General features: G+C 37.4%; 1 pseudogene; it reads right to left on the bottom strand.

Moving 5' to 3' along the window:
* Nucleotides 1-33,500: 33,500 nt before the first annotated feature.
* LOC102949000 lies at nt 33,501-64,660 on the bottom strand (annotated as a pseudogene).
* Nucleotides 64,661-72,089: the final 7,429 nt, after the last annotated feature.

Here is a 72,089-nt window from a genome sequence, read left to right as displayed (position 1 = left end):
TAATTTTATGACTATTATTCTAAATTCACTTTCTGTTATATTATTTAAATCCTTTTTGATCAGTTCATTAGCTGTTGTTATTTCCTGGAGATTCTTCTGAGGGGAATTCTTCCGTTTGGTCATTTTGGAGAGTCCCTGGCGTGGTGAGGACCTGCAGGGCACTTCCCCCGTGCTGTGGTGTATAACTGGAGTTGGTGGGCGGGGCCGCAGTCCGACCCGATGTCTGCCCCCAGCCCACTGCTGGGGCCACAGTCAGACTGGTGTGTGCCTTCTCTTCCCCTCTCCTAGGGGCGGGATTCACTGTGGGGTGGCGTGGCCCGTCTGGGCTACTTGCACACTGCCAGGCTTGTGTTGCTGGGGATCTGGCGTATTAGCTGGGGTGGGTAGGCAAGGTGCACGGGGGCTGGAGGGGCAGGCTCAGCTCGCTTCTCCTTAGGTGATCCACTTCAGGAGGAGCCCTGTGGCAGCGGGAGGGAGTCAGATCCGCTGCCGGAGGTTTGGCTCCGCAGAAGCACAGAGTTGGGTGTTTGCGCGGAGCGAGCAAGTTCCCTGGCAGGAACTGGTTCCCTTTGGGATTTTGGCTGGGGGATGGGCGGGGGAGATGGCGCTGGCGCCTTTGTTCCCCGCCAAACTGAGCTCTGTCGTCAGGCGGCTCAGCAGCTCTCCCTCCCTTTGTCCTCCAGCCTTCCCGCTTTCCGAGCAGAGCTGTTAACTTATGACCTCCAGACGCTAAGTCGCGCTTCCTGTCGGAACACAGTCCGTCCGGCCCCTCCGCTTTTGCCAGCCCGACTCGGGGGCTCTGCTTGGCCGGCGAGCCGCCCCTCCGCCCCGGCTCCCTCCCGCCAGTCCGTGGAGCGCGCACCGCCTCGCCGCCCTTCCTACCCTCTTCCGTGGGCCTCTCGTCTGCGCTTGACTCCGGAGACTCCCTTCTGCTAATCCTCTGGCGGTTTTCTGGGTTCTTTAGGCAGGTGTAGGTGGAATCTAAGTGATCGGCCGGACGCGCTGTGAGCCCCGCGTCCTCCTACGCCGCCATCTTCCGGAACCCCCCCCTTCAGAGATCTTATAATGTTGACATGCTACTTTTTTAAGACACAGGATTTTTTTTTTAATGTTTTAAATATGTATCTCGTGTGTGTGTGTGTGTGTGTGTGTGTTTGGGGAGGGGATTAACTTAGTCTCAAAAAAGACATGAGGATTAGAAAAAGAGGAGACTAGAAATACCTAAAACATGCGTGTCCATTTCCTTCTAGTCACCAAATATCTTTGTCAAAGAGAAGTTGACATGACATGTATATATCTACATGTATTGCATATGTAAATGTGTTTATGTACAGTACATGTATGTATGTGGAATATGGACGTGAATTTGAAGTAAACTGAGAGGTGCACTGTAGCACATGATAAACAAGTCTAAATAAAATGCAGTGCACATTTAGGCATCCTCTGATTTATCGCATCATCATCTTTGAAACTCCTGGGTCTCCTCACTTTTTATCTTCTTATACAATTTTAAGATTTATTAGGTCATCGTCTAGACTTTATCAATTCTTTTGTGGGGTAACACACGTGTAAGACTCGATAGTTGAAAATAAATAATGCATTTTTCTGTATCATATGGTAATTTCTGTACATGTCTATGTTAATCAAGAAACTATCATCCCTGAATTAAAGACATCCTGTCTTATTCTGTGTATTTCTGACTCAATCAAAATATATTGGTTGAACGTAGGGAAACTTCCACACACTTGAAGATATGTGAAGCAATTCCCCTAACTTTGCATTTAAAAAAAAAAATAAGAAAATTAAACTTAAAAAAGTTGTGCAATGTTGGAGAAAATCATCAAATGGACATAGTTTTTAGTTGACCTGTGAGCTGGACTTAGGTAATCAGAGGCTCCTTGCCCTTCCCCGGTCCTTAGAATGTGTGCTCCACTTGCTTTCTTTGTGCTAGTAGCTGCCTAAGAACATAGTCTTAGGACAATAATGTGGCGTCGAGACCAGGGGCACAGTATACATGACAGAGCCCACTTAAGGTCTCTGTATTAACTCTTGGGATTTTTTTAATGTTTGCTTATTTTTGAGAGAGTGAGCATGGGAGAGAGAGGGGCAGAGAGAGAGGGAGACATAGGATCCACCGTGGGCTCTGTGCTGACAGCGGAGAGCCCGCTGTGGGGTTTGAACTCACAAACTGTGAGATGATGACCTGAGCCCAAGTCAGACACTTAACAGACTGAGCCACCCAAACAATGCTAAACTTTTGAGGTTCAACACGTGGGTGTGAAGATTTACATGCCTTACCCTGCCCAACACAAACCTCATATTAAGTTCCCTTGCTTATTAAACCTGCCACCTATCAACTGGGAGTGGACTCTTTCTTTGGTTTCTCCAAATACATATTTCACTCCCCATATATGGGTCAGTTTCAGATTACATTCAGGAAGCTTCCAAAGTTATGAATCAACAATTGGCAGCCTGCCAGGAGAGGAGAGAAATAGGCCTTGGGAAAGGCAGCTGCGAGGCAATCCCAAGCTGGCCATCCACCTGTGTGTGGGGAGGGTGTGTTATTCGATGTTTGTGGATTGCCAGATGCTCCTGGCAAACTGCAGCTGATTAAAAAAACTTTTTTTAATGTGTATTCATTTTGAGAGACAGAGGGAGGTAGAGAGCGAGTGGTGGAGGGGCAGAGAGAGAGGGAGACACAGAATCCAAAGCAAATTCCAGGCTCTGAGCTGTCAGCCCAGAGTCCAAAGGGGGCTCAAACCCACGAACTCTGAGATCACTACCTGAGTTGAAGTCAGACACTTAACTGACTGAGCCACCCAGCTGCCCCAAACTACAGGTGATTTAATGCATTTATTTGAGTAACTGCACAGAGTGCACTGTAGCAAAGAAGGGAAACACATGGTTGTTGTGGTGGGCTGGCTTCTACTGCAAGCAGTTTGGACACCAATGCCCAACCAAAGGCTAAAACTTGGGTTAGAATGTTGGAAGAAGAGCTTAGGTTAGAGAAGGACATGTGGGTGTCCACCACTACTCTGCTAACTTGGGAGGAAGCAGGGAGAACAGGATAATAAATTGGAACCCTTGGCATGCCATTTTGCCATGCTAGGAGGGTGCAAGATACTATTAATTAAGGTCCCTGAGCTTGTGACAAAGCCTGATTGGGATGTGAAGAGGTGGAATCCCGGTAAAGGGAAGATGCAACGGTGATTGACAATGAAATGAAAGGAATGCCCCCATGCCATCCATCCCCCACCCCCCAAAAGGAAAAACAAAACACAACAAAACACAGCAACCACAACCTCAGCCAGTGGGGCAGCCCCCAGTGCAGGAGACATTCATGATGAGAGAATATACCCCCACGGAGTTTATTGGTATAGCTGCCAATTTCCAGCAAAAGGCTGGGGCGAGAATCCAGGCATGGTTAGTGCAGTTAGTCCCAGTCCCATACAGGGACATGGATTTCTCTGACTGGGCATGAGGCAGAGAAAATGAGCAACATCAATAGGTTTAAGGTACCCATTCCCTTATAAATTGTATTATTCCAGCATACAGGGAGGCTTGGCTCAATGAGGGAGATCTCGCTAAGCATGTGGGACCCTGGAAATCTATGAAGGAAATACAACAAATTCTTAGGGAATTGAGATTGGCACTGACAATCTACACCCATCATTGAAGGCCCTGACTCGGTCACATTCACTGCAGGAATGAAAGTTGGGATTCTGCAGTCCTGCCCCAACACCTGACATGGAACACTGATACCCACACTGAGCCCAGCTGTGGGACAAGATATTTATGATGTTGGATAATCTATGGCTGATCCAGGGGAAACCGACAAATCCAAGGAATGGGAAAGGCTATGGGAAGACTGGAGACAGAAAGGAAGCATAGAAAGCCAAAATGTCCCCCCACCCCCTCAACTGCTATAAAGAGTCTTATGAAAATAACCTGGAAGCAAATGCAGTTTGACGTCACTGCTGCGGGGACCCCACCTGGACAAACAGACTAACAGAGCAAACAGTGTTGGTTGGCCTGTGGAAAGCCTTAAAACCTGAACACCAGTGCAGTCCTGCCCCATTTGCCCCTACCATACCTGATTCCCTACCTATTCCAACAGAGGCTTCAAAGATACGGTTCTGTTCAGAGTGAGTGGAGCCTATGGTACACATATAAGATGCAGGCCAAGACTGTGTTCAAATGAGAACTATTGGAGGTGATTGGAGGCCTCGTAATGAGCTCACTATCAACTGGGCCTCCAGAAATGAACAAAAGGTGATGGTTCTGGTGGATATGGAAGCCAAATGCACTTTAATACATGGTAACCCTCAAAAGTTTTCTTGCTCCCTCAGCACCATCAATGGTTACAGAGGAGAAACAGTTATGGTCAGGAAGACCCTCTTGACACTACAGGTTGGGTATTCTCCCCTGCCCCACCCAAGAAAATGAGGTTTTTATCACTCTAACACCAGAAAACATATTGGGCATTGATATCCTACTAGGTCAAATTCTGGAAGTCTCTATAGGTGAAGTCCACCCCAGGGTTAATCACACCAGTGCTGAGGGAAAACACCAGCTGGACACTGGGAAGGTTGCTACCCTCATGACGAATGGTAACTGTCAAACAGTGTAAATTGTCTGAGGGACAAAAGGAGACAGGAGAAACTACCAAAAACTGCACCAAGTGGGTATTGTTTGCCCTGCGCATAGTGCTTTCAATAGCCCAGTATAAACAATAAAATGTCAGGTGACTCATGGTGGATGACAGGGGATTACAAAGAATTGAACAAGGTAGTGTCTCTCCCTGCAGATCCATGTGGTGGTGCCTAACGTTGCTACCATCTTAGATACTTGGCCATGGTCCTAAGAATATACCAGGCTATGCTGGACTGAGTAAATTCCTGTTTCAGGCAAGAGATCTTGCCACTGAGTCACAAGATCAATTTGCCTTCATGTAAGAGAGATAACAATTATCCTTTCAAGTACTTTCCAAGGTTACTTGCACAGCCCCACCAGATGTTATGGGATGGTAACCCAAGACCTGTCTCGTTCTTCCTGCACCAGTAAAATAGGCCCAGTACATTGATGATGTAATGTTTACATCCGATGACCGCCCTCTGCTGCAGGCTTTGCAGGGACATCTGTGAAGAAGATGGACGATGATCCCACAGGAAATTCAAGGCCCAGGCACCACCGTAAAGTTTTTGTGAGCTGTGTTGTGTGGTCAGGGGAGATGTGTGTTGTCCTAGAAGCTGTGACTGACAAAGTGCAAGCCTGTCCAACTCCTAAGATGGTAAAAGAGGTTCAAACTTTTGTAGGGATTTTGGAGGACTTTTATTCCCCACTTGGTACAGTGCCTCCGTCCCCTATATTTCCTGGTAAAGAAAGAGCACACGTGGGGTTGGGGGTCGGACCAGCAAATCACCTTTGAGAAGGCAAAATTACTAGGGAAGCAGATTAAAATTCTAGCCATCTCTCAAGCAGGGCTACTGCAAGTGTTAAAGCATGACTCCAAAACGGATGACTGGGCACTGGGGCAGACACAACAGAAGGAGAGAGCACTACCAGGATTTTGATCTCAATCTTGGAAGGAAGTAGAAGTCCCATATAGACATATTCCCATAGAGCAAGAGTGCTCCCAGCAGTGTACTCAGCTCCAGGTAGAACCTTTTGTGAAGGAACAACATTTTCATAGTAAGAAGTTCTTCCTTTCAAGGGCTGGGTTGAAAATATCAATCCGCCCACTTTTGTCAAGACTCACACTCCCACTTTGACTACGTGGCATGTGTATTTGCGGTAAAGGATTGCCTTGTCCCTAGCCCACTGTCTCTAAAACTATGGGTGCTATTAAGCCCTGAGGAGTATGTAGATGTTCCAGATGCCCCCACCCTCATTCTTGCATTCTTGTGGTGGTCCCTGAGACCTGTAAAATGGGAGTAGGGGAAATACCATCCTGTCCCTGGTATATAGATAGATTGATCTAGTGGAGGCAATCTGTCCACAAGGACTGCAATGGCTATTCAGCCCAACACTGACACCATCTGGGCAGAAACGGGAATGAACCTTAGCAGCCAGTGGGCTGAACTCAGCTGTTTGGCTGGTGATCATGCATGAGCCCTAGCCACTAACTCTTTGCACTGACATTTGGGCTGTTCTAAGGAGATTAACCCTATGACTTGGACAACGGGAAACTGAGGGATGGATGATTATGAATAAGCCCTTATAAGGTCAGGATATGTGGGAAGACATTTGGGATTGCCTGCAAGAGCCTGAGGCAGTTCTCACTGACTCATAAGACATCAACATGCCCTGGCAATCAGGAAGCTAACACCCCAGCTCAGGGACAAGCCTTAGGAACTGACCCTTCAATAGATACAGCAGATTAGTTGCATAGAGAGAGTGGCCATTGCAGTGCCCAGGTGGGATGGCATATTGCCAAGGATGCTGGATGGCTTCTGAAATACAGTTACTTGGTTAATGCAGTAACAGCATGCCTTATGTGTTCTGAACAATGTCCAAAGAGCTGCCAAAGGAGTCTGGAGCCATCCTTTAGATTTCCCAACCAATGAAGGATTGGCAAATTGTGGTGGACCCTCTCTGCCAAGAGTTCTAAATATGCCTTAGTTTGTGTGGACACTGAACCTGGTCTAACTCAAGCTTTTCCCTATCACCATGCAAACCAGGCTGCCTCCATTAGGGGATTAGAGAAGCTGAGTATGGTTACCCTCATTGAAGTGATTGGTGGTCACATTTAAAAGATCATGGTATACAAGACTAGGCAAAAGAACATGGCATTGAATGGAGGTCACATCTCCCCCATAACGCATAAGCAGCATGGTAGGTAGAAAGGGGAAATAGAATATTAAAGTGGTAGATTTAATTATTAACAAATAATGCCAGATTGGTTGGATTTAACTAAAGTACTGTCCCAGGCTCTAATAGATTTGAATGATCAACAAGTAGGGCCTGTTGCCCTTATGCCAGACTGGGAACTTCTGCTGAGACACCCAATACCCAATAGAAGTTGTAGGAGACAACCATTGCCCTGACTCTCACTGTAAATCAATATGATATAGTGCTGAGAATACCAAAACCAATCATATCAGGGAAAGGAAATTTCTCCTGGAATTTGCAATGAGATGTCCCACTGAGCTGGGTGGGTTACTTCTTACTCTTAGGTGAGGTGCAGCTACCCAATCTCCACTGGGATCCTGTTGTCACATTGCAAGCTGAACCTGTTGAAATCCATGATACTTGGAATGGAACATGCACCATGGAAAGAAGGGAGAAGAAGGGAGGGTCCTGGTCCAGAATATTCCTCCACAGTTCTATCTCCTCACTCCTGACAGTGCTGCCTCCTCCGGCTGACATGAATGGTATGCCCAACCAGGTCAAATTCCTAAAGCCACAACCACATTGACATCTAAGGATCAGTCCACAGGAGCAAGAAGGGAAAGACTCCCCACCCATACAAGTTCCTACTAAATATCTGTCTTTTGACCCTAGATTTTAGCTACTCCTGTGGTGACCATTCACAGAATGGACACCTGATAGAAATACCTTTCCACAGTGGGTCCACCCATATGCCCAGCAAAGAAATCAATCCAACTGTTGGGTATGTGGGCAACTGCTCCTCTCTAGCTCATCAGGATTGCCATGGGGCATATCACCACTCCAGGGAGGGGATGAAAAAGCCCTAAAGAAGTACATTAAGGAAGAAAAAGCTAGGACTAGTACTCTTAATTCATCTGATCCGGAAACCTAGATTGTGGCACACACTATCAATAACACTGGACATGGTATTCTTTTTATGACAATCAAACTCCATAGGTGGCTCATCAAACTACTGACTGAAGTCCTAGAAATGCCACCATCAAGAGCTATGAGTGGCTGTGCTCAGAATTGGGATGGGTTTATCTGGCTTACCCTGGGTTATGAACATTTAAACACCCAGGCATCCCTATGTTGAAAACAAGACAACAAAAATCACTCTAAACAAAACCAACCCAATTGTACTAGAAATATGGAATGGATATCATTGGAACTGTGTAGCCATTCTGTCACATTTTAAGGCAGTTGTTGGTTTGGCAATGACTGGTTGTGCTGCCCAGATATTTATTGGATCATTGCAGATGGAACCCGGTGGTTATGTGGCACAGATCTTTAGCTGTGGCTTCCATCTGGGTGATTAGGCTGCTACACCTGGGGTTTTCCCAGGGCACAGGGGAGAATCTGCTTCACGGTAACAATTGCCAACCTTACTTTCTCCAAGGCCAGATGGGCATGCTCTGGTTTCCACTGGTATGATCATTTGACCATCATTTTTGTTCCCTCCATTGGCCTGGAAGATGTTATATCACACATAAAAGCCCTTACTATATTTACACAGTAGGCCTTAAATGACAGCTTGTCCTTACTGAATACTGAAATGCCTCTAAGAGAAATGTTGTCATCCAAAATAGGATGGCCTTCAATATTATCACTGCCTAGCAAGGAGGCACCTGTGCCATTATCCAAATGGATGTTATATGTTCATACTTGATGAGTCTGCTAATAAATGATCTCCATTTAATCACATGAGGACACAAGTGAATGCCCTGTGTGATCTGACCCATAGCCTAGGGAACTTAATAAGTCAATGATTTGGATCATAGGGCTCTTGATAGGAAAAGTTGCCACTGATTTGGGAAATCAATTTCTTAATCTGTGTTTCCTCTTGCATGTACCTATATTGTTGCTGTGGCATCTGCTCCACTGCAGCCAGACAGCTGCCAAAGGAGCCACCTCCATGCTACCAAAACCTCTTGCTGACTGCTCAGGACACATTGCAAAAGAGGGGGGCATATGAGATCATAAGAACTGCTCATAGGGTTGAAATGTCAGAAAAGATCATGGAGTGGACACGACTGCCAATTGGCCTGTGAGCCAGACGCAGGCCTTTACATTACCCTTACCTCTACCCCTGTCTTTGGAATGTACATTCTGCTTGCCTTCCTGTGCTAAAAGCTGCCCAAGACACAGCCTTGAGGTAGTAATGTGATGTTGAGACCAACAGAATGGTATACCTGACTAAGCTCAGTTAAGGCCTCTGTATAAGCTTTTAAGATTTAGTGGGCAGGTGCAGACATCTACTCTTAAGGTCATCCAAGACAAGCCTGGTATGTAAGTTCTCTTGCTTACTAAACCTGCCACCTAACAAACCTATCTGGAGTGGCCTGCCTCTTTCTTCATTTTCTCCTAGCCCTCAACATACAGGGTCTGGTTTCGGATTATACCCAGGAAGTTCCTAAGGTTTCAAACTAACATAAGAATACTACAATGACCATTTATGTACTATCATCTATATATTTCTCTCTCTTCTTGTCAACATTCACTATTGTTGCCTTCTTTCTCCCTCCTTTTCACCCTTCTCCTTCTCTTTCTCCATAAGTGTGTGCTTGTGAGTGTGTGTGTGTGTGTGTGTATAGACACACATTATTTTTCCTAAGAGGGAGAGCATTAGGGTTATTAGTGAGGCATATATTACCAATGAACAAGTATATTCTCCAAAATAAAATAAAACAATAAACACACTCTGTAATAAAATAATAAAATAAACACAGTCTGTAAAATTAACATATATGTAATACTTCTACTTAATCTATAACCCAGATTCTAATTTCCCCAGTTCTCTCAATAATACACTATAGCTGTTATTTTTTTTATGACCCAGGATCTGTAAGCTAGAATCATTTACTTTTACTTGTAATGAATTTAATTCTCTCTTAATCTAAGGTAATTTCTCCAAGAATTTTCTGCCTTTCATGACACTGAAGCCTTGCAAAAGTATACAGTTGATGTTTTAATAACTGCTTTTCCCATAGAAGCATGTTTTTGTGTGTTTCATACAAGTGGGAATGTGTATGTAAATTCAGAATATAAATTAGAATGATAAAGGCTAGTTCTTTCTAGTTTGTGCCCAATTCAGTGGATAACTACTTTAAAAATAATAGCACTGTTTATTTTCCTAAGAAATCTCATTTGTGCTTTGTAATACAATTTACTTAAATGTAAAAGGTAATATGAACAGTAATATTTAAAAAGAAAACAGAAAAGCTTATCTCACACTCTTTCTTCACCATTAAAACTTTTCCACAAAAATTAAGCCCGTTGATTCCATCTGAAAAGTAATAAAGGTTTTATTTTGAAGCAATTTCACTAATATATCTCAATGCTGAAAGTGATTAGTATGATTTATTATATACCTTCCTTAAATGCAACAAAATATAATTATTGGATTTTCTGTATTTTATTGTGCTTTAGTATGTAAAAATTGGCATGCATTTATCTACCCTGTAATTTCATGGTGTTACAATGTTATTACTCAATAATGACTTAGCAATTACTCTATAATTACCCTATCACTGAATAGTAATTATCACATAATTCAAGGATCAATTTCCAAAGATTGGAAAAAAATACAGCAATTTGGGCCACATAAAGTGAGTGTAAACTTACATGTATTTATAAGATTATTGTTTGCATATAAAATAAAACCAATAAACATAATTTAGAATCCTATAACAAGATTGCAAGACAAGTTGAGGATTAAGTTCATGAAAAATAAATAGTAGTGTGCTTATATTAATGGAGCAATTATTCACTCCTCATTAAAAACCTATTAGTAAAACATTGTTGTTATTTATAATAAATAATGTGCACACTTGGAAAACAGTTGGTATTAGGAACTAATAAGTGATAGTTTTTATTAGTGGGAAAACAATAAATGAAGTGCCACCAGAGAGGATTCCCTTCATATGTCATTATACAAAAATATTATTCACAAGCATTAATTGTGGTAACAATTTGAATAAAAATCAAAATAAGTATATATAAAATGAAATAATTTGAGTTTCATTGTTTTTGTTTTTTGCTTGCACTGCATGCTACTGCTGGTAAGTCTTTAAATCAAAATTCTAAAGTAAATAAATTTCATTTAAATCTAATAAAAATGCTACAGATCCCCCAGGTTATTAATTCTAGAATATTACACTTTTATTTTTGCTTTTTGCATTAGAAATTTCCTCGTCCTCAACCATCTATAAAGTGTTTCCTAGGAGGATTGATGAGTCTTTTGTTCCTGCCACAAAGGACTTTAATATTTTCTTCTTTTTTTTTAAGTTTATTTATTTATTTTGAGAGAGATGGAGAGAGAGAACCAGAAGAGGAGGGGAAGAGAGAGAAACGGGGACAGAGGATCTGAAGTGGGCTCTGTACTGACAGCACAGAGCCCGATGCAGGGCTTGAACTCACAAACCGTGAGATCATGACCTGAGCCAAAGTCAGATGCTTAACCGACTGAGCCACCCAGGTACCCCTTTCTTCTTTTTATCTTGAAATTCACTGGCAGTGTGAACTTTTGAAAGTATATTAATGGAGTTGTAGCATGGGCAGCAGGTACAAAGAACCAAATGGAATCTTACACAACCTAACCTCAGCAGACTCATTGAACTGTCACCTGTGTGTAGAGTATGAACAAGAACATAGTCCTTGCTTTCAAGACCTTTCCAGTCATTATTCCCTCTCTGGAACCTCCTACCCCTCCATGCATTAAAGATATTTTCTTAAAAGCCAGATCATCTCTTTTGTTTATGGTCTTATTTTCAGCTAATGTGTTATTATTATTATTATTATTTTTTATTTTATTTATTTTTGGGACAGAGAGAGACAGAGCACGAACGGGGGAGGGGCAGAGAGAGAGGGAGACACAGAATCGGAAACAGGCTCCAGGCTCCGAGCCATCAGCCCAGAGCCTGACGCGGGGCTCGAACTCACGGACCGCGAGATCGTGACCTGGCTGAAGTCGGACGCTTAACCGACTGCGCCACCCAGGCGCCCCTCTAATGTGTTATTAAAAAAAAACAAACAAAAAAACAAAAAAAAAAAAAAACCCTGTTCCCTCGATTAAACTCCTTAACACTGATACCAGCTACTTTTGAATGACAGACTTTGAGACAGACTGTGAGAAGCCTAAAAGCAGGTCTTGTTGACAGAAAATTGGTCTTGTTTACTTCTAGAAAATCGCTTTCAATTCACTTATTAACTTTCAATTTACCTATTTGCGCTGTAGTTTCTTGGAAATGTGCTATGGATGTTATCATGTAAATGTACCTGATAGATAGGTGAACAGGTATTCAAGAGTCTCTCAATGAGACAGAAAATCAGTAGAGGGCAAAAACCCAGTGGAATTAGTAAAAGTAGATTGAGAATTGATGAATTCTAAGAATGATAGGGTGATGTGGGCAGTGGCACGTCTCCCATGGTACCTTGAAGACCAGAGATGCTTAACTCCAACCAGCAGTGCTGCAGTGTCTGAGGAAAATTTCAGTTTTCATCTGCATGGAACATCTCATTCATGAGACTAATACTGTTGGAAAATAGCGAGGGCTGCAGTGAGTGGTGAGGGAGGAATGGGGAGGGTAGCATCCCCTCCTAGCACCTCTCCTCTGTCTAGGGACTCAAATCATCCTCTCAGAGCCTCTTGATAATCCCAGGGGGACGGGAGAGTGGGATGACGGCCCTCATTTTACGGATGGGGAAATGCCAATTTTAAGATGCCAAGTTTCTCCAAATTGATCTACAGATTCAATGAAGGAGAAATCATTTTACACCAGAACTATTTACCCATATTAAGAGATCTTATGTCTTATGGGTGCCCGGGTGGCTCAATCTGTTAAGCGTCCAACTTTGGCTCAGGTCATGATCTCGTGGTTTGTGGGTTTGAGCCCCATGTCAGGCTCTGTGCTGACAGCTCAGAGTCTGGAGCATAATTCTAATTCTGCGTTTTCCTCTCTTTCTACCCCTCCCTGCTCGTGCTCCATGTGTGTATGTGTCCCTCTCAAAAATAAATAAATATTAGAAAAAAATTTAAAAAAAGATCTTTTATCTTATGATTTTATCTATTGATGTCATTCACTCAATCACATTATCATTCCACTGTGGCAACCATGCAGTCAATATTGGACATTTAATATATGCATCCTTCTATGATTATCATCTTTTAAAATAGGTGTTTTATTAGGGATCTTTAAATGTCTATTTATTTTGAAAGAGAGAGAGAGAGACAGAGAGAGAGAGAGAGAGAGAGAGAGAGAACCAGTGGGGGAGGGGCAGAGAGAGATGGAGAGAGAGAATCCCAAGTAGACACAGGGCTTGGTCTCAAGAACCCAGATCAGGACCTGAGCTGAAATCGAGTCAATTGCTTAATGGGCTGAGCCGATCCAGCGCCCTGGGGTTGAATTTATACAACTATCTTCAGTGTCTTGCATTGTGATCTGCACAGAGTTGGTGCTTAATAATCAGAGTCTGAGAGTCTCAGTGAGTTAAGTAGATTAAGATCAGAGTTATCTTTTTCTCTAGCTTTATTGAGGTGTAATTGAAGAAAATTGTAGTAATCTAAAGTATACAATGTGATGATTTGATGATTTGATATGTGTGTACTTGTGAAATGCCTCTCACAATAAGTTAATTAATATCCATCAACTCACCTAATTACTTTTTTTTTTTTTTGGTTAGAATGCTTGAGACCTACTCTTAGCAAATTTAATTTATACAATACAGTATTATTAACTATAGTCACCATGATTGTACATTAGATCCTGAGAGCTTATTTTAACTGGAATTTGTATATCCTTTAACCAACTTCCCCATTTCTCCCACTCCTCAGACCCTGGTAATCACCATTTTACTGTCTGTTTCTAAGAGGGCAACTTTTTTGTTGTTGTTGTTTAGATTTCTTGTATAAGTGATACCATGCAGTATTTGTCTTTCTCTGTCTTGCTTGTTCTACTTAGCATAATGCCCTCTGACTTCATCCATGTTATTACAAATGGAAAGATTTCTTTATTTTGTAAGGCTGAAGAATATCCCATTGTGTCTACAGCTAAATCTATATTTATATATCACATTTTCTTTATTCATTAAATCTTCAATGGACACTTCGTTGTTCCCATATTTTGACTACTGTGAATAATGCTGCAATGAACATGTGAATACAGATATCTTTTCTTTTTTCTTTTTTTTTTTTAATGCTTATTTACTTATTTTGAGAGAGAGAGGGAGAGAGAGAATCCCAAGGAGGCTCTGAACTGTCAGCACAAAGCCGGATACAGGGCTCAATCTCATGAATGGTGAGATTATGACTTGAGCTGAAATCAAGAGTCAGACGCTTAATTGACGGAGCTACTGAGGCACCCTCAGATATCTTTTCAAGATACTAATTTTATTTCCTTTGGATATTTAACCCAAAGTGGGATTACATGATTGGATCGTATGTTTACTCTCAGAATGATTTTTTTAAGTATATAATGGCAAAAGCACTGGCAACAAATGCCGAAATAAACAAGTGGGATTATATCAAACTAAAAAGCTCCTGCACAGAAAGGAAACAATGAAATGAGAAGGCAATCTATGGAATGGGAGAATACACTTGCAAACCATACATGTGATAAAGAGTTAAAATCCAAAATATATACAGAACTCATACAACTCAATAGGCAAACAAAATAAAACCGAAGCCAAAAACAAATAACAAAACTAAATAGCCCCATTAAAAATGAGTAAAGGGTGGAGTGGACATTTTCCCAAGGAAGATATACAGATGGCCAACAGACACATGAAAACCTTCTAAATGTCACGAGTCATTAGGGACATGCAAATCCAAAACACAATGAGATATCACCTCACACCTATTAGAAGGCTATTTTTAAAAAGACAAGGGATGCAGGTATCTGCTACTTGAGATACTTGTGAGGTGTGAAGTGTGGAAAAAAGGGAACCTTGTGCACTCTTGGTGGGAATGTAAATTGGTGAGGTCACTATGTAAAACACTCCGGAGGTTCCTCAAAAAATTAAAAGTACACCTGCCATATGATCCATCAATCCCATTTCTAAATATAAATCCAAAGAAAACAAAAATCACTATTTCAGGGAAATCTGTGCTCCTGTGTTCATTGCAGTATTATTCATAATAGTCAAGATATAGAAATCACCTCAGAATTAGATTTTAAAGACCCATTTGTAATGTTTTCAAATAATAAAAATTCTGAAGAATAAATGTAACAGATACTTGCACTAAGACTGACCAAATGAGCAAAATTAAAGAATCATGAAATCCACGTAAAGATAATATCATATTCATGTACTGAAAAGCACGGCATTGTTAAGATGCCAATTTTCTACAAATCGATCTACAGATTTAATACAAGAAAAATCATTTTCCCCAAAAAATATTTAATAGAAGCTGAAAATCTGCTTTTAAATTGTATGTGAAAAGGGAAGAGCTTATTATATACAAAGCAATTTTAGAAACGAAGAGCAACATTTGACTTCAAGGTTTACTAAAAAGATACAATAATTAAGAAAGTTTGGTACTGGTATTAGGATGAGTAAGTAGATAAATGAAACATAGGAGCGAGCCATGAAATACACCTAAACTAAAACGGCTATTTGATTTTTGATGAGGGCACCATAACCATCCAGTAGGGAAAGGAAAAGCTGCTATAAATGATCTTGGAAGAACTGGCTACCTATGAACAAAACCCACACCTCTATTCATACCTCACATCTGAAACAGCAGCCAACTTCTAATAGATGGTGAGCCTAAATTTGAGAGCAAAAGCATAAAGATTATAGAGAAAAAGGCGACTAATTTCTTTGTGATTTGGTAATAAGCAATATTTCTTTAAAGAGGTCACTGAATAGGGTACCTGCATGGCTCAGTCAGTTAAGTGTCCAACTCTTGATCTCAGTTAAGGTCATGAGCTCACGATTTGTGAGTTGAAGCCGTCACTGGGCTCTGCACTGATGACATAGAGCCTGCTTGGCATTCTGCCCCTAATCTGATTGCGCTCTCTCTCTCTTTCTCAAAATAAATAACCCCAATAATAAAAAAATAATAAAATAAAATAAATATATTAAATATTAAATAAAATAAATAAACAAATATATTTTATAATATATAAATATATAAATATATACTATATAAATATATATAAACATAAATATAAATAAATATATTAAATATTAAATAAAATATTAAATAAAATAAATAAATAAATATATTTTTATAATATATAAATATATAGATATATAATGTATAAATATATAAAAACATAAATATAAATAAATATATTAAATATTAAACAAAATATTAAATAAAAATAAAAAAATAAGATAATAAAAATAACCAAAATTAAAATAAAATATATAGAGGTCACTGAAAACCATAAACAGAAAAAAAAATACATCAATCTCCTTCAAAGTTAGAAATGTCTCCTCATCAAAAGACATCAATAATAAAATGAAATTATTTGGGGTATATTAAAAATTATCATAATTAAATAATAAAATAAGTGAAAATGTAGTAAAAATTAGGCAAATGATTTGAACAATCAGCTCAAGAAAGAAGGTATAAACATGGACAATAAGCACCTGGAAAAGTGTTCAGTATTATTATTTATGATGGAAATGTAAATAGAACCATAATGAGATATTGCTACACACCTCTCAGGGTGCCTGTCAGATGGACGAAATATAAAAGTCTAATAACACCAAAGTGGAACAACTGATACTTTTATCCATTGTTGGTGGACATATTTAAAAAAATACAACTACTTTATAAAAAGTTCAGTCACTTTCATACAGAATTAAAGATATACCTAGCCTATGACTAGAAATTCAAATATTATTTATCCAAGAGAAATGAAAATATGTATTCACAAAAGAAGACTTATACAAAAATGATCATGGCAGCCAAAAAATTTAAATACCCTAAATTGGAACTAATGAAGGATGAGAAAATGGTGGTATATTCACAGAATGAAGCATAACTGACATGATGAAGGTACAGACTACTGATTATATGTAACAACATGGATGAATCTAATCTTTGTTTGTAATGATTTTTTTAACGTTTATTTATTTTTGAGACAGAGAGAGACAGAGCATGAACAGGGGAGGGTCAGAGAGAGAGAGGGAGACACAGAATCCGAAACAGGCTCCAGGCTCTGAGCTGTCAGTACAGAGCCGGACGCGGGGCTCGAACTCACGGACCGTGAGATCATGACCTGAGCCGAAGTCGGCCACCCAACCGACTGAGCCACCCAGGTGCCCCTAATCTTTGTTTTTAATGTTTACTTATTTTTTAGAGAGGAGAGAGAGAATCCCAAGCAGGCTCCACATTATCAGTGCAGAGCTGGACAAGGGGCTCAAACTCACAAACCTGTGAGATCATGACCTGAGCCAAAACCAAGAGTCAGATGCTTAACTGACTGAACACCCAGGTGCTCCTGGATGAATCTAATCTAACTTATCAAAGTGGAACAAACCATACACACAAGAGTGCATATTCTCTTTTTTCCTTACTTTTTTTCTGAAGCTCTAGGACAGTCAAATGAAATCTATGGTTAAAAAAGAGAGTGATATGGTTACATTGGGCACAAGATGGTGGGAAGTAACTGGGGAGTAACAATGGAGAACTTTCTTGGATGGTAGTAATATTCTGTACCTTGACAGGCATTTTGTTTACATGGGTATATGCATTTCAAAAAACTAAGCAAGGGGCGCCTGGGTGGCTCGGTCGGTTAAGCGGCCGACTTCGGCTCAGGTCATGATCTCACGGTCCGTGGGTTCGAGCCCCGCATCGGGCTCTGTGCTGACAGCTCAGAGCCTGGAGCCTGTTTCAGATTCTGTGTCTCCCTCTCTCTGTGACCCTCACCTGTTCACGCTCTGTCTCTCTCTGTCTCAAAAATAAATAAACTTTACAAAAAAAAAAATTAAAAAAAAAACAACTAAGCAAATACACGAAGATCTGTGCATTTCAATGTATATAAATTTTGCATAGAATTGACAAATAAATACTGAACATTAGGTAACAATAAACATACTGAAGTATTTATGGAAAGTATACAGAAGCCTGCAACTTATATGAAAACAAACAAACAAACAAACATTGCCTTTGACTTCATACCATACACATAAAAATAGAGCATCCACAGAATGGAAGAAAATATTTGGAAAGCATATATCTGATAAAGGATGTACATTTAGAACAAATTGGGGAACTTCTAAAAGTCAACAACAGAAAAACAACAACCAATTTAAAAATGAGCCAAGAATTTGAATAGTCATTTTTTCAAAGAAAATATACAAGTGGCCAATAAATCCAAGAAAAGATGCTCAAAATCACTAATCATTAAGTAAAAGCAAATTAAAAACACAATGAAATAGCATACACACACACACACATAAAAAAGCTTGTATGCAAACATTCATGCATCATCATTTGTAATAGGAACATTTGAAACAATGTTAATGTTCATCAATAGTGCATTAATATACACATTTTTATACAGACCTAAAATGGAATAATAGCATTCTGCTATAAAAATGAACTATTGATTAAAAAAACTACATGGATGAATTTCAAAAGCATTATGTCCAGTGAATGCAACCAAGCAAAAATACGTACATACTATGATTCCATTTATATAAAGTTTCAGGAAATTCAAGCTAATGTATAATGGCAGAAATCAAATAATTGCTTGCCTGTTGACATGAGTGGATGTAGACATAAGTTACAATAGAGCAAAGGAAAAATTGGGGGATGACAGAAGTGTTTATTTATTTGATTATTTTCATGGTTTCAAATTTTGTGTGCATTTGTGTGTGTGTGTGTACACATATATAAGTAAAGATTGATAAAATAGCACACTTCTAATATGTATAGCTTAATGTGCTTCAATTATACATAGAAGAGATTTTTTTTTTAATTTTTTTTAATGTTTATTTATTTTTGAGACAGAGAGAGACAGAGCATGAATTGGGGAGGGGCAGAGAGAGAGGGAGACACAGGATCGGAAGCAGGGTCCGGGCTCTGAGCCATCAGCCCAGAGCTCGACTTGGGGCTCGAACTCAAGAACCGTGAGATCGTGACCTGAGCTGAAGTCGGAAGCTCAACTGACTGAGCCACCCAGGCGCCCCTAGAAGAGATATTTTAAAAGACATTGTTAATAAATTAAAAAGGCAAGTCAGATACTGGATGAAATTATTTGTAAAGCATGTATCTCAACTACAAATCATTTCTGGAATATATATATAAACTCTTAAAATTCAATAACAACAACCAAAGAAGACAAACATTCAATAAAAAAATAGGTAAACATTTGAACAGACACTTCTGCAAAAGAGTTGCAAAGCTGAGAAACTAATCCAGAAAAAGATGCACACCTTAATTACCGAGGAAATGCAAATGAATTCTCCAATGAGATATCCCAGCACGTATTAAAAAGACTAAACGTAAAAGGACTGACAATGCCAAGTATTAGTGTGGATGTGGAACAAGTAGAACCATCATATATAACTGATTGAAAATCAGTTTAGCATTTTACTAGAAAGTTAAAAATATGCTTCCCATCGGACCCATCTATTCTACCCCTCTGTATTTTTCCAAGATGACACATGTCTACACAAAGGCTTGTATGCAAATATTCATAGCAGCTTTATTCTTAGTAGTAAAAAATGGGAAAACATCAATTCTCTGGGAACAGTAGTAAACATACTTTGGTATAACCATCAATTTATAACTTGGTAAAGAAATTGTGTTTTACTCAATGGAGTAATACTCAACAATAAAAAAGGCTGCAACAATGTGAATGAATCTCAAAAGCTTTATATTAAGTGAAAGAAGCCAGACACAATAGGTTACATATTATATTATCCCATTTATATGAAATATGAGGAAAGCCTATACTAATAGAAACCAGATTAGTGGCTTCCTGAAGCTGGGATGTGGGAATGTGGTTGAATTTAAAGGGGAATAATGAAATTTTTTGTGGTTACAGAAATGTTACATATCTTTTGTGGTAGTGGTGATTACTTGACTGTATGTATTTGTAAAATCGATTTAATTATACACTTAAACTGGGGCATCTGGATGACTCAGTCAGTTGAGTGTCTGACTTTTGATTTCAGCTTAGGTCATGATCCAGGGTTGTGGGATTGAGCCCCACGTCAGGCTCCATGCTGAGAGTGTAGTTTGCTTAAGATTCTCTCTCTCCCTCTGCCCCTCTCCCCAACTCGTGTGCTCTATCTTTCTAAAATAAAAAAAATAAACTAAATTTAAAAAAGAAAATAAATTGTACACTTAAAATGTAAAAAAAAAACATATAAAGTATAACTCAATATAACTGATCAAAATGAAAACAAAATATTACAAAATAATGAAGTTGAATTGGCACAGCATTGTCATCAGTACATATTTAGAGTTTGCTCCAGGTCTAGCTACATCTTCCTCTTTGTCATACTATTCAGAAGAGATTTGGACATCACATTGAATTATTAAATCAATGACATGTGATGATGGGGCAGGACCAGCAGGAAGTGGCTAGCATGAGGGAGGCCTTGGGAAAACACATAGACCCCAGAAGGTTGAATGTAAGCTCCATGATTATTTAGGAGCCTGCAACATAAGTAAAGTTGTTAGAAGTCCAGTTAAGAGCATGCTGGCACATCCCCTATAAATTGGAAAGATTTCCTGAATCGTTCATCCCATGCCACAACGAGGGAAGCAAAAATCCATGGTAGGCACACATAAATTCCCAAGGCATATATATGCCACATGTAGGAATTATGTTCCAGCCCCTATATTAATTGACACTGAAAGAATTTTGCATCAGGGCCAGGCAGAAGTGAAAAGAGTCTTTTCATCCAACCCAGGTGGTCCAATAAGGCTCCCATATGTCTAATCTAACTTGGCACCTGCTTCTCAGAAACACCTAAACTAATAGGGCATGACTCCTCCCTCTCACAAGAAATCTTTGCGCCAGCACTTACTATTGGGTTGGTTGAAACGTTGTCGGGTCTATATTTGAGTTGGAGACTCTTCCTGCCCAACTTTGCTTTATTTCCTTTTTCCTTTGCAAGCTCCAGATCTGCACTGTAGTCCTCTGCAATCCTCTGACCCACCCAACCCTTTGTATTCCATGGGTTTTACCTCCAAGTAGAGGTTTTGCACTCCTAACTCTGTCTCAGCATCTGCTTACTGGAATATCAGAGCTGCAAAACATGTCCATTCCAGATTTATGCATGACTGCTCATAGCAGTTTCTGCCATAATAACTCCAAAATGGAAACAGCCCCATCTCTTTTATTGTTGAAAAGATAAACAAAAGTAGAATATTGGCACGGTGGAATACCACTCAGTGATGAATTTCATATACACAGTAACATGGATAAATTTCAAGAATATTATGCTGATTGAAAGAAGCTGACCAAAATGCATACTGTATGATTCCATTTATATGACTTTCGATAAAAGAAAAATATATAATCTGGGGCGCCTGGGTAACTCAGTAGGTTAAGCATCAACCTCTTGGTTTTGGCTCAGGTCATGATCTCACAGTTGGTGAATTTGAGCCCAGCATCAGTCTCTGTGCCGACAGCAGGACCCTGCTTGGGATTCTCTCTCTCTCTCTCTCTCCCTCTCTCTGCCCCTACCTGCTCTCACCCTCTCTCACTGTCTCTCTCCCTTTCTCAAAATAAATAAATAAGTTTAAAAATATATATATATATATAATCCATTGGGCAGATGCTCTGTGGCTGCATGAAACCAGGCATAGAGTAGGGATTAACTGGGAAGTGCCACAAAGGAACTTTCTGAAGTAACGGAAATATTTTATCAATTATGGTGATGGGTATATGAGTGCCTGTATATTTTAAAAATTCATTAAAACGTTCAGTTAGAACGTTTTATGATATGTAAATCATTCGTAAATAACTTCTTCTTTTTTTTTTTTTTTTTTTTTGGTAAAGAGTGTATGTCAAGGCAGTTTGTAGTTCACAGTGGCAAATAAAACCATGCATGTATGCATACATATGGTTGACCCTTGAGCAACACAGTCTGGAACTGCATGTATCCACTTATACGTGGATTTTTATTTTATAAATATAGTACTGTACTATAAATGTTTTTTTCTTCCTTATGATTTTAACAACATTTTCTTTATTTTTTATTGTGAGAATGGAATATATACAAAATATGTGTTAATTGACTGCTTGTGTTATGGGTAAGTCTTCTAGTCCACAGTAGGCTCTTATTGGTTAAGGTTTTGGTGGGCTCAAAAGCTGTATGCGGATTTTTGGCTGCGTGGAGGGTGGGTGCTTCTTACATTGATACGCAAAAGAGAGAAAGTCTTTATCCTCAGAACCTATACTTTCATGACAGATAGAGTTCTAGAGGTGTCATTTAAAGTGGGATGTTTATGGAAAGTCACTCTGAGAAGCAAATATTGGAAAAAATACATGACTTTGGCTCAGGTCACGATCTCATGTGAGTTCGAGTTCCATATCTGGCTCTCTGCTGTCAGTGCAGAGATCCTCTTTCCCCCTCTCTCTCGGCCCCACCCCCACTAACATTCTCTCTCAAAAATAAATAGTTAAAAATATATATTTTAAAAGGGGGCCCATCTCTTATTAAAATAGTATTAAATAATATAATTAAATAATATATAAATAAATATAATTAATATATAAAATAAATATAATTAAATAATTAAAAATTATTAAATAATTAAAAATTATTAAACATATTAAATAATATGTTATTAAAATAAAATATACAAAAATAAAAGAATTTCAAATTCTTGTTCAAAAGATATGAGATTCAAGAAGTCTCTGTTACTAGAAATTATTAGGATTTTTATGGCTTTGGTGATCTAGAATATTAGCTATCAGCAAGCATTTCTAATTACCTCTATATAGGATTAAATGAATACAAATCTCACTATAAAGCTCTACTAATTACTACATAAGCTTCCTTGTTGTATTTGCCACTCAGTTTCTCAAGAACCATTAGCTATCAAATCCAGTGATTAAACAAGAAACATCTAAATAGCCAATATCTCTAACAGGTATTACAGCAGCCTTAAAAACCTGAGGTTTATTGATTTTGCTCAAATATGATGGCTATCGGAAGCTTCATTAATTCTTGAAAGGCCAGGGGAAAAAATGTATTATTGCTTTAGGTACACAAGAGCTGAAAGTGTTCAAATACCAGTGAGCTTCAGAATATATATCAAGATAAAAATCAATGTCTTTCAGGTTAATCTTCATTATACATTTACAGTGGTGAGTGGTTTTCTAAGTGTGCCCCAAACCTTCCAATTCAGACTAAAAAGCGTTACTTTCGGTCTGGTCAACTCTCTCATAAGAGTTAAATTACACAGTGTATTGAATTTAGCTCTGAAATGAGAACACCAAAATTGATTAGAGGGTTGCCTTATCAGGAAAGATTAAAGGGAATACATATTTATAGCTCAGCTGAAGGGGGAATAGGTTAATTTGTACACATATTTGAATAGAGCAAATGTCAAAGTAAAAGAGGAATTATTTATTTTGGTATGAGGTATTAGACAGCTGAGAGTGTTGAGATGAAATATAGAAAAAGGGATATTTGGTGAAATTTGAACTGTAAGATATACACAGTCTTTGTAGGAAAGTAGTAAAACTAGAATGGACTGACTTAGTTCTAAGACATGTGTTAAACTTTACTCAATGAGTGGTGGAAACTGGATGTTTTATGCTTTCACTGCTACTGTTTTTACAACAATTTTGTGTGTATATATGCGTGGAGAGGTGGAGGTCTTTGAATAATCTCTGAGGATCTGTTCATTTTAGATTTTAAGTAAGATGCATCCACCAAAAAAAATAACATTAAGTACTATATGGGTGGTCTATGATATGTCATTTGAATTGTAATAAAACCACATTAATTAAGCTGTATTAAATACTTCAGTGTAAAGAATTCCAATATTTGGATTCAAATGAATTTCACTCCGCATTCCTTAAAAGAGAAAAAAACAGACAAAAAATAATGACACAACAGCAAACAACAACAGCAATAATGACAACAATAGAAAAAATTATTTTAATTCCCTTATGCACAGGAGAGAACTAAGAGTGTGAAATATGAATTAATTGCACCTTCATTAGACTCAGTTCATGGCCCTACCACAGAATAAGCCACGCTGCACTCTGTGTAGGTCTTGTGTTAAAAATAACTTTTGGGATGGGGTGCCTGGGTGGTTCAGTCAGTTCGGTCTGCCTCTTGATTTTGGCTCAGGTCATGATCTCAGGATCATGAAATCAAGCCCTGCCCTGGGTGTGGGGCCTGCTTAAGTTTTTCTGCCTCACTCTCTCTCTCCCCACTCATGCTCTCTAGAGTGTTCACTGTAAAAAAATTTTTAAAAATAATAAAAATAGCAAAAATAACTTTTTATATAATGCAGTCTAAATACAACCTATGGGTTGTATCTGGTACTTGACTGAAGAAAGAGAGATCTCTTTCTATGATGGAAGAATGGAGGATATATTGGTCATTCAGACATGCGTAAGGAATTCGCTAGGGTGATTTTGGTCTCTAGAGAATAATGCCCTAAGTATTGACTTCACGACTTAAATCCTGTATGAGATGCAACTCCACTCTATTCAAATTAGCTCATTTGATTCTCACACCATTATGCAGACACTTTCATTGACTCTTAGGAAAAGGAAATGAATAAATACAGAACTAATGTAACTTGCCCAAGACCAAATTAGGAATCCAGGAAGTGGCAGAGACCTACCTTATCCAACAAACTGAAATATATCTGATGTTCAAGTCTGTGCTTTCCCCCGCCGCCCCAGCCTATGCTCTTATCCACTTTCCTGCAGTTCAACATTGTGATTTTCAAACTATACTGTGCATCAATATCATCTACAGGCAGTGGTATAAATCACTTCCCAGCTCTGGACCCAGCGATGTTACATTTGCATCTTGAAATTGACTGTGGTGGGAGTATTTATACCACAGAAATAGACAAATACTATAAATCAGGGTCTTTCTTCTTTTCTTAAAGAAAGATTTCTGGGGCCCACCACAAAGTTTCTGACTCAATAGGTCTTAAATTGGTTCCAATAATTTGCATTTCTCCGAATTTTTCAGGTGATGTTGTTGCTGATGATCTGGGACCAAATTTTGAGAACCGCTAATACAATTAATTTTTTAATCCATATATTGATAGGTTTATTAAAAAGGCCAAATAATATATTAAGGCACTATGAATTCATAAAATCATATTTATCTTGGTTTTTAATTGAATACTGAATGATGTTAATTTAATCTTTCACCACATTTTAGGAGACTACAGACAGACAACGTTAAAAAGTAAAAGGGAAAAATATAAACTTTCATTAATGGTATGGGGAAAAATAAACTATAGCTTTATTAGGTGATTAGGTTGAAATATATATATTTTTTATTTTATTAGGTGATATATACAGTCTTTTTTTAATGTAATGATTTTTATGAATTTAAATTGGACTAAGCATTTACTTAATACTAGAACAAATTAACCTATATCTTTCTGTAGGCTGGAAAAAAAAAAGAGCAAGTTAGTACCTGAACTTACACACTATTTGCTAAGAGTTATAAGAGAAATAAAGTTAACATGTAATCTCAGAAGTTTTAATTACACTCTTGAGTTTTTCCATAAGCTTATTTGTTTCAATTTTTATTTTCCCAAATTTCAGTGATTCATTCTCATACAATATTCTCTTAAAAATTTTTTTAATGTTTATTATTTATCTTAGAGAGAGATACAGAGAATGATAGGGGGAGGGGCAGAGAGAGAGGGAGACACAGAATGTGAAGCAGGCTCCAGGCTCTGAGCTGTCAACACAGAGCCCATCTCAGGGCTAGAACCCACAAACCGTGAAATCATAACCTGAGCCAAAGTCAGATGCTCAACCAACCGAGCCACGCAGGCGCCCTCCCATACAATATTCTTAAGTATGTCCTTAAAATTATTTATCTCTGAATTACTTATCTCAAAATTTTTTATCTACACCAAAAGTCAAAAGAGGGGAAATCCAGTGGTGTGAAAAATAATAAAAAAATAATAATTAAATATAAAATAATTGAGTAAATTTATGAATATATTTAAAGAATCGTAATAATTTATAATGGTCATTAAAATTCTGGGTCAATTAGGGGTGTCTGTGTGGCTCAGTCAGCTAAGCACCTGACTTCGGCTCAGGTCATGACCTCATGGTTCATGGATTTAAGCCCTGCATCAGGCTCTGTGCTGACAGCTCAGAGTCTGGGGCCTGCTTTGGATTCTGTCTCTCGCTCTCTTTCTGCCCCTCCCCACTCATGTTCTGTCTCTCAAAAATGAATAAATTCTACAAAACATTTTGAAAAAAAAAATTCTGCGTCAATTTTTTTGTTTTTACTATCACTCAATCCTTTATGAAATAACAATGTATTGAACACAATTTGGAAGCACCTTAATTTAAGTAACTTTTTTAAAAAAGATTTTTTTATTTTTAATCTCTGCATGCAATGTGAGGCTCAAACGTACAACCCCAAGATCAAGAGTCGCATGTTCCATTGACTGAGCCAGCCAAGAGCTCCTAAATGAGTGACTTTTTAAGAAAACATTTGCAAATTATAAAATTTATAAAATGAAACTTACATTAAATTAAAAATTATACATAGAAACTCTATTGGGCATTGTCAGCTAGGTTAAGATGTACACAGGATGCTTGGTTCTCTAGATAGATAGATCGATAGATGATAGATAATAGATAGACAGGTAGGTAGATGAGAGATGATTGATAGATGATAGGTAGGTAGGTAAATTATAGAGATAGATAGATACATAGATAGATGATAGATGATAGATAGATAAAAATAGATAAATAGATGACAGATGATAGAGTGATATAAAGATAAAGATAGAGGGGCCTGGGTGGCTCAGTCCTTTGAGTGTCCAACTTCAGATCATGATCTCTAGGTTTGTGAGTTTGAGTTCCACATCAGGCTTGCTACGGTCAGCATGGAGCCTGCTTTGGGTCCTCTGTCTCCCTCTCTCTCTGCCCCTCCTCTGCTCACATTCTCTGTCTCAAAAATGAATAAACATTTATTTTTTTAAAAAAGAGATACAGATGTATAAGTATAGGTATAGACAAAGATATAGATGAAGGCATAAATACAAGTACAGATATAGATACATCTATACCTATATCTATATACTTATACCTACACACACATCACATATATAATATGAGGGGGGAGGTAGAGAGTGTGTGTGTGTGAGAGACAGAGTGTGTATATCTTTAACAACCAAAATATTTAGGAAAAACTTTTTTGATCCTGTCTTCTGGGCATGAGGGCTACCACACTGCCAAACTCCAGGGTGGGGACACTGTACTCTCAAGCAGTACCCAGGGTACTGGCAAACATGTGGCCTTGCCATGTATTTTTGAATGAGATGCAATTATTGGAACTGCTCCTAGAAGATCGTTTGTAATTGTTAAAACTGCATGTGTGTCAAATACATTTTCAGTGTTAAATTTAGCTCTGTCATTCTCAGAGGCATAAAATGCTGCACACCATACCCTTGTCACAGATACACGCTTATGGTTACATAATGGATAGACCATATATATCCTTGTGACTACAAGGATTAGATCATCGGGATGTTGGAACTATGGTCTAGGCTGGGATTTGCACAGCCATACTGCCTACTTGTTTTCTTCTTGATTAGTAAGTTTTACAGAATTTGTTTTTTAGGGGTTGCTAAGTGAATTGTTCCTTTTAAAAACAGTGCATCTTCAGGGAACTTGATGAAATGTTTCAAGAATTCATGGTAAAATCATATATAATACTTATTTGAGGTTCACCAATCACCTGCACTGAAAGGCATTATAAAACAGTTAAGCTTCTTTTGGTGATAAGAGATAAATAAAATATCTTAGCTCTCGGTTCCAAATGCACAACATGATATGAGCTGGAAAGGAAGGCAGACTCATTGCTTTCTTGCTCCAAATCTCTTCGTTGCTGGCTGCTGTGAAAGAAGTATGTTTTGAGCAGGCAGAAATTGACAGGAATACATAAGCTGTTTTGGCAAACATATTTGCATTTGGCCTTTTCCAGCTGATGCACCAAGAGGATGAAAGCCCCAAATAAATTAACAATCTTTTTTTTTTATTTCCCACCTTAAAGTCAATGAAAATATAGGGCAAATTGAAAAAAGATTCAAAAATGAAAAGAAACAATGAGAAAAAGGGATATCTAGGAGAATGAAGAAAACATTAAAGCAAATTAATTTCCACCTGATATGCTGGAAAAATAATTTAACCCTTGTTTATTCAATGCTTACTATATGCTGGGCATTGAGCTGACAATTCAAATACACAGTTCTTGTTCTAATGAAGAGTCTAAGTCACATTAACAAGCACTTATAATGTTATGAATCCTGTATTAATTGTATGAACAAAAAACTAGAAGCACATAGAACCCAGTTAGTCCCTACTCTCCTCTGCTTTGCTGTGTATCTTTCATTGAGCAAGACATTTCTTTCTTTTTTTTTTCCTAGTTTTTAATGTTTATTGAGGATTCCTGTCCAAATTTGTCTATATCATGATGATTACAAACTTTCAACTCTATGGCTCCTTCTAGTGCATTTTGGAAGGGGAAAAAAATCTCATAATCTCAAAATCCATAATAAAACAATGTTGGAAACTGCCATGAAACACAAAAAAGTGAAAAACACATCTTTTCTTTTTAATCTTTTTTTAAAAATGTTTATTTTTGTGGGAAATAGAGCGTGAGTAAGGGAAGGGCAGAGAGAGAGAGAGAGAGAGAGAGAGAGAGACAGAATCTGAAGCAGGCTCCAGCCTCTGAGCTGTCAGCACAGAGCCCGAGGCGGTCTTGAAGCCACAAGTCACGAGATCATGACCTGAGCCGAAGTTGGATGCTGAAGCGACTAAGCCACCCAGATGCCTCAAAACACATCTTTTCTAAGAGTCACAGAACTATGAATTCAGGAAGTACACAAAAAAGTACAAATGAAGCCAACTTATCAAATTCTATGCTTTAAATGTATAGCTTTTTGTGTTGATCACACCTCATTTGAGTGGTTTAAAAAAACAAAAGAATCATGCCAAAGAAAATCATTGTTCTGGCTTAATTCTGAGTTAAGAATATTAACAATAATCTGCCCACAAGGCATGTGGTCTGCTATAAACAATAGATGATTTTATATATACATTTAAAAACCAAATACATAATATATTTCTGATTCAGAAGTAATCTTAAACATTTTTAAGTAGCAGAAACATACATAACAGTTACAAGTGGAAATAATACGGGCAAAGTGCCCTGTGTTTTTATCCCAGAGACACAGCACAGCAGTCTCAGTTTCTTAAGAAAACATCAAAAAATGTTGTTTTTTATATTAACAGTATGTTTTGGGGAGTGGGGAAAGGATAACTGCTTTCCCTTTGGTTTAAAATACTCAACAGTTTAAGGGTGTCTGGATGGCTCAGTTGGTTAAGCATCTGACTCCTGATTTTGGCTCAGGTTATGGTCTCATGATTCGTCGGATCAAGCCCCACGTAGGAGTCCACACTGACAGCTGGGAGCCTGCTTGGGATTTTCTCTCTCCTCTCTCTCTCTCTCTCTCTCAATAAATAAAGTAAAACATTAACAAATAAAATACTCAACAGCTTGAAGTCAGGAAACTGAGAAGGTAGCCGCCTCCCAAGAGAATCCCAAGAGAAGGGAGAGCCAACATGGAAACACAGCTGTTTTCCATTTCACCCCTGCCATGATGGTGGCAGCTCAGGCTCCCACTTCAATTTCAGAAGGGTAAACATTTGGTAGTATGAATGACCTTTTATTTTTATTAACTGGAATGAATAGTGATTGCTGTAATGCTTTTCCAATTTCAAACATAAGAACCTCTGTACCCCAACCCACGAAGCCTCAGGCCTTGTTGAGGGTCTGAGGATAACACCTGTAACCCACCAGCTTGTGTGTTCTGTAAGCAGGAAGCATGGGAGGTGTGGAGCAGCCTTCCATCCAGCTGTCAGTATACTATGGAGTTGATCATGGTTCCCTTCCCACCATTAATTATAATCACAGCATGGGGCACCTGGGTGGCTCAATCGGTTGAGCACCCAACTCTTGATTTCGGCTCATGTCGTGATCTCATGAACAGTGAGATCAAGCCTTACATTGGGCTCTGTGCTGACAGCAGGGAGCGCGCTTACGACTCTCTCTTTCCCTCTCTCTCTACTCCTCCCTTACGCCTGCATGCTCACTCTCAAAAATAAATAAAAATAAAAAATTATAATCACAGATGTACCTCTTTTCCTGGTATTATAATCTCATTGAGGCTTTTCATTAATACTTTATTCTTCTGAACACATTTGGGGTACAGCATATTGTCCTCCAGTTGGGGGGGGCGGGTAGAAAATTGCAGGCCAGAAGCCAGAAGACAACACATACTCTCCCGTTTTTCAGGTACTCAGGCTTGTCCTGCATGAAATTGCAGGTGAACCCAACCCTCTGTGTCTTCAGGCAGACTTCTCCCAATGAAACTATCTGACACCATAGGCCTCCTGTGGCTATTCCATTGTCTCCATCTTCCCAGTCCTGGTTGCAGTTCTGGACCAGGAGGTAATCACAGCATCTGGGCCCAACATTGTCACAACAATGGTATGGATTCCCTTCAGGAGGCAGGCACCCCCGACCCTTAGGGGGAGCAGCCACTTCAGGGGTGTGCATTCCATCAGAAGATACCTTTTTTCCAGAACTTTCCAGGGACATTTCCCTCTTGTCTGTCTTTGGTCTTCTTTCTGACTGTGAGATTCCCGGCCTCCTTTGTGGTGATAGGAACGTTCTTATTTTGATTGGGGTAAGCATATTCACAGAGCTGCTTACGTGCATCTAATTTCCGGCCTTTGGTGCTCAGCTTTTGCTGTTGGCACCAGGCCCACAGGATGTCTCCACGAAGCAGGTTGGCTGGTGGAACTTCAGAAAGTACTGAAGGAATCAGTACCTTCTTCCAAAGTCTTACTCCTCCATTGCCTTGTGCTGTATTTTCTGAACAGGAAGCTTTATCTTCCACAGATCTTTTTTGTTTGGTCCTATTCACTGAGATTCTTTGTAACTTTAGTTTACTAGAAGCCTGCTATTTTTCTTTGGCTTCTCCTGACACAGGTTGGGATTTGCAAGTCAGATATTCTTCCCCTGACTTCTTCATGGAGTTTTTTATGCCCTTTGCTCTCTCCATATCCAAAGAGAAGTCAAGGGTGACAAAAAAAAAAAAAATTCTTACTTCTGAAATGTGAGCAACACATTTCTTATCCCTGTCCAACTGAATGATGACTAGAAGACAATGTAAAGCTCCCTCCATCTCTCAGTTTAGTGGAGTGAGAAACTTATCTCTGTTCTGTACTCTAAGGAAGATATACAGAATAGAATCATCAAATTAAGCACCCACAGTGGTCAGCAAGAAAATAAATAGAATGGGTATACATCTGTGGGATATTCTAGGAACTCTGTTCAAATGGAGAATGTATGTTCCTTCGGAATGCATTCAAACTAAACAACAATGACAACAAAAAGAACTCCTACAGTCAAGAAGTGAGAGATAAACATGTACCAAAACAAAGAAGCAAAAAAGGACAGTTATTAACTAAGTCTCACATGAATCTTACAGAATAATGTAGGAAGAGACACAACTGACTGAATAGTCAAAAAAGGTGTCAGAGAGGACATGGATCTTTGTTCAGCTTTGACAGATTAGTATTTAGAAGGTTCTAGAGGAACAGGGGATATTTTGATGTGAAAACCATGACTGATAATGTGCACTAACTCAGAGATTGGAATATTCAGGGTTTTTTTCAGACGAGTTTGAGTAGATTGGACAAGAAGGCCCAGAAAAAGCAGCTTGCAATGAGTTAAAAATATCGATTACGTTGAGATTTTATTGAAACTATCAATATAAACTTTAAATTATTAGGAAATGTTGAGGAGGTAGGAGCTGGAAGTAATGTAGTTTTGTAAAAGTGACAGCTTGGATATAAAAATGTATTATTTGTCCAGACATTCTCTTTATATTAAATTAAATATTGAATTAACCATATTTAAAAAAATCAAAGCCAGTTAGAGAGATTTAGTGTTTATTATTCTGTACATGGCTATTACAGGCACAAGAGGGCTTGAGCTACAGTAGAAAATTATTTAGCATGGCTTGAAGAAAGTTCTGCCTCAAAGAAAGGAGCTGGAGTAGAAATAGTTGGAGCTGATTTTAGATCTCCAAATATATGACTTTTGTCCTTTAACATGAAAATACATATTATATATGCATAGGCTATATTTCTTCCATGTATAATGGGGATTTCCAACTTCTAAAATTAAAAGTTAGAAATGGGCCATAGATGTGCATTTAAAAAGGTAGAATTATGTACAGTAATACTGACATATAAAATTTCTTCCACTAAAATGATCTCTTGTTAAAGGCTTTGTGAAAGAGATTATAAAGATGCACTTAGAAATCTTTGTTAAAGGAAAAACTAAAAATTCACAAATAACTTTCTTGGTCATATTTCAAATCTTAGTTTGTCAAAAGAACTTATTCAGCAAATTGGCCTCCAACCCTGAAAGAGCTGCCAAACTCACCATATATAATCTATATGAAAGAAAATTATATTTTTAAAAATTACATTCCTCCTTTTCTATTCCAGGCTCGGAAGTGAAAGTATAAATAGTCTCACATATACTGATTTATTCAGATCCAGATGTGGTTTTCTTTCCAACCTGATCGACGCTGTCCACGATTAAATGAAAAACAAATAAATTATATTAATTAGGAATGAAAACTAATTGAAGGGATACACGAGAATCTAAAAATGTAATATCAGGAGCAAATACTCGCAGAGGTTCAATTTAATTGAAGACTTAAAAGCCAAGCAATGAATCTATTCTGAGTGTTGGCTGCTCTGCTCGATCTCTACCGTTACCACCTGGTCCACGCATCAGTTTAGCATCCTCACCTGGACTATGCAGATAGCTCCCTAATGGTCTGAAGGCTGCCTTCCTTGTTCTTCTATGATCCATCTCCTACACAGCTGCCTCTCGGTGCTCCCGCCACAGGAACTTCTTTCCGTTACTGAAACATGTGAATCTCCTTTGGGTGAAGGGCCTGCTGTTCCTCTGCTGGGGGGCTCTGCTACCTGCTCATAGCCTCGGTTGCTTTTTGTCATCTGGTCTCTGCTCATAGATCACCACCTCTGCAAGTCACATTTGCATACTTAAATTGCTCCTAACCCAACTCACACTCACATTGTTCATAATCTTCATAAGACTTATTTTTTTTTTTTTCGTAGACTCATTTTTATTCAGGGGGAAAAAAAAACAAAAAACAGAAAAGTTTTCCAACCACACACAGGAGGGGTGAGGGGAGGGGGAGGTGTCTGTGCATCCAGCCCCAGCCCCAGCCCCTAGCCCACGCGGTTTTGGCAGCAATAACGGATGTGGGGTAATGCCCCCTGCCAAATAAAAATGATGTATGTGCTGCATGGGAAGGAGACGGGTGGAAAACCAGTGGGGAGTAGTTGGGGAAAGGGACAGAGAGGTCAGCACTGGGAACATGGCAGGTGGGAGGCCATTTCATAACATTTCTTGTTGATCACACCACAGGAGACACCTTCTTTGCCCATCAGCACGACTGGCGTCTTGGCAGTCGTGGTGATAGTGGCTCTGAAAGTGAGAGCTCCACCAGCCCTTCCGGTAGGAAGATCCGCGGTAAATTCCCCGTTCTGCAGCAGCGAGTCCTGGATAACAATATTTTTGGCCCCCAAGTGTCAGCTCATTCACGAAGAAAACTTGACCTGTCTTTTCCATCTAGGACACCAACCTCAGCTGGCATGATGCTGATCACGGTTTTCCCTGGGACTGCGGGCAGATAGAAGGCGAGTCCTTATAGCACACAATGGCCGCATCCTGGCAGGTGCCGGCTGCCCTGAGGTTGTGGGGGGAAGATGTTCCACCCGGTGGGGGCGCTGCTGCTGGGGCCGCGGGCTACAGGCAGCGGAGGCGGACCGCTTGGGGCACGCATCTCGGCTCTGCCAGCAGATGTAATTTTTTATGTCTATTTTCCCTTGAGTGAATTATAAGCTCCATGAGGGCAGGGTTTTCTCTGTATTATTTACTACTATGGTTCCAGGGTCTACAAAGGTACTGGCATGTAATAGACTCTCAACACTTTCCAAATAAAGGAACAAGCTTTTTCAGGACCATCTTAGAAAAGTGAGTATTTTTGTAAGATTTAAATAGTTCACTGATTCTGAATACTGTTAATCAAATTTTTAAATTTGGAAGATACAAAGCACAACTGGGGCTGTCTTTCATCACTTCTTTTGACCTTAGAGTGTGCAGAAGCATAAAAAAATATTAATAATGGTGATTATCATTAACACATTAAATGACTTAAACATAATTGCAGTGTTATGAATAGGTTTAAATAAGAATTAAATCATTTTTTCATGTTTTAAATATCTCTGTTAATAAAATCCTGGTAACTATGAAAAAAGTAAAATGCTCTCTTTCATTCTTTTTTTCTAATTTATGTTTGTATAATTAAATGTTACTTTCCTATTTGCATGCTAAGTTTTATTTGGGTGTAAAATATAGTGACCCTGCTTCATTTGATTACATATTTCCTACTTAACCTATTTTAGAAAATCCATTCTAAATGACTTAAGAATATCTAATACAATGAATGTAATTAATATTTATTTGGTAAGTCAAAGAAATCTTTTTCAGGCACTTCTGAGAGAAAATCTCTACTCTTTTTTTTTTTTTTATTAATGATCTGTATTGGACAATTTGTTAAAAAACAGAAAGTGAATAGATACTTTTAGGAAGGTCAACAAGAACAGAAGACATGTATTAAGGCTACAGGGGATATAAAATATGTTTCTTTGAGTGAGACCTGGCAGTTTTAAATATTTGTATCCCCAAAACCCCAAACATTTATAGTCAAATGGATTATCTATGTGATGCTTGTAACTCTCTTCATTTTTCAAGTAGTTCACAATTTTAAACACTGTGATGAAATATTTCAAACACTAGCATTTTTAGAGCATAAAATGTAGAAATACAAATTATTTGTTGTGTCAGTGACTTTTCAATTTTCAAGACTGCAAATTCTCTCAAAGTTGGGGATGCTGGAACCTTGAGGATACTGTCCCTACTCAATATCAGCATATATTCCATGTGTGTTCAGTAGAACTCCCTCTGCTTGTTTTTAATAAAACCTTTAGACAATCTCTCAAATGTCTACTTTGCATTTCATATGCTTCCTCAACGTTAGCTCATTAATCTAGACTTTCTGACAAGTTATAGACAAGTGACTCTATTATTCCCAGTACAAAAATCCACAGTGAAAAATTAGCGTTAAGTTGCTTGCTATTGAAAGTTATAGAAACTATGATGATGTTAAATAATATTATGGATAATAAAGTTAGGGATGTAGACCAGATGCCATTTTTCCCTTTCCCCATCCTATACTAATATGATCAAAATGATCAAGATTTTACTTTCATAGGAACATTTCCTTTTACATGTAGAAAAGAAATGGAAAACTTTGAAAAGATAACTGAGCAAGTAGTTAAACAGGCATCCTTCTCTTCCTCTTTCCCATTCTCTCCCTCAAATCCTTTTTGCTTGTTTTTTTTTTCATCAGCTTATTGACACTTATCTTTTTGAGAATCAGTATAATAGGATTAATTTGATTAAGAGTTGATATTGACTATTCACTAAATATATGACCTCAAACAACTTAGTCATTTTTATTATTTTTAAGTAATCTCTACACCCAGAGTGGGGCTAGAACCTACAACCCCGAGATCACATGCTCCACTGACTGAGCTAGTCAGACACCCTTAATCTTTTGTGCTCCAGTTTATCATCTATAAAATGAGGACAACACTAGTTATCTCTTAATTAAATTCTAGTATAAATCAAATGGATTAACACATTCAAGTTTTCATAATCATGCCCAGCACATAGTGAGTGTTCAATAATTGCTAATAATTGAAGCTAGAAATAGTGGTATTGGTAGTAATAGTAGTAATAATAAGCAGTAATAATAAGTACTAGTAGTAGAAGTGGTGGATGCCTACTATGTTTAAGAATTGTGCTAGTTACTCTACGTATAGTGGCAAATCAAGCAAACAAGACAATTCTTGTGTCAGTCTAGATATTTTCTGGTAACCTGTCTTCAGTTTCCTTAATTCTCTCTTCAGCTGTGTCCCTTTGATTATCATATCCACTTAACTTGTTCTTAGCTTTCTATCTTGGATTTTCCAGTTACATGCTTTTAACTTTTTCCTCATAGATTGTCATTCTCTGCCAAAATTCTCCTTCTCATTGTTTGTTTTATTGAACATTTTAGTCACACTTGTTTTAATATTCCCACTTAATAACTCCAAACTGCTGGGCTAATTGTCATTAAGTACTGGAAAATTTTAATAAAATTTTATAAAGATTATTAGAAGTTCTATATCATGTTATCTTTCTCTAGAAGGGAAAAACTTCCAGTTTTTGAACTCCTCTAGGCCTGGCTTGTTTTATGAGGCCTTTCTATCTTAGCAGGTGTGATGCCCAATTTCTGTCTCTGCAGTCTAGTAGAACCACTAGAAAAGATTCATCTTTTCAGTCCCCTCTCCACATTTGGAACGAACAGATGCATCTAGAGGGAAAAAGGAGTTAAGTGCCATGCTCCTCTCTCTGTGTTTCCCTCCTACCTACCCTCTCAGATTTTGATTGTATGGAGAACCCTCAGACTCCTTAGAATAGTTAAGTTGTTAGTATTGGTCTGATACAATCTCACTCAACACATTCAGAAACATAAGTGATTTCTAAAAAAGTTGGTAAACTTCATATATTTTTAAATTTTATTTTTTTTAATTTACATCCAAATTAGTTAGCATATAGTGCAACAATGATTTCAGGAGTATATTCCTTAATGCCCCTTACCTATTTGGCTCTTCCCCCCCCTCCCATACCCCTCCAGTAACCCTCTGTTCTCCATATTTACGAGTCTCTTATGCTTTGTCCCCCTCCCTGTTTTTATATTATTTTTGTTTCCCTTCCCTTATGTTTGAACATCTGTTTTGTCTCTTAAACTCCTAGTATTAGTGAATTCATATGATATTTGTCTTTCTCTAATTTCACTGAGCATAATACCCTCTAGTTCCATCCACGTAGTTGCAAATGGCAAGATTTCTGAGTAATACTCCACTGTGTATATATATATATATATATATACCCACACCTTCTTTACCCATTCATCCATCGATGGACATTTGGGCTCTTTCCATACTTTGGTTATTGCTGATAGTGCTTCTATAAACATTGGGGTGCATGTGTCCTTTTGAAACAGCACACCTGTATCCTTTGGATAAATACCTAGTAATTCAATTGCTGGGTCACAGGGTAATTCTATTTTTAGTTTTTTTTTGAGGACCCTACATACTGTTTTCCAGAGTGGCTGCACCAGTTTACATTTCCAGGGAAACTTCATATTTTTAAGAATGAGAAAATTAAAATAGTAAAATTATTTCCACTAAAAGTGTCTGAGAATTCCTTATGTAAGAGTGAAACTTAGATTTACACAAAAACTGCCTTTATTATCAAAGATGGAGTGTATGAATTCAAATGAGTAAAGTATTTGAGACAGCTTATGACCAAGCCTATAATTATCCTCTTGGGTGAAATCAACTTTTTCAGTCTTAATTTCTCTATGAATTACGATTATTTGATAAATGAGAAAAACACTGTGCTCCCCAGAAGGAGGGTGCAATATAAAACAAAGCATCTATCTAAAGGATTGCTATATTGGGCAATATGAAAACTTATGGTGATACAAATGTAAAATGATTCTATATTATTGGTCTGTGCCACAAATTGTGATATGTAAAATCTCTGTGCCCTCAGTATGCAATCACGTTTTTCAGATCTAATGACTTTCTGTGCAATTTTAATTATTTAGGAGTCCTAATTAACTCAGTTATCCCTCCATTTCATATCTGTTTTAATTATATTTCTTTTCTTCTTTCATGGTTTGGAAAGGTAGTGGTCTTGTTCACTCCTTTCATCCTTCTTTTGGTTCTAGGTTCTCAGATACTGGTGCCATAAAGCAGAATTTTTGGCAAAGTGTCATTGTCAATATCCTTTGTGTAGCAGGCATTCAAAAGCTACTTCTGTCAGTGGGTACATGCACTGCTAAAACCCACTACATGATTCTCTGACTGGAGACATCTAGCTCAGCATGAACCTCTTTGCTAGCCTCTTACTTTGACTCTCATCATTTGATGCATATTCCACGCTTCTTACTCTGTCAGCTCACATCAAATGGATCAAGTGGGTTGAGGCAACAGCAAGGCGTATCGATTACAGCTATATTCTGCAATTGCACTTCACCCATACAAAATTTCACCCTTGTCACCTCCTGTTGGGAGAGGAGTATGTGTGCAGGTTGTTCACTGACATCCCTTCTTTACATCTGGCCATCTCTGTCTAAATCTTTTTGCTGCTAAATAAGCACAGGAAACAGGTTAGCACGTCTGCATTAGTGAATGTTCAAATTAACGACACCAGTTTCCCTTTTTTGCAAATACTTCCAATTCCTATCGGTGGCTCTTGGAAGCCTTCACACTTTGGCTTTAGGGTAAGGCATCTCCCATGGGGATCAGGAAGGAAAACACACAGCTCTCCATTTGGCACAAGTCCCACAGTTCTCCTTTTTTTTCCTTCTCCCCTGTCATTTGCTTATTCAGGTGGCCAAAAAGGGTGTGGAAAAATTAAGTTGATATCTAAGTATACCAAAGCCTGTTCAATCATTTTTTAGTAATTTCTTAAAAAGTTATGATCCCAATTCTTTGCAGCTTTCTTTAAAATACAGGTTGCAGGGCACCTGGGTGACTCAGTGGTTAAGTGTCCGACTCTTGATTTCGGCTCAGATCATGATCTCATGGTCATGAGATTGAGCCCTGCATCAGGCATAGAGCCTGCTTAAAATTCTCTCTCTTCCCTCCCTCTGTACCTTCCCTGCTCACTCACATGTGCTCTCTCCTTCTCTAAAACAAACAAATAAAATAAAATAACATAAAATAACATAAAATAAAATAAAATAAAATAAAATAAAATAAAATACAGGTTGTATTTACATACTCCTCAGCTTCTCAACTTTGTGTCTTATACATATTGGGCTGCCATCTTAGGCATGGCATCAGCGAGAATGGGGGTGTGTAGATTATATAGAAATTTATAGGCTAGTCTATGTACTTTGCCATTTAGAGTGAGACAGGAAGCCACCTGAGGTTGTGAGTAAAGATGCATCATGATTTGACTTCCTTTTAAAGGTTTTCCTTTTTAAATGGCTGCCATATTAGGAATAGACTACAGAGAAGCAAGAACAGAGCCAGAAGGGGCAGTAGGAGCTAATACAATAATCTTTACTCATCACTCTCATTTTGTCAAGGAGGAAAATGTGAGAAGCTCTGTAATAGGTCATGTCTCAGGTTCAGTTGGCCAAGATTGAGTTATTTGCTGACTCTCAAGCTGCAAGCACATCCAGGAAAGGAAGTATCATTTTCAGTGAGTATTATAGGGGATAGGCTCCTCTGGCCAGAAAAATGGGAGGAATGGCTGTTGATGGGGTAATCGATAATGTTTTTCATGGTGGACTAAGAGCATTAAAATGTTTTGAAGCTTTTAATGAGAATATTACATTGATAAAGTTTTATTTTAGAATAGCTTTTCTAAATACTTAGAAAATAAACCAAAGAAGAGGAAGACTAGAAGCATGGAATCTAATTAGATGCTATTTCCATAATCAAGATAAGACATGGTAGTCTATGATAGTGACCTGGGAATGATTGATGGTGAGAAGCGAGGGTAATGGAGAGGAGGCATCAATGGTGTGCTCAGACTAGATAGTGCTGCCATTCTTTGAAATCTATACTTTTTAAAAAAGGGGATTGCGTTTAGGAACAAAATTAGTTTATTTTTGGATATGCTGTGTTTAAGATGTGTTTGAAAAAATCTAAACAATTATGTACAGTAGACAGAGTCTGAATGATAGGAAATATATCAAAGCTCAAACTATATATTTTAAGATTACACACACATGATTATGTTCAAAGTATAAAGAAAACATTAATTCAGAAAAAAATGGGATTAGAGCAAGATGATCTTCTGAACATATACTTTTATTCTCTCCTGCTCTGCATACAATGAGATGAGAGTGAGAGAGAGAGAGAGAGATATAAATAGCAGATAGAAATTTAAAATAATAACATTTGAAGGAGAAATATTAACAATGGGCTTGAAATGTTTAGTCTCAGAATATAAAGAATATATACAATATAATCTTCAGAAGTAAAGTGAGAAGAAACCACAATGTCAAAACACGTGAGAGAAAATATTGCTGCAGAATTAGAATTCCAGGAGTCAATCTGAGAATTTCTCCTTGAGAGGAGAAAGTATAAAATTATTGTCTCTAAAACTAGAAAAGGGAATTTCCAATGAAAACAAGTATTATTGACAGGCTCCTGTGATCATGCATGCCAAATTTGTAGTTATAAATTTAAAGGGAGGCAAATCAGTTTCAGTCCTTATTTCTGGAAGTTAGGTGAAGTTTTGCATGTAATCACAGTTGGGATTTTGCCAAGTGAGAAACCCAGAGGAATAGTGGGTTATGTATCTTGATTATATTGAGCAAGAAATTATGGTGATGGATAAAGGAATATAAGTTGTGTACAAGAGTACATATCAGACCACAGATTGGGTATGCTGGTAAACACTTAAAAAAGTGATAAATTTAATGGATTGTACGATTCAGGGAAAGAAAAGAATTGTTGAAATGTATGCAAAGTCAGTGAGTTGAAATGTTAGAAGATTAGGGGCTCCTGGGTGGCTTAGTTGGTTAAGTGTCAGACTTTGGCTCAGGTCATGATGTCACGGTTTGCGAGTTCCAGACCCACGTCAGGCTCTGTGCTGACAGCTAGCTCAGAGCCCAGAGCCTGTCTTTGGATTCTGTGTCTCCCTCTCTCTCTGTCCCTCCCCTGCTCTCTCTCACTCTCTCTCAAAAAAAAATAAAACATAAAAAAATTTTTTTAAATGTTAGAAAGTTGTAGTAAGAGAGGATATTTTATTTATTAAAAAATTTTTAATGTTTATTCATTTTTGAGAGACCAGAGAGACAGAGCATGAATGGGGGAAGGGCAGAGAGAGAGACACAAACACAACCCAAAGCAGGATCCAGGTTCTGAGCTGTCAGCACAGAGCCCAATGTGGGCTCGAACTCCCAAACCGTGAAATCATGACCTGAGCTGAAGCCGGATGCTTAACCTACTGAGCCACCCAGGCACCCCAAGAGAGGATACTTTAAATCAAGATTTGAGATGTCATATATTTATTGGAAGTAAAAAAAAATCTAGAAATTACTATGAGATGAAGTGGATAGACAAGCAAGAGGAAAAATTTATATCAAATAAATTTTAAATAAGGATGACAAGATCTGAAAGCCCCAGTGACATGAACCTTCAACCTACTAAATGCTGAAGACCATATAATAAGCAACAATTACAGGTAAAGAGGAGAATGACTCAGGTGTTAATACTTAAGTGAATGATTTCTATTGAGTACAAAATTTCGAAATGTTATGTAGTATAGTCAGATAACGTGAATTTCAAAATAGTTGGGATTTAAGGGAGTGTTATGAATTACATGACTGTGTGTCCCCTTCAATTCTTCTGTTGAAGCCCTAACTCCGAGTGTGAAGGTATGTGGAGGCTGGGTCTTTAGAAGTTAATTGGGGTTAGATGAGGTCATGTGCAGGGTGCCCTCATGATGAGTTTAGTGCCCTATAAGAAGAGACATGAGAGTTCTCTCTCTCCTGTGCACAAAAAACAAAAACAAAAACAAAAACAAAAACAAAAAACGTAGTGTGAGCACGCAGTGAGATAGCATCTACCTGAAATCAAAGAAGAGAGCCCTCACCAAGAAATGGCACGTTCATCTTTGACCTCCAAGCCTTAAGAACTGTGAGAAGTACATGTCAGTTGTTTAAGTCACCTAGTCTGTGATGTTAAGCCATAGCAGCCCAAGCTTATTAAGACGGGGAGTGATGAGAACTCATTCGGAGCCAGGAATGAGAGCAAATAGAATACTCCTCCACCTTCAGCCCCAGCCCCATGGCAAGTATGTAGTGTGAGAGAAAGGAGTAGTCACCCTTAAGAGAGCTTCGGGGCTTTGTCACTCCAATTTACAGAGAGGTGTTGTGGGAACGAATGTTTGGAGTGGAGGCTTACAGTGTAGAAGATCTGTTTTAGACCACATGTATTAGAGGGCATGGGAGAAGGGCTCTAGGAGTTGGGGAAGTCTGAGATTAGGAGATGTACACAGGGGACAGAAATCCAGCTGACAGCTTAGAGAGTTGGGTCAGAACTGAGGTAAAGAAGTGTGACAAGAATATCTTCATTGTCTTTTAATTAAGCATGTGATTCTAATCACAATCTCCTGCAGACTGGCTTCAGTGGTGAGTCTTCTGGGGTTACAGGTGGCTCAAGCGCTGGTCATCTTGGAGGACATGTAGTTCTGTCAGCATCCCTCACACGCCACCGAGTGTGACGGCAGAGTTGGGAAATGGGTGGTTGCACCACAGCACGAGACCTCACTGGTGTCACATCACCCCTAGAACATCTGGAACTTTGGAGGCTGTCTCTAAATATATATTCGGGCTGATACTTTCACACTAGCATTCTGTATGTTTAGTGCTAATGACTGTCTTAAATATGTGTCCGGCTTTGGGGTTTTTTCCTAACGTGCCTATTAGTAAAGTGGTATTTGCTTTTGATAAAATTTTATATAAACCTAATTTTTCTCACAGCAGTTGTTTGAAACTCCTTTCAAATTTAAAATTATACATATATATATATATTTTTTTTTTGGGGGGTGCTATGTATAAATACTTCATGAGGACATTTGTATAAACATTTTGGTGACAAATACATGAACACAAATAGATGTACTAAAGATGTTATTTCATAAAAATCATGTGAAATATATGTAATAAGTAAAATAATATGAATTTGTGACATATAATAATAAGAAAAGCTAACATTTATTGAGCTCAAGGTATAAGCTAGGTGCAATCCTCAGACTCTTACCTGTGTTATCTGATGTCCATAATGACACTATAAAGTAAGTACCTTTATCAACTGCATTTTTACATGAGGACATGGAGGCACAAAGAGGTTAGAGAATTTACACAAGAACACTCACACATTATGGGGAGAAGTCAAGATTTAAACCTTGACCCCAGACCGAACGCTGAAACATACACATATATGCACACTTATATTCCCGTATACTTATATCATATATACGTGCATATATATTTATATATCACATATATAAATAAATTATATATTTACATATCATATATAAAAATAAATTATATATTTATCTGCTGCATATATAAATTAAGTAGGTCCCATGCCATTTGAAAGAATTGAAGCACCAGGACAGTTCAGGAAAGAGGTGATTACTGCCGAAAGAAAGGATGAGAAACAGGAGGAATTAACAAGCTAGAGTTGAGGTGAACTATGAATATAGAGTATGAAGATTTCAAGTAGACGTGCCGACACGCACACGCACAGAAAGTGCATATTTACAGAATGGCAAGTAGCTTCACTTTATTGAAGAGCTTGTGTGTATGCAAAAGAGGTTAACAGTCAACAGGAATGGAATGATAAATTGGGACAGCATTACTGAAGATTTGCATTATCTGCTCTTTTCCTGGCCTAATGTATAGTGGAGAAATGGAGATATCTGACCAGAGAAGTTTTGTTTTGATAATGGCCGTATTTTGGAAAGACTAATCTGGAAGAGGTTAATGATATCAATCAGCACAAGAATTGCTCAGTTCTAAAATCACCACAGGCATTTCTATAATAAATAATGAAAAAAAGGAGGAAGGATCTTTTCATACTTTGCTATAACTTAACCAGTAACTTCTGTAGCTTTAATTTTACAGCTATATGACCTTAGTTGGAAATTATTAACCTAACATTTCAAACCCTTAAAACTTCTGGCAAGAAGTTAAAGACAAAAATTAAACCTGAACTAACATTAAATTTTAATGTACTAAATAAATAAAATATTCTTAGAATGAATTCCTCAGTTCAATTTTTCCCATAATTTTCATTCTCTCTCTTTCTCTGTACTTCCATGAGGCTTATAATATGTGATAAATGTCACTTTTCTTGTATTCTAAAAGGAAAGAGGCAGAGATTAGAAAAATAACATGAAACTCAATATACCTGTTTCTTTCATCCTTTGTTTAAATAACTGTTTAACAGACCCAACATAATAAGACTAACAGCCACATTCTGCAAGGTGTTCTGCAAGGACACCTAATGATCTTTCCAACCAAAATTGGTCATCGATGGTTACAGTTACCCCTATATCCACCCACCATCTTTGAAAGTTTTTACTAAAACTTTTACGTTTTCTCATTTGAATGATTAACACATAAGAAATGAGATATTTCTACATTATTGACAAATCCCAAATAGAACAATAACTTTGTGATGCAAAGATTCATGACATTAATACTTTTATATAATATGTTCTATTATATTTTAGGTAACTCAACATCTTCTGAGAATATACTGACCTCAGAAAATGTATAATAATTTTCAAAATCTTTCATAGTTAAGAATTAATAACGGCTTGAAAAGTACTTGCAAGTAAAGTCACTTCCTTTTCTTGAAGGAAGATAAAAACCCATCACAGGTCAGCAGAACTGAATATTTCTTTTTCTCTCATTAGTGAGAAAGCTTTTATCTTTGGTCCATTTATTATCCACAAACTTCTTCAGATTGCTCCTGCAGTTTGAGCTATTTTTATAATGGAAATTACTCCCAGGAAGCTGTACCTTTATTTATTATTATTTTTTTTAGGAAGCTGTACCTTTAAAATAATCTTGACAAACCAAAATAATTTGCTTTGTAATACTCTATTATTAGATAAGCACAGAGCATAACAGAAAAACTTGAAGAATTTGTAGAAAAACAAATAAAAGTGGCAGATCTTGGCCAGACAACTGAACCATATACACTCTCTCATTCACTTCTCTATTTGGGATGAAAGCAACATGACATTCATTGTGCCTAACGTTGCTGTGGTTAAACATGCAATTTGAAAGTAAGAACACATTATAAATAGGGCTAAACAAAACCCCCCTCCTTCATGTAGGAGGGGTAATTAGGCATATGCCGCAGACAACTCTGAAAGCCCCAAAGAGGGATTTCCTTCCCAGTAATCTAAAATTGTCAAATATATTTTTAAATGAAATGTTTTCCTGCGTTCTTTGTTTTAAAATTCAGAAAGTTGTTTGCATATATCAAGCCCAAATATCTAAATGTGTTGAAAATGATCTTTGCAGTATCTAAAAACATTTGTTTTTTAAAGCAAGCAGAACATGTATTTAAAATCAATCAGTTATTTCTCTTTTTTTTTTGGTCTTTTTCTAGATATAAAAATTAAATTAGTGTCTTCCCCATTCCATAACCTTCAGCTGGAGCAGGGCATTTCTATACCAGTGTCAGGACTCTTTTTGGCACGAAGTAACTGTGTGGTTTTAATAGTGAAGCCTAAGTTTTTTGCCTGTTTTTCTGAACTATTTCATAACCTCTTATGAGAGGAATTCATAAATTCTTTACAGCCTGCAGAGATATTTGATGTTGCCAATACTCGGGAAGTGCATTAGACATTTAGTTACCCGGGGTTAAGATTTCCTGCAAAACTGGCGAGTCAACTAAGACCCAATCTCTATGGAGATTCACCAGCCATCATCCAATCTCCTTTTTCTTTCCTTCCCCACCACCCCCCACCCAAACTACATGCCTTATTCTCGAAGAGACTCTTGACTCTTGCTCCAGACTTAACTCAATGATGCTGCTGTAATAATCTTAATGCACTTGTCTTGAAATATTTTCTCCCACAGTAGATTACGGACAATAAGTCAGAAGAATTGATGGGAAGCTAAATTTAGTCCTAAAGATCCTAGGCAGGGGAGGTGAAGTGGGTGACAATGTGACCAAAGGTACCAAAAAGCAGAGACTCTACCACAGCAGGTCCTCACTCCCCTCGCCTCTCACAGGGTCACTACATGACACTCCGTTTAGTCACTTGTGTTTCTCGCAAGTGAGAAGTCATTAAGAAAAAAAGCTAAATTTGGTTCCATATATTATGTTTAAAGAGCCATGGCTGTGTGTCAAATATTAGATGAGTATCTCTGAGGAGGGAAATGGGCTACTTTTTTCTTTCAAACTGCCTGGCTTAAATGTGTTTTAAAGGAACTGCTGTCCTGGTAAAAGCGCGTCTCCCAAAGACAGAAACGGAAAGCAGAGTTTGGGTTGAGGACACCACGTATTCAAAACTGAGATTGGAATGATTTATCACTAACTGTGCTAAGCAACCAGTCGATGCTTCCACTTGGAAAACGGTTTTAGTACATATTGATGTCATTTGGTGGTCACAACTCTGTAAATCGTTATGTCCGGATTTTACACACAAGGAAACTGAAGATCACAGAGGTGAAGGGAATCATCCCAAGTCACAGAGCTGATAGATGTCAGAACGTGACCATAGACACATTGTCATAAAAGTACATTTGTTACAGCTTCCTTCAAAACCTGCCACTTCCCATTTTCCCAGATATTATACATATCAGTATGAATATCTGTCATATTATAGACTAGATAAAATTCAGCAATTTGATGAAAGTCACGGCTTACTACAGCAAATCATGTTATTCTTTTGAATTCTAAAATGAAATTGAAAATACTTTCCCATGGGAAAAACAATCTGCACTATCCCGAGTTTCCAATTCTTACCGGAGAAGCCTTCATTTAAAAGTCCTAGTGCCCCAACTAAGGTAGTACAAGAGGGGCTTTTGCTGGTTTCCAGGAATATAAAAAACTGTTGCACTCCTTCCTTTTTCAAATGGCTTCAATGTCATGGTATATCCCCACAAGGAAAGCATAGCAGAACAATACAACTAAGTGGTTAGGAGTATTCTAGAACCAGATTCTCTAGGTACACATCCAGGCTTTCATTCCCTTAGGTTTGTGTCCTTGAGCAAATTACTTCCTCGCTCAGTGCCTCCTATTTTCTTCTGCAAATGGGGATAATAATATTACTTACCTCATAGTTTGTTGTGAAGAATAATTGAATGTAAGCTCATTTACATGAGGTTAGGAGCCTTGTGTAAAATGTACTTTTCAGGCTTCAAAACAACCCTAAGATATAGGCATTTTTAATCCTTATTTTAGAGATGAGATCACTGAGGCTTAGAAAGTTAATTAACTTTCCCAATGTCAAACAGGTGTGTGTGGCAGAGCAGGAAATGAAACACAAGTCTGATTATAAAGCGTCTGTTTAACCAGTATGATACATTTTAACCTGGAACTAGCTGATGTGTAAAATATCATATTCCCGAAAGTAGTGCATTATTTAATCAGTTCAGAAAACGTGGAATTCTATGAAATGAATTTTTCTTTTCCAAAAACTTGACATTCCACTGATTTCTTTAAATATATATATATATATATATATATATATATTATTTTTAGTTTCTTTTTAAGGGGCATCATAGAGTTCAAGGTTAGGTGGTTTACCAAAGATAACAGGGTATGGCAATGGTTGTCCTCATCACATCATATTAGTTATTGTTTATGAACATCTATTATATTTCAGCACTTTTCATGCACTATGTCAAGAACTGCGACAACAACATAACATAAATACCTATGTTTGCAGATGGGAACACTGAGGCTTGTGTAGGTTAAGAAATGTACTTATATTCATATACAGAGTGGCAGACTTGTGAAATAAAATCAGATTTAGCTCCCAAACATGTACCTTTTCTACTATGCAAAATTGCCTCTTATCATAAATTTCTGCCAGCAAGAAGAACAATATCCTCACTATGCTCATGACTATCTAATGGTCATGTTTTCATTCATGGAAATAACACACCTAGTGGGCCTCCATATTCTTCTTCACTTATTTTTTTAAATTTTTTTTAATGTTTAATTTTTGAGAGAGAGAGAAAGAAGGAGCGAGAGAATACAAGTGGGGGAAGGACAAAGAGACAGGGAAACACAGAATCTGAAGCAGGCTCCAGGCTCTGAGAGGTCAGCACAGAGCCGGAAGTGGGGCTTGAACTCAGGAACCATGAGATCATGATCCGGGCTGAAGTCCGACGCTTAGCTGACTGAGCCACCCACGCACCCCTTCTTCACTTATTTTAGACTCAATAATATTTTAGTTTAATTCCTTTATTTATTTATTATTGTTTGAACGAGGAGGACGAATTCCCATAACATTTGTCTTTGAAAGCAAAAGGGGCCTAATTTCCTGAGCTCTTGCAAACAGTGGGACTTAAAACCTAGAATTTTAAAAACCAGCATGCTCAGCTCTGGTAGAGCCCTGAGGGCATCAGGAAGGGAGTCCCCACCCTTAAAAGACAGCAAGACCAGGGCACTTGGGTGGCTCAGTCAGGTCAGCATCTGACTTCAGCTCAGGTTGTGACCTCACAGTTCGTGGGTTTGAACCTCACAGTTCATGGGTTTGAACCCCATGTGGGACTTTGTGCTGACAGCTCAGAGCCTAGAACCTGCTTCGGATTCTGTGTCTCTTTCTCTGTCTCTCTCTTTCTCTCTCTCTTTTTATTTATTGTTTAATTTACATCCAAGTTAGCTAGCATATAGGGTATCAATGATTTCAGGAGTAGATTCCTTAATGCCCCTTACCCATTGAAACCATTCCCCTCCCACAAACCCTCCAGTAACCCTCTGTTCTCTATATTTAAGAGTCTCTTCTGTTTTGTCCCCCTCCCTGTTTTTATATTATTTTTACTTCCCTTCCTCTATGTTCATCTGTTTTGTATCTTAAATTCCTCATATAAGTGAAATCGTATATTTGTCTTTCTCTGACTGACTCATTTCACTTAGCATAATAGCCTCTAGTTCCATCCACATAATCGCAAATGGCAAGATTTCATTCTTTTTGATCGCCAAGTAATATTCCATATATCACCTCTTCTTTATCCATTCATCTGCCAGTGGACATTTAGGCTCTTTCCATACTTTGTTTATTGTCGATAGCACTTCTATAAACATTGGAGTGCATCTGCCCCTTCAAAACAGCACACCTATATCCCTTGGATAAATACCTAGTAGTGCAATTGCTAGGACATAAGGTAGTTCTATTTTTAACTGTTTTCCAGAGTGACTGGACCAATTTTCATTCCCATAGTTTAATTCCTTTATTCCCACATCATCCATCCATCCATCCATCCATCCACCTCCATTTATCTTTTACTTTGCCCATCCGTTTAACAAATGATTATTGACCAACCTTCTCTGTGTTAGCACTCTACTTAGTATTTAGGAGGTAGATATTATTTCAATGTGTGTGTGTGTGTGTTTCCCTGATGGACCAGTTTTTATATAATCTGGATTCTCCTGAATATATTTTGCAAGCATAATTACTTTCTCTTCTGAGTTCTTTTGTTTCAGATTTTTCCTTTTACATGTGAAACGTTACAAACGTACATTCTGGTATATGATCTATTCACTTATTCTTTAAAGAAATATTCATCATGTGCCTATCCTGTATCAGAGATTCACTAAACCCTGTATATAGAAGAAAGAAAAGCAGACAAAATACTTTTCCTTCTATTACATGTAGAAATAACAGAACATAAGCCAGCTGTGTGGTGAGACTGTGTTAGGTGGGACAATGGAGAAAATTAAGGCCAAGTGGTAACAGGACATGTGACTAATATAAATTAGATGATCAGAAAAGACTTCTCCAATAGAGTGGTATTTTAACTAGTACCTGAAAGAAATGAGTCATACTAATGTTAGGCAAAAGCCTTTAAAGCAGACAAAGTTAGAGCAAAGATCCTGAAGCAGAGACTTCCTTGTCATGTTCAGAAATATGGCCATGTTCCCTGGAACAAGAAGCAGGGAGATAAAGTGGTAGATAATGGGGTCAGAGAAAAGGTGGGAGGTATTGAGGATGAAAGTCTAATCATTCTGGACATTATAAACCATTTTAAGACTTTGATTTTCGATCCAAGTGAGTTGAGAAGATGGTCAAATAATTTAAATTAATAATTTAAGATGCTCAAATAAGACTGACTTGGCTGGACTTCGATTTTTCAAATGTCATTCTGATGGTTGTATTGAGAATAAACTGTATAGAAACGCGGATAGATAAGAGACATGGGTGCCTTAGGGCCAAGGTAATGGTAGATAGAGACCAGTATACAGAAAGTGGAACAAAAAAGTTTTCTGCAGACATGAGATGTGGTGTGTGTGTCAAAGACAAGAGTCAGTAGTAAGTCCACATCTGGACTGTGTAGCTGAAAAGATGCGGTTGCCATTTACTAAGATGACAAAGACAGGAGATTCTCACAGGAAAAATCAGGAAAATCACAAGCAACACCCCTACTATATGCCAGCACTTTTTATATATTACCCCATTTAGTCTTTACATAAAAACATGCAGTTCAGTTATTATCCTCTACCTTTATAACAGAGGAAACCAAGAATAAGTGAGGTTAATTATTTTCCTAAATTCACACAATTAGGATAGCAAACCAGGACTCCAAATCATGTCTGTATCATCATAATGCCAGTGTTGCATTCATTATATGAGTCTATCTCTCCCACTACTTGGGATTATATAAATGTTTGCCTGGTCTTTTCCTGACTTTCTGATCCAACATTACAGTTGGATTACATGCCTTAGTGTAAATCTGGTTTCATTGTCATTTCTGGGAATGTTGTGTCCAAAGTAGATACACAGTAAGAGTTTAGAACAGAAGTATACCATGCCTTGACAAAGAAAATTAATTCCTATCATCCTGCTGGAAGCAAGATGACCAGTGTTGCCTCTGTGGCCATGATACGGTATTTAATTGTGTGAGTTTATCACTTAGAACAATATTGTTAATAATGGAATGTTGAAGTTGTGAAAATAAGACTTAGAAAACACGTGCATTGCACACATATACACAAACCAAATAAGAATCATTGAATATTAATGCTAGAAAGAACACAGCAATAACTATGTTATTATAGAAATGACAAAACAGGGCTCGGAATAATTAAACTATTTTTCAAGGTCACAATACTAAAGAATTTGGTTTCAGAGTTTCTTCATTTCTTTGCAAAGAGACATTTTGTGTTGCTCTATATCCCTAGTATTTAAAAAAGTGGATGAAAGTTTAAAAAGTATAATTTGGCAGCGTAGACGGCAAATATCAGTAACACAGGTTAATATCAGAAAGAAAAAATATGATGGATTACGTGTCTCAGAAACTTTTCTGCAAGGTTTGGTTTTCTTAGGATTAGAAATTTGGGTGGATTGGCTGCAAGTTTATCTAAGCGAATAGTATTTTTGTTTGGATAGCATGGCAACTTTGCTCAGGCAGTTGATCTCTGTGTCTCAGTATTCACCTGAAGTAAAATTTCCATAAAGGTTATTGTTTGAGAAATGGGTAGTTTGTTAGAATCTTTCAATTAGTAAGACATTGTTTGCTGATTCTGTGTCACTTGGAAGCTTCATTAACTCTTTCAATCCACTGGAGCCCTGTCAGGCAATAACTATTTCAGTGAATGAAGTAAACCCACTAGATTTTGAAAACCATTCAAAAGAATGACTCCAATGAAGAGCTGACATGAGATTCTTAATCTCTATCCCACACATACTGCTTTCTCTCATTGCAGATGTTTACACATAAAATGTATGCATAACCTTCTGATGTCAAAATCATGTTACTTTTTGAACCAAGTAAAGGTAATATATTTAATAGTTGAGAATTAGCTACTACCAGAATCCTATGTACACTCTCCCAACTTATTAGAACATTTTAAAGGCAATTGTATCTAGAAATGTGTGTGTTTTGAGTAAGACTCAAGGTTAAGTGGTAATGAATTGCTTATTAAAGCAAGCTCTTTCATGTGACATTAATACCTTTAATTAAAACTGGAACATTTTTTAAAATAATGGAAATTTCAGATTGTTTCACCACTTTTTTTTTGGCAAAAGTTCATGTCTAGAATGGAGGAGGAGGATTGTCTGAGAATTTAGTGATGTAAGGTCCTCAAAAAACACATTAGGTAAATTAAGAAAGGAACTGGAGACCTAACATAATAATTCTTGTGTGTCTAGACTCAGTTGTCTAGAATGGATGCTTGAATATATTTGAATCTTTCTGTTTTATTTTATTTTATCCTTGCGTTTTTTATGTCACTATCTTTAGGTTCAAGCTGTATGGCAAATTTTCACCATTAAATAGAAGTCATATAAATAAAGTCAGGTTTAATTAACAAATGCATATCTTTTATGGAACAAATAACTCATTCATTGTAAATTATTCACAAAGGGCATTCAGAATGTCATAGAAATTAATCATTATGGTTATATTTGTGTATATATGTGTGTTTGTACATATGCATGTGTGTGTATAAATATTTCTTTGACTAAAGCTCTGAAGGTTAAAATACTGTTAGTGGGTTTTTAAATAATATTTTTAAGAAAAGTGATTAGGAATACTGGAATATATTAAGCATCAACACTGCTTATTTTATTCTTTTAGGGTTTTGCTTATTGGAGCCAGACTTCCTGAGTTTGAAACTTGACTCCAATGCTCGTTAGCTGAGCAATTTTCTTATTCATAAATTGCTTCATCTTCCTAAAATGTTAAATGAAGGAGAGAATAATACTATGTCATAGGGTGGTTGTCATAATTTAGATAATGAATATATGTGAATTTCTTAGAACATTGTCTATAATTTAATACATGTGCAAATAATGTTAGCAGCTGTCATTATATTTTACTTTAACTGGCATTTGGCATTATTGTCTTGGATTTTTATAAAATATATTTGATTTGACTCTACTAGGTTATATCTTATGTTAGATTACAACTCTTCTATTTAACATCTAAGATATTTTATGTATTTATAAAAATATTTATTGCACAAATATTGGAAATAAATTTATCAATAAGCAAGAAGAAAAATACATAATCTCATCAACAAAAATGATCACTATTTATATCTGGTGATTTGTGGGTTTCTTTTCAGTCATGTCTTTCATTAGTATTTTACATAGTTTAAGTCATTATCTACATGAACTTTCATATTATAATTACCTAGTTAGCATTTAATAAAAGCATTTTGGTATATCATCACAAAAAATATTTTAATGTGTGCATAATATCCCATATGGTAAATAAAGCATGATTTAATCATATTTCTATCATTGGTCATTTAGCCTATTGCCAATTTTAGCATTAAGAGCAAACCTATCGCATGACTTTGTTACATTAATATTTGTTAAATAAAGCCTTGTTAAATAGTTCAGGATGTAAAACAAAAGACCACAAGAGAAATTGATACAGAGAGATTTATTACTCACAGGTCACGGAGGAACTATTAGGCATGTCAGGGAAGTCAAGGCAGGAGGTAGGCAGAAAGAGCCATAAGAGTTGGGCCACATGATCTTATTAGGGTCTTATTAGGGTCTGTGGGTGGAGTGTTTTGGGGTGCCCCAGTTAAGACCCAATTGGTCAATTAAAACCAAGAGTGGAGTTTGGGTAAACTCTAAGCAGGGGGTGGGGTCTTAGGGGCACACAAGGAGAAGGCCCAAGGAGGAGGGGAGACTTCAATCAGAAGGGCAATTGGGAAGTCATTTCTAGAACTTATATTTGCTTGTGACTCTGAGGGCTGTTATCTAGAGCATACACTTGCATGAGGGGTTTAGTGGCAGCTTAAGACTCCTGGGAAGTTACTGGCCAAACAAAATGGATGCCAAGGCAGCAGTACTATGGAGTAGCTTAGCTAAACTCTCGACATCCTAAAAATGGCATTATTACTCATACAGGTTTGTTTCCTTTTGTATTTTTTATTATGAAACATTTCCAGAAGATTACAAGGACAATTTATATAAATGCATGAGGAGCTCAAACTATTTTTCAAAAAAAATTGAACAAAATTTCAGTACTACAAATGGCATCTCACTGATTCCTGCCCATTTTTAGTGATACTCTAGAAAATTGTAATACTCTAAAGAAAATGGCAGATTATCCTTTTTTCTTGTTATGCAAATAGCACACATATCTAAGATAGAAATATAGATATAGTACAATAAAATAACACATGGAAACATACAATAAAAAGTGTCTTCTATCCACCCCACATTCCCAGAACCAGATGGATAACCAGAGTAACAGAAAATGACCTCTAACTCTTTATTTGGGAATAGCCACAATCTCTCTCCACTTTTCTTTTCCCTTGCTCCCTTGTCTGGCTGCCTAGCTAGCCATTGGCAGTGTGAGAGAACAGCCAATGGATAATGGGCTTCATCTCTGCTATGTGATTATAGACCCTGAAAAATTGCAGTCTGCACCACACCAATACAAGATGCTTGATGTGTTACTTCCCTAGCACAACTCAACAAGGTGACTGTCATCTCCTTTACACAACAAAGCAATCATCATCAACAACAAAACTGAATTGCTTGTCCAGTGTCACATAGTTGGTAAACAGAGGGCTTAATTTCATACCCTGATCACTCTTGCCCACAGCACCACGCAAGTTGGAAAATGTAATCACTGTATAAATTCATGAACTTTTTTTTTTTAACATTTATTTATTTTTGAGAGACACAGCACAATCGGGGGAGGGGCAGAGAGAAAGAGAGAGAGGGAGACACAGAATCCAAAGCAAATCTGCTTGCTGTCAGCACAGAGCCCGACGTAGGGCTTGAACTCACAAACTGTAAGATCATGACCTGAGCCGACGTCAGAAGCTCAACCGACTGAGCCACCCCGGCACCCCTTTGCTAACTTTTTAAATAAAAAATCCTATCAATCAATTTGAATTTATTTAGTTATTACTATGCTTAATAACTACGTTTATTTTCTCTTGTCTGTTTTTTTAATTTATGTGAAGTCATATAACATAATTTCCTGTTATAGATTTGAAATTCACTCTACTTTGTGAAATCTAAAGTTAATTAATGATGTAACAAAAATAACAAATCATTTTGATCCAAGGAGTTGAGTAATTAGATAAATTTAGAAAAGTTACAGAAATATAATTAATATTTAGTCTAGATTTCCCTAAGAGTTCCTAATTTTAGAAAATATGCATATGTTATCCAGAGATAAATTTCTACAACATAATCTATCTGTTATCCAAATAAAAATGTTGATATAAAAAAGTAACTCTTAAAAATCATAACATGGAGGTCCTAATGACTGGGTATTTAGTTCCAGTGACAGGGCTGTATCTAGAGACAGTGACGGGAATTGGGCTGAAAGTATCTCCTATACATGTAATGAACACTGCATTTCCAAAAGTTGCTATTAATCCTATGCTTTCAGAGTCAGAATTTTATGTACATTGAATGTTTTATTTCTCATATTTTTTATCGTACTAAGAACACTTAATGCAAGATCTAAGCGGTTAACAAAGTGTACGATACAGTATTGTTAATTCTAATCACAGTGTTGAACAACAGTCAGTCCTACTGAACAGCAAACTCCCCATTTCCTCCACCCCAGCTCCTGACATTCTACTACCTTCTATGAGTTTGACTCTTTGAAATAACTCATGAAAGTACAATCATGCAGCATTTGTCCAACTATGACTGACTTATTTCACTTCGCGTACCGTCTCAAGGTTCATCTATGTTGTAGCATGTGGCAGAATTTCCTCTTCTTTTTTTTTGACTAATATTCCACTGTTTGCATATATTACATTTTCTTTATCCATTCATCTATCAATGTAAATTGAAGTTTTCAAACATCTTGCCTGTTTTAAACAATGCCACAAAGAACACAGGAGTGCAAATAGGTCTCCTAGATTTTAATTCCTATGGATAAATACCCAAAAGTGGGAAGACTGTGTCACATTGTAGTTCTATTTTAAATTTTTTGAGGAAACTCCATACTGTTTATCATTCTTTTTTTTTTAATTTTTTTAATGTTTATTTATTTTTGAGAGACAGAGAGAGACAGAGTGTAAACAAGGGAGGGGCAGAGAGAGAGGAAGACACAGAACTCGAAGCAGGCTCCAGGCTCTGAGCTGTCAGCACAGAGCCCAATGTCGGGCTCAAGCTCATGGATTGCAAAATCATGACCAGAGCTGAAGTCGAATGCTTAACCAACTGAGCCACCAGGTGCCCCTGTTTATTATTTCTAATTTCATAATTCTACTTTCTGGACGCTATTGCTGATAAGAGATTAGAAGAAGCTGGATGGCTGTAACTGCTTTTCATGTTAAAATGACAAAATTTAGAAAAATTAGAAAAGAAATGACAAAAGTGCTATTTTCATTGTGGGACAAGCACTCATTCACACTTCAGCAGTTATCAAAAGAATTTTTTTCTTGCAGGGTATTACTAAATAAAGTCGGGGATTACTAATGTCATATAGAATAATTTTCAGTGGATGGTTTAAGTTCATAGTCTTAATGATTAGGCTATAGGTAGTAAAAATTGGAAAAATGAACTTACGTTACTAGATAAATTAGGCTGCTACACATCTGAAACTCATAGCAACAGTAAACTCAAACTCATATAAGTTCAGGAAGAACTAAAAAAATTAATGTATTTACTAAGAGGTATGTTTTTAAAGAGTAAAAACATCTCGTTTGGCAATAATGCATTTGCTAAATACATTATTAGTGTTCAGCGTACAACATTCCATGCACTTCTGTCTAAATATGCATAAATATAACAGCCAGATGGATTGTGCTAATGCCAGCATTGCAAAACATTACCTCAAGCAGAAGCACTCTATAATAACTAGATTAATCAGTAATTGCTTTGGTGTTCATCAAAATATCATTAATCCTTATAAATTAAATGGTTATTAATGCACATGAAATATGGATTTACAAAGAAAAAAATCTTTGTAATTAATGCCTTTATTGTTGTTCTCTGTGTTTACGAGTTATTTTAAAGGTAGGAATGCAACACTCTAGGTCCTTATAACAGGCACACTTTAAATCGGAGTATACAAGTTGTTTGTTTTAATTCCTCTCTGACCTCAGCCGCAGCAATTTCTTACTTGACACACCTCCAAAGGCAAGAGAAATAAAAGCAAAAATGAACTATTGGGACCTCATCAAGATAAAAAGCTTCTGCACTGCAAAGGCAACAATCAACAAAACTAAAAGGCAACCGACAGAATGGGAAAAGATATTTGCAAATGACATATCGGACAAAGGCTAGTATTGAAAATCTATAAAGAACTCACTAAACTCCACACCAGAAAAACAAATAATCCAGTGAAGAAATGGGCAGAAGACATGAATAGACACTTCTCTAAAGAAGACATCCCGATGGCCAACAGGCACATGAAAAGATGCTCAACACCACTCCTCTTCAGGGAAATACATATCAAAACCACACTGAGATACCACCTCATACCGGTCAGAGTGGCTAAAATGAACAAATCAGGAGACTATAGATGCTGGAGGGGATGTGGAGAAACGGGAACCCTCTTGCACTGTTGGTGGGAATGCAAACTGGTGCAGCCTCTCTGGAAAACAGTGTGAAGGTTCCTCAAAAATTAAAAATAGATCTACCCTAGGACCCAGCAACAGCACTGCTAGGAATTTACCCAAGGAATACAGGAGTGCTGATGCATAGGGGCACTTGTACCCCAATGTTTATAGCAGCACTTTCAACTATAGCCAAATTATGGAAAGAGCCTAAATGTCCATCAACTGATGAATGGATAAAGAAGTTGTGGTTTATATATGCAATGGAATACTACTGGGCAATGAGAAAGAATGAAGTATGGCCTTTTGTAGCAACGTGGATGGAACTGGAGAGTGTTATGCTAACTGAAATAAGTCATACAGAGAAAGACAGATACCATATGTTTTCACTCTTATGTGGATCCTGAGAAACAACAGAAGACCATGGGGAAGGGGAAGGGGAAGAAAAAAAAGTTAGAGAGGGAGGGCGGCAAACCATTAGAGACTCTTAAAAAAAGAATAAACTGAGGGTTGATGGAGGGTTAGAGGGAGGGGAAAGTGGGTGATGGGCATTGAGGAGGGCACCTGTTGGGATGAGCACTGGGTGATGTATGGAAACCAATTTGACAATAAATTTCATCTTAAAAAATAATAATTCCTGGCAATTTTCTCTGAAGCACACCTTTCCTTTAAAAGAATATGCCTCTGGTATCTTTAACTTGAAAAACCCTAAATTTATCTTTATTCCAAGTAACACTTTTTTTTCAATTGGCAGATGAGGCAAATTTCATGCTATTCAGTGACAGACATACCACCTTGCTTATAGATCTTTTAATTACCTTTATCCCTGTTTTTACATTTGCTTTTTAATTTTCTTTAATTAAAACATCATATATGTACAGAAAATTGCTTAACTTTAAGTCCATAGATCTATGATAATTCTCACACTCATGGAAATACCACCAAGATCAAGAAATAAACTGTTACCAACACCCAAAAAGATAGACAAGGCTCCTTGTAAACACTGCCCTCCTTTTCAAACCCAGAGAAAGCATTTTTCTGATTTCTAACACAGTATATAAACTTCACTTATCCTTGAACTTTATGTAAATGGAATTATAAATTAGGTGGGCTTTTTTAAAACATTTGATATTTTGACCACTTTTTCATTATAGTTTAGTATTGCATTGCATGAATATAACATGATTAATTTTTTCATGCTACTCTTAATGTATATTTAGTTTGATTCCCATAGGGGCTATTAAATCTGCTATGGCAATTCTTATACATGTCTTTTGGCCACAGGTGTACATATTTCCACAGAATACATACCTGAGTATATTTAGAATTTTATGTTTTTAATTAATTTATTTATTTTTGAGAGAGAGAGAGAAAGAGAGAAGAGGGAGAGAGAGAAATCAGGGGAGGGGCAGAGACTGAGGGAGAGAGAGAAAATCCCAAGCAGGCTCCATGCTGTCAGTGAAGAGCCTGATGTGGGGTTCGATTCCACCACCCAAGAGATCATGATCTGAGCCTTGTTCAAGAGGTGGATGCTTAACAGACTGAACCATCTGGGTGCCCCATAACTGAGTATGTTTGAATTTAGTAGATAATGCTAATAGTTTTTCAAGGGGTTGTACCAATAAATCCATCCACAGAAGTTAATAAGAATTATAATTGTATTATGTCTTTGCCACCACATTACTTTTCAGTCTTTAAAACTTGAACCATTCTGATGATCATGTGGTGGTATCTCATTTTAGTTTTAATTTTCACTTGACAACTAATGAAATAGAGGTCATTTTCATATAATTATTTGATGACGGTATCTCTATACAGTATCCTTATTTATACACAAAATATTTATATCTATAAACATGTATATAGAGAGAAATATTAGGAAAAAAGTAAAACAAAACAGCATCAAACCAAGTTGGTAATTTAATATTCTCCAATGAATATTTTATTTATGGAATGAAATGGAGGAAAAAGCACAGATATTTTGAAATATATTTATATCTATGGGAAGAAGTTGTGAAAATGTTTTAATCAGAGTATTATTCCTTAAACTTTTTTTTTAATTGAACACTAACTCCCTCATCTACTAGGACTCTGAGAAGTGGCTAGTGACCATGGGTAAGGAGGATGAGTAGGTTTTAGGCAGTATTACTCTATGAGATCTTCAATCTGATTCCCTCTGTCAATGACCAACAGTATCCACTGATGCTGGAAGAACTGAACGCAGTAGAAAAAGTCCAGGTTCAGGTGACTCCAAGAGCACAGTGGCCGTTGTCTTCATACATATCATTTTGTACCACAGCATGGCCACCTTTATTGGCCTGTCCATCAAAGTCAAGCTTTTGCAATCCCTTCCTTAGCATTTCAAGAGGGATGTCCACATTACACTAAGGACCCATGCCTTGGAGCACGCAGTGAACAAGCAGCTGTGGACAAGGAGTGGGTGGCAGCTGCACTGGAGGAGACCCATGAGCTAGAGGTTGTGAACTAGTGCCTGATGGAGACTCCTGAGTCTAGCTCTTAGCTCCCAGCCCTACCCATGGCTCATGCATGGCCTTCGTTTCTTGAATCGCTGACAGAAAGAAACTATTTTTAATTCTGTAATAAATCCTTAGTTTATGATTAGAAGTTCAAGTTTTGGGACCCTATTTCTTATAGGCTATTGTCCCTAATATTACTGCTTTGCAAGAGTTCTTTTTACATTCAGGATACAAACTCATTAGCAGTTACAAATGGGAAAAGTTTCGCCTTTTAAAATAAATTATTGTAGGTCAGTTAGATATTTGTATAGAAGAAGTTTGGCTCATAAATCATGACATATGCAAATAACAAAATCAGGAAGATTGAAGATCTAATGTAAATAATTGTGGGAAATAAAACAATACACTTTTGAAAAAATATAATGTAAATATCTATGGATTTGGAACAGTGAAAGTTTTATTAAGCACAACATTAAAAAATTGAAATTTGGGCAACCTTCACACCTATAGAGTTCCTTGGAGAAATAGGTAATTCTAGGACTGGAATAGTGAAAACACAAGATAAGCCTGGGGCATCTGTTAGTGCCAGACAGTAAGAAAGCACTAAAAAAATGAAAACAAATGAACACACAAAAACACACAACCAAGAGAGTATGTCAAAAGGGCACAGGAGCCATTTGAAAGAGCTCTCAATGACCAAAGCTGGAACAATTTGAGCAAAATAAATAAATATTGGCTGGTCACCCGAAGTTTAAAATTAATATCTGTGAGTCCATACTAGCATAAGTAAATGATAAAATTGGGGCATCTGGGTGGCTCAGTCAGTTAAGCGTCCGACTTCAGCTTAGGTCATGATCTTGTGGTTTGTGAGTTCAAGCCCCTAGATGGGCTCTGTGCTGACAGCTCAGAGACTGGAGCCTGCTTCGGATTCTGTGTGATTCTCTCTCTCTGCCCCTACCCCGGTCGCACTCTGTCTCTCTATCTATCTCAAAAACAAGTAAACACTTAAAAATATTAAAAAAAAATAAGTGATTAAATACATAAATAACTAAATGGGGTTTCTTAGTTAATTTAGGCTGCTATAACAAAAATACCATAAACTGTGTGGCTTATACATAACATTTATTTCTCACTGTTCTGGAGTCTGAGAAGTTCAGGATGATGGTGCCGGCAGATTCGGTGTTTGCTGAGGACTTCCAGGTTCACAGACAGCTATCTTTTCACCATGTCCTCACAGAGCAGAAAGGGCTAGGGAGCTCTGTGGGATCTTTTAGAAGAATACTAATCTCATTCATAAAACTTATCCATCCTCATGACCTAAGCACTTCCTAACGGTGCTACCTACAAATACCATCATATTGGATATTAAGATTTCAACATGAGTTTTGGGGAGATGAAAAAGTCAGGCCGTAGCATGGGGGCAGAAGAAGCACATTTCCTATGGAGAAGAATTCCAAAACATGTATGCAGATACTCTGCTCTCAAGGACTTGAGTATATTTCCCCACTCTTTAAATATGTGCTGCTCATACTGACTCCCTTCCAAAGAGGATAGCATGAAAAGGGAAAAAAAGAATTACTCTACAATGGAGAAAGCCAACAAATTTTAGCCAATGAGTCAAGAGTGTATACTCTTGATGTGTTAGAATGAAAATGGAACTTTACTTCTATGGACTTCCTCCAAAAATCACACATAATCCCAGCCTAATCATGAGAAAAACATGAAGCAAATCTCAGTTATGGGTCATTCTAAAAAATATCTAACTCCTCAAAATTGCTAAGGTTATCAAAATCAAGGTCTGAGAAACATTATGGTCAAGGCTCAGCACACATGTCAGATAAATGTACTCTGGGATCCTGCATGGGATCATGGAACAAGAAAAGAACATTAAGTAAAAACTAAGGAAATATGAATAAAGTGTGAATATGATTAATGATAATGTATCAACATCAGTTCATTAGTTATGACAAATGTACCATACTGATATATTTACAATAGGGAAAACAGGATGTGGGGGTATACAACAACCCTTGCAACTTTTCTGTAAATCTAAAACTATTTTAATGTAAAAATCTGATTGCAAATATTACAAGAAAGTGAAAAGTCTAGCCATCGAATGTGAGCATATGTTAAAATACACATAAACAATAAAGCCCTTGTATTTGGAATACATAATGTAAGTAATAATGTAAGTAATTTTTAAAAAGAAGCTTTTCTGATGTATAAGGTTATCCATTTTTAGGATACTGTTTGATTAGTTTTGACAATAATGTATGGTCATTTGACTAACAGAACAATCAACATTAAGAATATTCCAATCACAGGGGTGCCTGGGTGACTCACTCAATTAAGCGTCCAACTTCAGCTCAGGTCATGATCTCATGGTTCATGAGTTTGAGCCCCTGCGTAGGACTCTGTGCTGACAGCTCAGAGCCTGGAACCTGCTTCAGATTCTGTGTCTCCCCCCTCTCTCTGCCCCTCCCATACTAATGCTCTGTCTCTCAATAATAAATAAACGTTAAAAAAATTAAAAGAATATTCCAATCACTTAAATCCTTTTGCAATCAATGGCTTTCCCCCATCCTAACCATTCCAATGATTTTACTCATTATTTTTCTGTTTTCTCATTCATTGATATCTGCTCTTAAGTTTATTATTTTCTTCCTTCTGCTTACTTTGAATTGAATTCACTCACTTATTCTCATTTCCTAAGGTAGAAACTTACATCATTACCTTTCATCTTTTCTTTCCTGCTTTAATATAAACACTGCTATTAATTTCCCTGTAAAAATTGTTTTAGCTTGATACCACAAATTTAATTGAGTGTGTTTTTATTTTCATTTAGTTCAAAATATTTTCTAAATTTCTTTGTGAATTTTTTTTCTCTGTAACATATTCTTATTCAAAAAATACTGTTGAATTTCAAAATATTTCAATTTTGTCAGTCATCTTTCTACTATTGAGTCATTGTTTGATGCCAATGTAGTCAGATAACATAATCTCTATGATTTCAATCCTTTTAAAATTAATAAGACTTACTTTTATAGCCCAGGATATGGTCTGTTTGGGTGAATGTTCCATGTGTACTAGAGAACAGTGTGCATTCTGTGATGGGTAGCTGAAGTGTTCTATGAACATCATATTGCTTGCTCATGTTGTTCAAATGTACTATAGGATCATTGAATTTTAATCCAATTGTTCTTTTCATTACTGAGGGAGCAATGGTGAGATATCATACTATGATCATGGATTTTCTGTTTCTCCTTTCATATATTTTGATATTTTCAAATAGTGTGAAGCACAATTACTAGGCTTATACATACTTAAAATTGCTATGTCCTCTTGAGGAATTGTGCCTTTTATTAACATGAAGTATTCCTTCTCCCCCCACCCAGTAATATTTATCATTCCCAAGTCTAACTTTGTTAGTACAGTCCCTCAAGATTTATTTTCATTAGTGTTTTCATTGTATATATTTTATTATTTATATATAATCTATTTTATCTTTGTTTTTAAAGTCTGTTTTTGTGGGGAAGGAGACAAGATGGCAGAACAGCATGGAAGTTTTTTGTGTGTCTCACGTCCATGAAATACAGCCAGACCAAAACTAAGCCATCCTACACACCTAGAAAATTGATTGGAGGATTAACACAACAATCTGCATGACCTGAACCACAGAATTCAGCAGGTATGCGGTGTGGAGAGGTGAACTTGAGGAGTGAGAAGGAGCAGGAAGGGAAGTGCTTTTGTGAATGGAGAGAGGACGGAGACTAGGGCAGGGGAGAATACAGGAAAAGCACCCCTCCCCAAAAGCAGCTGGAGAGAAAGTGGAAAATTGGAAACACCCACAGGGACTAAACTAAAAAGGGATAAAGGAGAAAGGAGACGGTTTAAATTCCATTAAGACTGTAAACAAGGGGGACACAAAGTCTGCAACTCTGCAGCTCAATACCTGGCGGTGCTCTGGTGGGAAGGGCAAATCCCCAGGAGCAGATTGGGGTCCAGGAGGTTCTTGGGCTACACGGGGAGAAGCGGTTCCACTGCTGGAAGGACATTTGGTAGGGGCTGTGAGGCCACCTGGGCCCAGCAGACCCCAGAGAACAGCCACATTTGCTGGTGCTAGAACAAAGTCACTGGGGGTGAAGCCTGGTGCCAGATGTGTGTTGTGATTTTCCATAATCCCTGAGGTGCTGCTGCTACACTGTCTCGTGAACATTTTCTGGGGCGGGCTGGCACCTGGCCGCAGTTTTGGGGCACCGGCAGCAGCAGGGTCCAGCAAGCATTCCTGGGTGCAGCTGACATTCGGCCATTGCCCATTCGGCCATTGCTTGGTGAGACCCTCCTGCAGGGGGGTGGAACGGGTCAAAGCTGCAGTCCTTTGGAAGTAAGGGCCAGGGAAAACAGCCACATCTGAGACAAAACTCAGGAGAGAGGTACTGCTTGGGACCTGGTCACGGAGAGTGAAAAAGCGGGGAGTGGAAGAAAGCTGAAGACAGAGGACAGGTGCATGATTGCTGATCCGGGAGAACAGAGTTCCAAAACTAGAGACTGGGTATCTGGGTGGAGCCATTTTCACCTCTCCCGTGCATGCGCATACGCACCTACGAGCGCTGCGACACTCCACCCCCTGTAGGCTAACAGCGCCATCTAGTGGAGAGCAGAGCCCTTACATTGATCCCCACCCAACTGGGCCAACTTCACTCTTCAACAACACAAGTCTCACTGCCTGCTCAGTTTATGGACTATAAAGCGCTACATAGTCTGACTTCTAGGGAAAAACAAAGTAATTTCAGTCAATCTGTTGGGTCCATCTATTCAATTTTCTTTCTCTTTTTTACACTTTTCTTTTTCTTGAGTGCAGAAAGAGAAAAAATTCATTTTTATTTTCAATTTTTATTAAAAATATTTTTCTTTAATTTTTATTACTATATTTTTTTTTAATTTTTTTTTTAACGTTTATTTATTTTCGAGACAGGGAGAGACAGAGCATGAACAGGGGAGGGTCAGAGAGAGGGAGACACAGAATATGAAGCAGGCTCCAGGCTCCGAGCTGTCAGCGCAGAGCCCGACGCGGGGCTGGAACTCAGGGACCGCGAGATCATGACCTGAGCCGAAGTCGGCCGTCCAACCGACTGAGCCACCCAGGCGCCCCATTATTACTATATTTTTAAATTTTGTGTAAATTTTTTCAAATTCTATTTCACTTCCATCATTTTAGTCTATTTCAGTGAATTCACCTTTTCAAATTTTTAAACAATTTCCTTTTATTTTTCTTTTTTCTTTTTCTGTTTTCTCTTTTTTGTTTCTTTACTTTTTCTTGAATGCAGAAAGAGAAAAACTTAATTTTTACTTTCAATTTGTATTAAAAATATTTTTCTTAATTTTTTACTATATTTTTTGCTTTTATGTAAATTTTTTCAATTGTATTTTACTTCCATCATTTTATTTTAGTCTACTTAGTGTATTCACTTTTCTCAAATTTTCAAACGATTTCCTCTTTGTTTCTTTTTTAATCTTTTTTCTCTTTTTCATTTCTTTTCTTTTTCTTGAATACAGAAAAAGAAAAACTCATTTTTATTTTTATTTTTATTTTTATTAAAAATATTTTTCTTTAATTTTTTTTCTACGATATGATTTACTTTTGTTTATATTTTTTCAAATTCTATTTTAATCCCATCATCTCATTTTAGTCTACTTCAGTGTATTCATTTTTTCAAATTCTCAAACGATTTTGTTCTTTTCTCTCTTCCCCCCCCTTTTTTTCTCTAATCTGTCAAACCACTTTCAACACCCATACCAAACACACCTAGAATCTAGAATCATTTATTCTATTTTTGTGTGTGTGTTTTTAATACTTTAATTTTAATATTTTTTTAATTTTAATTTTTTATTTTAATTTTTCTACCTCATTAATTCCTGTCCTCCATTCAAAATGACAAATGAAGGAATTCACCCCAAAAGAAAGCATGAAGAAATGACAGCCAGGCATTTAACCAACACAGATACAAGCAAGATGTCTGAACCAGAATTTAGAATCACAATAATGACAATACTGGTGTTATTAGTCAAATATAGTCAAAAATAGATTAGAATTCCTTCTGCAGAGATAAAAGAAGTAAAAAATTGTCAGAATGAAATTAAAGATGCTATACTGAGCTGCAATCACAGATGGATGCAGCAGCGGCAAGGATGGATGAGGCAGAACAGAGAATCAGCGATATAGAGGACAAACTTACAGAGAAAAATGAAGCAGAAAAAAAGAGGGAGATTAAGGCAAAGGGGCATGATTTAAGAATTAGAGAAATCAGCAACTGATTAAAAAGGAACAATGTCAGAATCATAGGGGTCCCAGAAAAGGAAGAGAGAGAAATAGGGGTAGAAGGGTTATGTGAGCAAATCATAGTGGAAAACTTTCCTAACCTGGGGAAAGACACAGACATCAAAATCCAGGAAGCACAGATTTATATCAAAAGCAACAAAGATTAGAAAGGACCAGAGAACACCACCAGAAAGTCCAACTCTACAAGCATCATAATGGCAATAAATTCATATCTTTCAGTACTCACTCTCCAATCACTCCACTCACTCTCCAATCCACTCTCCAATGGACTCAATGCTCCAATAAAAAGACATAGGGTAACAGAATAGATAAGAAAACAAGATCCATCTATATTTTGTTTATAAGAGACCCACTTTAGACCTAAAGACACCTTCAGATTGAAAATAAGGGGATGGAGAACCATCTATCATGCTAATGGTCAACAAAAGAAAGCCAGAGTAGCCATACTTATATCAGACAATCTAGACTTTAAAATAAAGGCTGTATCAAGAGATGCAGAAGGGCATTATGTCATAATCAAGGGGTGTATCCACCAAGAAGACCTAACAATTGTAAACATTTATGCGCCAAATGTGGAAGCACTCAAATATATAAATCAATTAATCACAAACATAAAGAAACTCGTTGATAATAATACCATAATGGTAGGAGACTTCAACACCCCACTCACAGCAATGGACAGATCATCTAATCAAAAAATCAAGGAAACAATGGCTTTGAATGACACACTGGGCCGGATGGACTTAATGGATATATTCAGAACATTTCATCCTAAAGCAGCAGAATATACATTCTTCTCCAGTGCACATGGAACGTTCTTCAGAATAGACCATATACTGGGACACAAATCAGCCCTCAGCAAATACAAAAAGATCGAAATCATACTGTGCATATTTCAGACCACAACGCTATGAAACTCGAAATCAACCACAAGAAAAAATTTGGAAATGTAACAAATAGTTGGAGACTGAAGAACATCCTACTAAAGAATGAATGGGCAAACCAAGAAGTTAAAGAGAAGATTAAAAAGTATATGGAAGTAAATGAAAATGATAACACCACATCCCAAAACCTCTGGGACACAGCAAAGGTAGTCATACGAGGAAAGTATATAGCAATCCAGGCCTTCCTAAAGAAGGAAGAAAGATCTCAGATACACAACCTAACCTTACGCCTTAAGGAGCTGGAAAAAGAACAGCAAATGGAACCCAAAACCAGCAGAAAAGAGGGAATAATAAAGATTAGAGCAGAAATTAATGCCATCGAAACAAACAAACAAAAAAAACCCAGTAGAACACATCAATGAAACCAGAAATTGGTTCTTTGAAAGAATTAACAAAATTGATAAACCACTAGCCAGTTTGATCAAAAAGAAAAAGGAAAGGACCCAAATAAATAAAATCAAGAATGAAAGAGGCGAGATCACAACCAACACAGCAGAAATAAAAACAATAATAAGAGAATATCATGAACAATTATATGCCAATAAAATGGGCAATCTGGAAGAAATGGACAAATTCCTAGAAACATATATACTACCAAAACTGAAACAGGAAGAAATAGAAAATTTAGAACAGACCCATAACCAGTAAGGAAATTGAATTGGTAATAAAAAATCTCCAAAAAACAAGAGTCCAGGGCCAGATGGCTTTCCAGGGGATTTCTACCAAACATTTAAGGAAGAGTTAACACCTATTCTCTTGAAGCTGTTCCAAAAAATAATAACGGAAGGAAAACTTCCAAACTCTATGAAGCCTGCATTACCTTGATTCCAAAACCAGACAGAGACCCCACTAAACAGGAGAACTATAGACCAATTTCCCTGAAGAATATGGATGCAAAAATCCTCAACAAGATATTAGTCAACCGGCTCCAACAATACATTAAAAAAATTATTCACCATGACCAAGTGGGATTTATACCTGGGATGTCGGGCTGGTTCAATATCTGCAAAACAATTAACGTGATTCATCACATCAATAAAAGGGAGGACAAGAACCATATGATCCTCTCAATAGATGCAGAGAAAGCATTTGACAAAATACAACATCCTTTCTTGATAAAAACCCTCAAGAAAGTAGGGATAGAAGGAGCATACCTCGACATCATAAAAGCCATATATGAACGACCGAATGCTAATATCATCCTCAATGGGGAAAACCTGACAGCTTTCCCCCTAAGGTCAGGAACAAGACAGGGATGTCCACTGTTGCTACTGTTATTCAACATAGTATTGGAAGTCTTAGCCTCTGTAATCAGACAACACAAAGAAATAAAAGGCATCCAAATCGGCCAGGAGAAGGTCAAACTTTCACGCTTTGCAGATGACATGATACTCTATATGGAAAACCCAAAAGATTCCACCAAAAAACTGCTAGAATTGATTCATGAATTCAGCAAAGTTGCAGGATATAAAATCAATGCACAGAAATCGGTTGCAGTCCTATACACCAACAATGAAGTGACAGAGAAATCAAGGAATCGATCCTATTTACAGTTGCACAAAAAAACATAAAATACCTAGGAATACATCCAACCAATGAGGTGAAAAATCTGTACTCTGAAAACTATAGAAAGCTTATGAAAGAAATTGAAGAAAACACAAAAAAATGGAACAAGATTCCATGCTCTTGGATAGGAAGAACAAATATTGTTAAAATGTCAATACTACCCAAAGCAATGTACATATTCAATGCAATCCCTATCAAAATAACACCAGCATTCTTCACAGAGCTAGAACAAATAATTCTAAAATTTGTATGGAACCAGAAAAGACCCCGAATAGCCAAAGAAATCTTGAAAAAGAAAACCAAAATAGGAGGCATCACAATCCCAGATTTCAAGCTATACTACAAAGCTATAATCAAGACAGTATGGTAGTGGCACAAGAACAGACACTCAGATCAATGGAACAGAATAGAGAACCCAGAAATGGACCCACAAATGTGTGGCCAACTAATCTTTGACAAAGCAAGAAAGACTATCCAATGGAATAAAGACAGTCTCTTCAGCAAGTGGTGCTGGGAAAACTGGACAGCGACATGCAGAAAAATGAACCTGGACCACTTTCTTACACCATACACAAAAATAAACTCAAAATGGATGAAAGACCTCAATGTAAGACAGGAAGCCATCAAAATCCTCAAGGAGAAAGCAGGCAAAAACCTCTTTGATCTTGGCCACAGCAACTTCTTACTCAACACGTCTCCAGAGGCAAGGGAAACAAAAGCAAACATGAACTATTGGGACTTCCTCAAAATAAAAAGCTTCTGCACAGCGAAGGAAACAATCAGCAAAACTAAAAGGCAACCAACAGAATGGGAGAAGTTATTTGTAAATGAAATATCAGATAAAGGATTAGTATCCAAAATCTATAAAGGACTTAACAAACTCAACACCCAAAAAACAAATAATCCAGTGAAGAAATGGGAAAAAGACATGAACAGACACTTCTCCAAAGAAGACATCCAGATGGACAATCAACACATGAAAACATGCTCCACATCACTCATCATCAGGGAAATACAAATCAAAACCACAAGGGGATACCACCTCACACCTGTCAGAATGGCTAATATTAACAACTCAGGCAACAACAGATGTTGGCGGGGATGCGGAGAAAGAGGATCTGTTTTGCATTGTTGGTGGGAATGCAAGCTGGTGCAGCCACTCTGGAAAACAGTATGGAGGTTCCTCAAAAAACTAAAAATAGAACTACCCTATGACCCAGCAATTGCACTACTAGGCATTTATCCACAGGATATAGGTGTGTTGTTTCAAAGGGACACATATACCCCCACATTTATAGCAGAACTATCAACAATAGCCAAAGTATGGAAAGAGCCCAAATGTCCACCGATGGATGAATGGATAAAGAAGATGTCATATATATATATATATATATATATATATATATATGCACACACAATGGAGTATTACTCGGCAATCAAAAAGAATGAAATCTTGACATTTGCAACTACATGGATGGAACTGGAGGATATTATGCTAAGTGAAATTAGTCAGTCAGAGAAAGACAAAAATCATATGACTTCACTCATATGAGGACTTTAAGAGACAAAACAGATGAACATAAGGGAAGGGAAACAAAAATAATATAAAAACAGGGAGGGGGACAAAGCATAAGAAACTCATAAATATGGAGAACAAACTGAGGGTTACTGGAGGGGTTGTGGGAGGGGGATGGGCTCAATGGGTAAGGGGCACTAAGGAATCTACTTCTGAAATCATTGTTGCACTATATGCTAACTAATTTGATTGTAAATTTTAAAAAATAAAAAATAAAATTAAAAAAATAAAGTCTGTTTTTGTTGACAGTATAAAAAGCAATGTCTTGTTAACATTACTATAAAAGACACACATCCTCATTAAAATCCAAAAAATTCAGATATACTATGATTAAGGTAAAATCTATTTAAAATCATGCAATATGGATGAAAAAACTATTGTATCTATCTCCTTCCAGATATTATATGTATCTACCCCCTAAATTTGTTCTCTTATGGTTTTGAAACTCCTAAATCACTTGGCCTTCTATGTTTTCTTTCCTCTAAACAAGAATCCTAGGAATCATCTTGGAAACTTCCCACTCCCTCACATTTTCCTTCCCATTTGATATCCTCTCAAACTGCATGAGTTCTCACCATACCCGCTTTAGTTCAAATGATCCTTACATTATCTATTGTCTGAACCATGATGATATCCTCCTAACTTGTCTTGACACTTTTCTTTCCTCTTACCCCAGGGCAGATAAAATTTAGAGAATGATGGGAACAGATCTGGAGAGGCAGTGGAAGATAACTACAATATATGTTATGACAGGTTTAATCAATATTTAATACATGTGACTTTTATTCACCCTCAATGGAAAAAAGATGCAGAATATTTTTTGTGAAAGCAGTCTTGCATTTGAGTCAGAAACAGGAAGAAACCTTAAGTCCCAGGTTCTACAGTGGATTCTTTGGTGCCAAGTTTAGTGTATTTCTAGCTGCACAACTTAGACTCCATTTGTCTTATCCTTTTGATTCCTCCACAGTTGTAGGAGGAAGGAATTATTAGTCTTATTTTTAAATCAGGTAGCTAAGCTTTGTAAGGATTAAACAAGTAAGTGTTGGAGTTAGGGTCAGAACTACATTAAAAATAATCATGCATGGTCTCCATGACACCATCTTGCCTTACCAGTGGCAAGAAGTCTTTGTAAATTCTCAGATTTGAAATAATGAGGCTAATTGCTGGCTATGGGAATGGGTAACTTCTGTAATTAGAGAATCAAGTTGAAGGAAGAATCTATAGAACTTGATGAAAAGATAAACAACACATAATGACTTTAGAGAAGGCAAGATAAATGGTACAGTTTGAGGCCCTCGGAGAATTGTGCCTAGTTTATTGTAGAGGTGCCTGGGATTACACATCATCATTCTATGTTTCTTTACCTGGGTTATTGATTTGAGGAGCCTGTGCAAACTCTATTCCCAGTTGTAATTCAGCTGCTGGTGATTTTATGCTGAAAACACCTACCGCACCCCCTAATCCAATGAAAGAGAACTTCATTGATATATTTGCCAGATTTTTGTGGCTGTTGCTTTTGTTGTTATTTTCATCTTTCTTCCTAGACTCCAGCTGTCCCTAGGTCCATCTGTTTTTATTGCACTTACCATATACTGTTCAGCGTGAAGCTTACTGAAAGCACATTCATGTAAATCTGCAGGTGCAAAGTTG

The sequence above is a fragment of the Panthera tigris genome, chromosome D1 (genome assembly GCF_018350195.1).
Source record: "Panthera tigris isolate Pti1 chromosome D1, P.tigris_Pti1_mat1.1, whole genome shotgun sequence".
Taxonomy (NCBI): Eukaryota; Metazoa; Chordata; class Mammalia; order Carnivora; family Felidae; genus Panthera; species Panthera tigris.
The sequence above is the reverse complement of the archived record's forward strand: the minus strand, read 5'-3'. Positions and strand labels throughout refer to the sequence as shown.